Raw genomic sequence first — 72089 nt, 5'->3', positions numbered from 1 at the left:
TTGTTACCTGTAATTGATTTATGTTTGATACTATGCCTCCCGTTCTGCTCACGTACCTAATCATACTTTCTGGTCACTACACTCCACTACAAGATGGCCGCTCCCATCTTCTTTTACTTTGGTGTCCTTCGTCTATTTTAACTTCACTCACTCTTCCAGTGAACTCCGCAGTAACTCCGCGAAGTTCGTGACACTCGGTCCACCTCCTGAACCTCTCCACAGTAAGTAATCTATCACTGCATGTCCCTAGCGTTTTCACCCCACGCTCTTCGCGCTTCCTACATTTCATGATCCTCTTCCCTTTTCCGCAGCACTGATGTGAGCCTCCCGCTGAGTTCGTAAACGTGAGACCCGCTTTAATTTCTGCTACAAACTTTTTCACTCCGGGTTCACCTTCATGGTTCCCATCGCGCACTTTCACCACCACGCTCCCTGTTTAAACCGCACACTCACCGGCCCCATTCTAGAAACCATGCATGATCCAAGTTCCATCACTCCTTTTTGCATGCACTTGCTGATGCTGTTTAAACTCATTCACTTACCCGCTAATGCATGTCAGATCCATTATCACCCTACACCGCATGTCACTCGACTTTTTTATTTCCTAGCATCGTTGATCTAAGTTGCATTTTTGTATCCCCCCGCAGCGCTCCTTGATAAAGGACTTTCACTAGTCCGAAATGCATTGGAGCATACTTCGAAAACTTCGTTGGATTGTATTCAATTGTTTGGCGTGATGTAACGCTTTAAATACAAGAATTTGTGAAACTACTAAAAATCAACCATATGATGAAATCTTCGTGTGGACTCTTCATTAACTCTATTCCTTGAACCTCCTTTGAGTCAGTTATTCTGAACCTTACAAGTGTGCCCACTACACAGGGATGTGTCTACGTACCACGTAGCACACTCATCTCAAGCAACTGCAGACAACACATCACGGTGCAGCGTCTGACAAGATAACATAATTGGCGCCGCCATGGCGGTGCACAGCTTCCGCTACTTCCCAATGGCCATACGCGGCCAGCGTCCCTCTTCCCATTGGCTGCATGTGCACGGACCGTCTCGGGCACACATCGGCAACCGCACGTGCAAGCTTCAGGCACGGATGCTTCAGTTGCAACAATGTACTATCACTGGCGCCACCATGGCGGTGCACGTACTCAGCGGGGGAGGTGCAGGCCTATACACCCTTTAGATGTAGTCAATGGACATGCCAGTTCATGTCCCCTCTTACAGTCACATGGCATCATCCACCGTACACCGGCCGGAGCGGCCGGGCCTAGGACGGCCGTGTCGGCCATGTCCACAACCGCCGTGCCAGGCCGGGCCTAGGACGGCCGTGCCGGCCATGTCCACAACCGCCGTGCCAGGCCGGGCCTAGGACGGCCGTGCCGGCCATGTACACAACCGCCGTGCCAGGCCGGGCCTAGGACAGCCGTGCCGGCCATGTCCAAAACCGCCGGGCCAGGCCGGGCCTAGGACGGCCGTGCCGGCCATGTACACAACCGCCGTGCCAGGCCGGGCCTAAGACGGCCGTGCCGGCCATGTACACAACCGCCGTGCCAGGCCAGGCCTAGGACGGCCGTGCCGGCCATGTACACAACCGCCGTCCTAGGCCCGGCCTGGCACGGCGGTTGTGGACATGGCTGGCACGGCGGTTGTGGACCTGGCCGGCACGGCCGTCCTAGGCCCGGCCTGGCACGGCGGTTGTGGACATGGCTGGCACGGCGGTTGTGGACATGGCCGGCACGGCCATCCTAGGCCCGGCCTGGCACGGCGGTTGTGGACATGGCTGGCACGGCGGTTGTGGACATGGCTGGCACGGCGGTTGTGTACATGGCCGGCACGGCCGTCCTAGGCCCGGCCTGGCATGGCGGTTGTGGACATGGCTGGCACGGCGGTTGTGAACATGGCCGGCACGGCCGTCCTAGGCCCGGCCTGGCACGGCGGTTGTGTACATGGCCGGCACGGCCGTCCTAGGCCCGGCCGCTCTGGCCGGTGTACGGTGGATGATGCAATGTGACTGTAAGAGGGGACATGAACTGGCATGTCCATTGACTACATCTAAAGGGTGTATAGGCCTGCACCTCCCCCGCTGAGTACGTGCACCGCCATGGTGGCGCCAGTGATAGTACATTGTTGCAACTGAAGCATCCGTGCCTGAAGCTTGCACGCGCGGTTGCCGATGTGTGCCCGTGACGGTCCGTGCACATGCAGCCAATGGGAAGAGGGCCGCTGGCCGCATATGCCCAATCGAAAGTAGCGGAAGCAGTGCACCGCAACACCAGGGCCAGTCATTGGCCCATTTCACGAACAGGCATCCAGGGCTGACTAATTGCTGGAGACGTATGCCACTGACACGTGCTGAGGGCCCTATATATGTGTGTTGTCCAAAAGCACACATACTACCCTGGGGACCAGTGCTGCCTGTTCACCTCGACCTGCTGCTGCTGCTGAGCTGACCACCGACTGCTGCCTGTGACCATCACCTCGACCTGCTGCTGCTGCTGAGCTGATCCGGTCTCGTCCCTTCACCGCCGCGGAGCTTGATGTCCTCGTGGACGGTGTGCTCCGCAACTATGGACGCCTCTACGGCGCACCCGGACAGGTGGTAAGTGCAGTGTGTGACATGTTGGTGAGCATGAGGGGGCCAAATAATCCTGCCTACTGCAATCTTAGCTGTGTAGTGTGGGCTCGACATATTTTCCGGATTGTGCATGGCGGATGACAGATACGTGTTGCCCCTATCTGTGTGACAGGCCAACTGTCCACTGACTTACACCCTTTTGTCTCCCATCATGGTAGGTCAAGCTGCACCTTCGCAAGGACGTGTGGAGGGACATTGCACGTGAAGTACGGGCATTGGGGGTGTGCAACAGACGACATACACACTGCCACAAACGCTGGGACGACATTTCCAGGCTGAGCAAGAATATAGCGGAAGTGACACTGGGGATGATTCCAAGGACGCCACGTCTGGCCCGACGCTCCATGACCCCTCTCATGCACTGTATCATTGCAGTGACGCATCCTGACCTGTCCGAACGTCTGAGTGTCGATCAACAGCAAACTAGCGGTGAGCATACTGTCTGTGTAGGAAACTTGTGAGTGCAATGCATGTATTGGTGCACAGACACAGTATTGAGTTCCGTGGTGCGTATGTATCTCTGTGATGCCATGTTGGTCCCATTGGGTGGGTGTCATTTGACATCCAGGTCCGCCATGTTGACACGCCACTTGCTTAGTAGTTGAGTGTTGAAGCACATGCCCTAGTGGTCCGTTGCCCCATGGCAAGAAATGTGTGCAGATGTACATGCTCCTGCCCTGTCCGCATGCTGTACATGTGTCACGGCCACCAACGCTTATGTAATGTGAGGATGACTGGTAGAGGTGGGCCGTGTGCAGGATGGGGGCTACAAGAACTTTGTCAGCTATGGAATTTGGGAATCCTTGTCCTTCTGTACGTGAGTGTGCCCATGACTTACACCTCTTTTCTGTGCATTTCAGCTGTGACAGACGGCACTCAGCCACAGACGGCGGAGATGAGTGGAGGCAATGCATCCGGATCCGACTTCGCACACATGCAGACTGACACAGAGGAGGGCGGCGCCGGAGAGGGGGACAGGACCGTCCCTGAGGACTCGCATGTGGAGACACCATCATCCTCATCTTCCGACAGTGATGGTGAGCCAGCACTGTTGTCACAGACTGGGAGTGGGCAATCAACACCTTCTGTCGGGACACAGCACACAGGGCCCACACTTCCGCCAACTGCATCATGTACTGTTCGTGCCCGCAGGAGTAGGGGGAGCAGAGTGGCGTTCGGTGCAGGCACCGCTGCCCCTGCCACGGTGAGCCAAAATGCACTGTGTGCTGAGGCCGTTGATCTGATGCGACAGCTGTGTGTGGGGCAGACCAATATGACAAATGCTTTCCAAGACCATGATAGGAAGTTGGGGCAGGTGGTGGCATTCATGGAAGGGATGCATGGCGATCTTGCTGGTCTACACAGGACAGTGCAGTCATTGGCAAGCAGTGTGTCGTCTGCAATAGTACAGTCGCATGGACAGGGTGCTACTTCTATTTCCCCATCCACACCACTGGATGTCTCAGGGGGTAGTGATTATTCTGAGCAGGACTCAAATACAGGTTATTGCACTAGAAGCAGCGTCAGACAGCACGTCAGGGCACGCAGGGCACAGACCCCATCCCCTAGGTCAGCAAAATCTGTTCACGAAGACAACGTCAGATACACTGGAGTACACACACAGGATCCACAAGTGTTGTTGGGGGACATGCCTTCAGGAGCTACACAGGCATTCAACACAAAAGGTACTCCCAAGGCAAGGGATACTCACAAGTCCATGGACAGTCCCTTGGACAAGGCCACTCAAAAGACAAAGGCACCTCAAAAGAGCAGGGAAAGTCCCAAGGGCAGGCCCACAACAGAGGAAAGGGCCACTCCCAAGGACACGGACAAGGACAGTCAAAAGACAAAGGCACCTCCTAAGAGCAGGGAGACTCCCAAGGGCAGGCCCACAACAGAGGAAAGGGCCACTCCCAAGGACACGGACAAGGACAGTAAAAAAACAAAGGCACCTCCTAAGAGCAGGGAGACTCCCAAGGGCAGGCCCACAACAGAGGAAAGGGCCACTCCCAAGGACACGGACAAGGACAGTCAAAAGACAAAGGCACCTCCTAAGAGCAGGGAGACTCCCAAGGGCAGGCCCACAACAGAGGAAAGGGCCACTCCCAAGGACAGGGACAAGGACAGTCAAAAGACAAAGGCACCTCCTAAGAGCAGGGAGACTCCCAAGGGCAGGCCCACAACAGAGGAAAGGGCCACTCCCAAGGACATGGACAAGGACAGTCAAAAGACAAAGGCACCTCCTAAGAGCAGGGAGACTCCCAAGGACAGGCACACAACAGAGCAAGGTCCATCTCCCAAGGCCAGGGACACACACAGAGAGCAGGTGTCTATTGGAGACAGGTACACCACAGACGACAAGTCTGCTGGCAGGAACAGGGCGCCGACCAGGGCACAGGCAAAATCCAGAGACAACACTCCACCTACGGATGAAGCACATCCTACGGCCAAGGCTTCTACCATGGACAATGGCGCAATCAAGGACAGGCATACTTCACCCCTGGCTGCACTGCGGCTGATGTTTTCGACTGAACGCCAAACAGATGTCTCCGGGGCGGAGTCCCCCCATACCTCCACTCCCATCCAGGCCAGTCAGAAGCAGAGGAGGGAGTCCCCTGTTGTTGCATCCCCCATTACACATTATTCTGAGTCCAGACGGCAGGCACACAGCAAACGACAAGCAGGCTCCAGCACGTCCCCAGAAACCCGATCCCCGGCTGCTGATGCTCCACCTATGGTGGGTGATATTTGTTTAGAGTCACCACCACTTGCCAGTCCTGTCCTGTCCAGGGTGCACTCACATATCCCCAAGAAACGCAGACACACACCATTGACACCTGCCCACCCCGATGTTGCTCAAGGTCAGCTATCCCCAGCTCCCAGGGCCACCCTGCCTCCTGGACCATACATCCCTGTGGCTCATCATTTCAGTGGTCCCAGTGGCGCAGGTGCAGTTGACTCTCATGTATCAGATAGTGCCACTGTGTCTGTTGGTTGCTGTCATGCATCATGTAGTAGCCCAGTCTCAGTTGTGCCCTCTCCTGTTGCAGGTCCTGGCAGTGTATCTGGGTCTATGGCTCACGTGTCAGTGAGTAGATCTGTGGCTGTGTTGCACACTCCTGTTTCTGGTGCTGGCAGTCTGTCTGGGTCAGTGGCTCACGTGTCAGTGACTACATCTGTGGCTGTGTCTCACATTCCTGTTGCTGGTGCTGGCAGTGTGTCTGGGTCTGTGGCCCATGTGTCTGTCACTCGGGCTGTGGTTGTGTCTCACACTCCTGTTGCTGGTGCTGGCAGTGTGTCTGGGTCTGTGGCCCATGTGTCTGTCACTTGGGCTGTGGCTGTGTCTCACACTCCTGTTGCTGGTGCTGGCAGTGTGTCTGGGTCCGTGGCCCATGTGTCTGTCACTCGGGCTGTGGCTGTGTCTCACATTCCTGTTTCTGGTGCTGGCAGTGTGTCTGGGTCTGTGGCCCATGTGTGTGTCACTCGGGCTGTGGCTGTGTCTCACACTCCTGTTGCTGGTGCTGGCAGTGTGTCCGAGGCAGGTAGTTCACGCAGTCAACCTGATTCTGTGATGTGAGTTGCTGATCACTTCACCCACATGTTATTTCACATGGTGTGTCCATTGTCCATTGAGAACTGCCTAGCACTCTTGTGGTCCCTGGGACGGGTTGGTTGGGACACGTACTTGTGCTGCCTCTGATGTACCTGCTCTGTTATGCACAATGCCCTGTTGCTGTTCTGATGCTGCATTGTGCCCTCTGATGTGCTGACTCTGATGTACCTGCTCTCTACTCCACAATGCCCTGTTGATGTTCTGATACTGCATTCTGCCCTCTCATGTGCTGCCTCTGATGGACATGTTCAGTGCTATGGACTGTAGATGCACTTGGCCCCTCTCACGTGCTGCCTCTGATGTACCTGCTCTGTACTCCACAATGCCCTGTTGATGTTCTGATACTGCATTCTGCCCTCTGATGTGCTGACTCTGATGTTCATGCTCTGGTGCCCACTTTGCCCATGCTCACGCATACACTGTGATTATACCCCTATTATGTGCAATAAAGGTAGTCTATCATGTCTCGTGGTTTGTCGATGTCATTCATGTTAGCGTACTACAGATGTGTATTTCTATTTGCTTCTCATCAGTGGTTTCGGTAACATGACACTCCCCCTCCCTACGTCACGACCCTTGCAGGTATTCCCCTCCATGCAGCCAATGGTTTGTGCCTTACCTGCGTCGGCGTCCATGGTGGGCCAAGACTAGGACGTGGTGGATCGCGAAGAGCATCGGGAAAGCGTGTAGCGCTGGGTCCATGGTGGCGAGCAGCTTGTGGTGGGTCTCTCTGCTATGTATCTTTTCTTCGCTGTGGGGAATCCGCCGTGTTCAGACAGGTTGTTTTTCCGCAGTGGTTTTATGTGTATTTTCCGCCATCTTGATTTGGGGGACGGTCTTAGACGTCAGTACGTACGGCGGAGCCTCCGGATGCGTTCCGTCCGCCGCGTGGTCGTGTGTAGTTGGGCGGCGGTGCGTGCTTTTCCGTCGCGGACGGAAATTTGACATGTTTTCCTATCCTGATATGGCGGACGGAGTGTCCGCAGCAGGCGGACACGGAAAAGGCATTTTCTGCGTACTCCAGGGCCGCGGTAGCTCTTCCGTCCGCCATCCTAATGAGCCCCTTAGTGTGGATAAAAACGATTTTGGAAAAGGGGGGTGGTGATGGACAGAGTTTCTGAATGATGCAGAATACTCTTACCAAGTCAAGAGATCATGGTTTTAATCCATCACCGTTTTTTAGCTCAATGCACCATCCCAGCTCAGAACCTGGCTATATGCAAATTAGTCCGTTCCTGAAGCCAGCGTATATTGCATTTGCATAGTCCAATCTTGACAAAATGGATGCAATAACAATCATCTTATGTGCTTCAAAGGTAATAAGAGGCGCAGCTTTTCTCAGCATTCCCAGCAGAAATGAACATTTTGATTACTCCAAATTGACTTGGATCTGCATTGTGAGATAACCATCTATCGTCACTCCAAGGCTTTTAGCTATCAATAAAGGTAAAGGAAGAGGGTAAAAGTCGTCAGGCCAGTACTGTAAACTTCAAGCCTGAATTTTCTGTTCAGAAAGACGACTTCGTTCCATTATCAAAGGTTTGATGTACACGTTAAACAGAGAGAGGGAGGACACTTAAGGGACCCCACATCTCAATATTTTTGCCGAAGATATAAAAGGTCCCAATCTGACCGATTTTGTGTGATCCAACAAAAATGAGTAAAGCCATTACAGGGCCATGCCCTTCATCCCTGCCTCCTCCATACGGTCGACCATGTCAAAAGTCGGAGACAGATCCAATAAAACCAGTGCAGCATCTTGCCCCTGATCTAGTTTCCATCTAAGATTGTCTAATACCAATATAATGAAAGATTTGGCAATATGTTAAGGACGAAATCCAGATTGAAAAGGGTGCAGGATTGCTGTGTTTCGAAGATGTTTAAGTAGTGCAGAGGCAACATGTGCCTCTAGTAGCTATGCTGTAAATGGCAGGAGGGATATTGGCCTATAATTTTTAAAGGTCCTTCGGGTCTAACCCTTGCTTTTTCCCATGGACCACTGCCTACTCTTACAAAAGAAAAGAGAAAAGTTTAATTCTTTTTTTTGCAACTCAGCCCTTTTTCCTTTAAAGAAAATAGCTGCATTTCAAAATAAAAGTTGCACTATTTGAAAGGAAATACAGACATTGTGGTCTGCTGTCCCCAGCAGGCCACCATCCCTGTGTTATTGCACATTCCCAATAGGTCATAAATTGCGACCTGCCTCATGAAAATTAATGAGGCAAGTCCCTTGCAACCAATTTGGGAATTGCTATTGTGTCCGAGACACATCCGTACATTTAATTTTGGCAGTCTGTAATTGTGAGTCGCAAAAAAACGCAATTAGAGACACGCTAAATGAAATGTTAGTACATCTGACCCTATATCCTTACATTTCTTTAGAACTTCTAGAGGACAAGGGTCACTAGGTGAGCTTGATTTCACTTTTACAAATAAGGAGTACAAAATATGCATAGTTGTTTCTGAGAAAACAGTTATAGTTTCCTTATTAGTTTCCATGTAAGGTGCAGCGGCTGTGGACGAATACCTAGTAATACTTTCCTTTATATTCAGTATTTTGTTAATCAAGTAAGTATTTTTAAATCATTGCAAAGTTCCTGCGATGCAACCACATTAGCTGTAGCTGATTCAGTGGCCGTGAGTTCCTAAAATATTTTAAACGTCTGTTTCTGTTTGTTTCTCACTTTCAAAATCCTATTAGAATATATTTACATTTTGTTGAAGTCAGCAGTACTTTGTATTTTGCTAATTGCTCCTTGTAAAACTCTTTACTTACTTCCAAATATTTTCGACACCACTGTCACTCAGCTTGGCATATCTTAAGCCGAGATTCTTTCAATTAATTTGCAAACCATGGAGCCCGTCTATTCCTGGCCCTTGTAGATTGTCTTCATTTTGGAGCATGAAAGTCGGCGGCTGCTGACAGCTAACAGGTAAAATTATGTTCTGGAGCTAAAGAAAAAACACGTTCAACAGTTTTTGTGTGTGATTGCATAAGCACCATCTCGTCCATGTTGACTAATCGCCACTTGTGTGCTGTACTGGTCGCCGTTGGCTATCTAAGAGGGAGCTTAAGGGTTGGGAAGCTTAAAGTCGTTGAAATAGTGGGCTGACCAATTACACGACTTTATTTTTAGGCCATTTACCTTGATGTTTTGAGACCAGACTTGATCAAGCATGTGGCTCTTTACATAAGAGGTCTCTATAAAGTGTTGTTGGAAACTCATGCTCGACATGAATTCCAGGAGTCGTTGACTTTTATTGTGGGAGTTCAGATTGAAGTCTCCTAGGACCCATAACTGGAAATATTGTGTCACCTGATGACAAGGTAATTCAAAGATCTGCTTATTAAAATGAGCCATCTAGAAAGAGGGGGGGGTACTAAACCAGAAAACAGATTAAGGAGCTGTAGTAAAATCTACTTTAACCCCTTCGCTGCGGCGGCTATTCCGCCGCAGCGCTAAGGGGGCGGGGCGGCGGCACGGCGGTTCGGTGCTCGTGACGGAACCGCTCCGTCACGGCACGCGGGTGAGCTGTGCTTGTGACGGAACGGTTCCGTCACGGCCCCGCCCGCTCAATAGAACGCGCTGCGCAGGCGCGGCGGCGGGGCTGTGACGGACCGTTCCGTCACCAGCACAGCCACCCGAGGCTCGTGACGGAACGGTTCTGTCACGAGCATGGGAGGGGTTAAAGGTCAACTGATTCTTTATAGTTACAGTTGTGCGGCGTTACTTGAAGCTGTTTATTTAAGCTACTCCCCTTTGCACCCCGCCCCTCTTATTACTCTTAAGCTAGCATGGAGAATCTGATAACCCTCAGGGATAGCACCAGCTATTTCTGGGTATGAATCATCATTAGTAAACCATGACTCTGTTAAGAGGAATAAGTTGGGGTTGTGTCTTAAGATGTTCTGGTGGATTATCAAGCAATGTTTCACTGCCTTAAATTGCATGTTGTTATTTGCATTGCCTGTTCAAATGTCACTAAGATTAGCAACAGAATTGTAAGCAGCCAAGTCGGCTATCAGCGAGTGCAAGGTAAGTGGTTTTATTTATTTATTTTATTTTTTCCTATCCCGCCGTATCTCGACTTCCCACCGCTACCCCACACTGTGCCTGCTTAATTTATACTTGCAAGGCCAATCAGGGAAGAAGGAAGCCTAGAGGGCTAAACCCTGCTCTGGCGGCAAGATAGCGGTGGTCCTGGGAAAACATTTTCCAAGAGCAAATAATGGGCAGGGAAGAGCCCAATGTTGAGTGCAGTTTCACCTTGCCAGTAAAAATAGGACCCCCCCCCGGACATCCCTTGTTGTGTTAAGACAATTTCATTCAAATTAAATTTCAGTTCAAATACATTTTCAGTTCAAATTCACTTGCTAGATGTAAAATCATCAAAACATCAGATTTGAACTCTCCATATACACTTAATATAGACTATCAAAGCTTTCTACCTAAAACATCTTACATCCTTTAAAAAACAGAGTACTTACAAAATGTATAATAGCAATTTAAAAGCATGCACAGGCCTCCAACAATGTAGTCATCTCTGCGGACACGCTTGTGTGCTCATTTTATACTTGTTAGGCCAATCAGGGAAGAAGGAAGACTAGAGCTAACCCTAGCTCTGGCTACAAAATGGCGGCGACTCTTGGAGCACATTTTCTAAGAGCAAATAAAGGAAAGGGCGGAGTCCAGTGTTGACAGAAGTTTCAGCTTTCCAGTAAAAATAGGACCCTCTACTAGGACAGAGGTCTTCAAACTTTTTGATGCCGAAACCCCCTTGTAAAACCTTTTTAGGCGTAAGGACCCCCTTCCGACAAAAGTTTCTAGAAACTGGTACTCCTCATCAACAACTTTTGACAACCATAAATGCGCCTGTTAGACCTCATCACATCCATCCATCATTCATCCACCCACACTTTCACACATCCATCCATCCACCCTTTCATCCTTCCATCTATACATCCATCCTTCATCCATCCACCCTTTCATCCTTCCATCCATACATCCATCCTTTACCCATCCACCCTTCCATCCATCAACCCATAATTCCTCCACCCACCTTTTCACACACCATCCATGCAACCTTTTATCCATTCATACATCCATCCACCCTTTCATCCTCCCATCCATACATCCATCCTTCATCCATCCACCCTTTCATCCTCCCATCCATAAATCCATCCACCCTTTCATCCATACATCCATCCACCCTTTCATCCATCCATCCACCCATCCTTCATCCCCCACCTTTTCACACATCCATCCATGCATCATTCATCCATGCAACCTTTTATCCATCCATACATCCATCCACCCTTTCATCCATCCATCCTTCATCCGTCCACCCTTTCATCCTTCCATCCATACATCTATCCTTCACCAATCTATCCTTCATCCATCCACCCTTTCATCCTTCCATCCATACATCCATCATTCACCCATCCACCCTTTCATCCATCCATTCACCCATCATTCATCCACCCATCTTTTTACACATCCATCCATCCATCATTCATCCATGCAACGTTTTATCCATCCATACATCCTTCATCCATCTACCCTTTCATCATTCATCCACCCACCTTTTCACACATCCATCCATCCTTCAGCCTTACATCCATCCATCCACCCATCATTCATCCACCCACCTTTTCTGTGCCTCTCTCATGGGGGGGGGGGCGGATCAGTATCTCTCTGCATCTTCTTCCTTCTTCATTTCCCGCTCATGGGAGGGCATCTCTGTGCCTCCCTGCTGGGTGCGGGGGACGTGTCACGGGACCCACAGCTCCAGGCGCGCAACATCCATTGAACTCAAAGGGCTACACTACAGCCTGCTCCCCCAGCCCCCCCCCCTCAGCGCCCCCTCCCCAGCTCGTGTATGTGAGCCCGGCTGAAACAGCTTCAGGGACACACACACAGCCACACCCGAGTACTTGACAGGTCTTTAAAAGACCTTTTACTTGTTAATGAGGCGGTGATGTTTTTCACACCTCGGTGTGAATTAGGCCTCCGCCCTGAACACCTTCCATCAGCCCAATGCCAGGAACTGCACTCTGCAGAATCTGCGAACCCCTTCCCAGGACTCCACGACCCCCCTGGGGGTCGCGCCCCACAGATTGAAGACCTCTGCTCTAGGACTTCCCTTGTACTGAGACAATTTCAGTTCAATTTCAGTTCTAAGTCATTTTCAGTTCAAATTCAATTCCTAGATGTAAAATCGTCAAAACATCAGATTTGAACTCTCTATATACTTTTAATATAGACCATTAGAACTTTCTACTTAAAAAAACGTACAACCTTTAAAAAACTAACATGAATATAGACAATTGTATAAGTATGATATGACCTTCTGGGCGTCTGATGGTAGTAATGGTTGTGTGTTGAGTTTCATTTTGAATTTCTCTAGCTAACAGCTGGCCAGATTTATTACCGTCTGAATGTTTCAAACCTGTCTATTCTCTGTAGTCTTGGGAGCTCGAACTACCATGCCCCTCACTGTGTAATTGTTGATCAGTATTATGTGGAACTGTGGTGTAATGTGCCTTCTCTATGGTACACATCAGAGTTTCTAAGGATTGAACTTGCCTGTGTAATGTTACTCGCATACCTGTTGAGGTATTTATACAAAGGCCCTCTATGAGACCTTAAAGGACTCCCATTCATTACGTGTGCCTCCTGTGGAGCCCACATTTATATAGAATGTGTTGTTTCTGCAACTTTTGGTCTTCTGTTGACAGCATCTAATATTTCAGAGGTCTGTAGTCACCATGTGGTGATGCAGCTTGGTAGTGTACCCAACTGCAAAGTGAGTAGCAGAGGATTATGATCTGAAAGAGTTTTTAATAAGGAACTCCGGACTCAGAATTGAACTGCATATGTGTGGTGTCTAGATAATCATGTATATACAGGGTTATTGTGTGTTAAAGTGGTAATAGAGTGAATACTCTCTGGACTGTGGGTGTACCATTCTCCCTAGATCTGTGAACCCCTAGCCTGAAATCCTTGAGCACTTGAGGAATCTTTCTGCCATTCAGCAGCCCTCTCAGTTATGCATATCACCCATCAGGATCAATGTGCAGTGTTTCAGGCATAAAATGGACTCCAATGCGCTGACTCTCACTGTCTCCTAGACTGTCTTCATATTGGGGGAGTCTTAAGTGACTATTGTGAGTATGTTTGTGATGCCCTATGAGTAAGTCAGGCTGTTTCAGTCCGATTCACCTTCACACAGATTAGGTTTCAAAAGTTTCAATTTTTTCAGTAGAGTATATCATCTTAGTATCTGTGACCTTCAATAAGCAATCTATAGCGCCGGCCCCAAACTAAGAACCACATTACTGTTTGTTAATTGGGGTTTCTGTTGATGGTCACAGAAGGTCTCCTGACATTTGAAGATTTATTTACGGCAGCATTTCAGGTTCTGAATCTATTGAAGATTGTGCTGATTCTTCAATGCCACTCGTTCCAGGTAAATCAGTCATAAGTCTATGAACTTTTGTCTGACAGTTGCTCTAGTTGCCAGCACTGCGCCGCTGGATTCTTAAGCTTGCTGTCAAGTGGGGGTTTAGCTGAGCCACAGATGCTAAGGACCCTCCATTTTGGTTTCTTACATCTTTTTTCGTTTTTGTTGCTCCCACCTGTAGTGCCTGTATCTCCGTGTATACACTTCTGCTCAGCAAAGCCCCAAGTTACTTCATGTGTGGTGAAGAGCAGAGTTGTATGCCCAGCAATTACCTTCAATTTGGCTGGGTAGAGTAGGACATATTCAAAGCCCATCTCAGGAAAGTTTTCATTTATTTCCTGATAACAAGGCTCTTTAATGCTGTATCTCTAGGGTGTAGTCTGAGAATTTGAGGATTTTATCTTCTTCTGTTTCATAGTAGCTGGAGTTTCTAACTGCTTGCAAAATGGCATCACATTTAATGCAGGAGCACTGCCACTATGGGTCTTGGTGGAGGTCCCTGTGGGGAAGTGGTGTGCTGGCATCCTGTGCAGCCTCTTTATAGGGAGGTATAATGACAAGCACTGTGGAGCTACAGTGCCAGAGATCCAGTTTTACAGAAAGGTCAGAGGGTCTGTGCCTTCTGCTCCTTCTGACTACCCTTATAAAGTTGCATCTTGCTCTTTCTTCAGAGTCCTCAGCCATTCCTTCTAGGAACCACATGCAATCTGCTGGGCCCAGGACCAATTGCTGTAGCTCGGTGGCATGGGACTTAGGTGTTTGAAGCATTGCTTCAGTGCATGCCACTCTGTCCAACAGTTTTTGTTTGTATTCCATGACTAGCTTAAAATGTATTGCCACTGCGCTGCTCTTTACTTATAAGGAGTCTCCGCTTATCTTTATAGTAATTAATATATCATTAAGCTTCTCCATAGACGCTGAACTATTTTTTCCATGACTGATCTGGTTTGTGGTTCATGCAGGCCTCTCCTTCCTTTGCCACTGGCACCAGTGATATTCTTTTTGGCTTTAGTGAGTGCCATAGTGGGTCTGGTGTGGTTGTGGGTATAGCAAGCCACCTAATGATGTGCCAAGAGCAGAGGTGGGTGTCAAGTGGTGTGTCAGACAGTAGGTCAAATGAGGATTGTGGGTGACATGCTTTCAGCCTTGTTTGCTCTTATGCCCTCTATTTCATTGGAGTTGAAGCAAAAAGATCAGAAGAGTTGAAGATCAGGAAGTGCATCCTGCACAAGAGAATAGCGCCTAGATCCATACATCGGTTAGCCCCTCAAGACCAGTTAATATTTCATCTCTCTCATGCACTTTGCTTCAAGGTATTCCCCTGGGATGGCATACAATAGTTTTGCCCATCATGGTGTGTAGAACAGGTAAGAGTCAGGTTAAACCCAGGGCCACAGTTGGCCAGGCGCAAACAAGTATATATGACTTCATGCAAGGGAAGTGTGGTGGGCTGCACTGCCGAATCCCACCAGAAGTGCAAGGCTGGGGCAAGAAAAGGACTGAAATCCCCTGCTTTATGTGGTGTACATCTCAGATAGGTGTGCAGCCTTTTTGCACTTCACACCACCAATACAGTAGTGAGCACGTCCTGCTCCCCTGTGCTTGATCACCAGCGGTTGCAAGGAGATTTCCCACTTCCCCATCTGGGCTGGCCAGATTCATTAGGGCTCATACCACCACATGAACGTGGTGCAGTAAATGAGGAAGAATCGATTGCAGGTATATTAATTGAAAAGCAGGGGTCTGATTATGGAGTTGGTCTTAGAATGGCAGCAAGTTGGGGTGTTAGCACCATTAATACAACTGGTGTTTTCAGCTGTAGCTGTTGCAAGGTGTAGTGTCTTGCAGATTTGAATTAATTGAACCATGTTGGCTCCTGATAGACTCTGTAGAACTGTGAAGTAAGTGTTTGAGTGGAATGCAATGTAGACTGGTCTAGAATGTTGAGTTCGCATTTACATGCAGACGGATAAAGATGTCTAATACTAACATCTGTGTGTGGCGTGGTTATTGGTGAGTACTTAGGCTGGGGAGGACGCTACAACTGGTGACCAGTTGGGGAGAGGGGTTGCCCTAACGGCTAAGGCGCTCGACCTCGGACCTGGGGCACTTGGTTCGAGTCTCGGTAACAACGCCAAAAACCCCCTGTGATTCTGGGCAAATAACTTAATCTCCCCGTGCCTAAAATGAAAGTGTGTCCTCATGTAACGTAACTGGTGCTATGTAAAGCACTCTGATAACTGATTCGGTTCGGTTCTAGTTCGCGCTATATAAAACTCTGCAAAAAAAAAAAAAAAAAAATGGATAAGTAACCCAGAGAACAACAGTGCTCTCCCAGAGAGTCTGTGTGGTCAAAGCCAACTACTTGTGTGTGACTCGTGTTTTGCAGTCGAAGTACGGAACCGACGCTAAATGCACTTGAAGTCAAAGAGCAAACCCAGCCGCTGTAGAGAAGTTAAAATCAGCTAAAGGATTGCAAAGTAATCTACATATCGTTGATGGAAAACCTGCTGTTCAGACCGTACATAAAGGTATTGTGCTGCAACTCAAGATACATGAGAGGCAATCTGGAGCGTTAATGCTGAAGGCAGATGCAACCGGGTTTTCAAAGAGCAGCTATTGATAATCACAAATTGCAAGATAACGTTACAGTTAGAAAGTGTTAAAAACAAAGAACGCGTAAAGAAACACCAAAGAAAAAAACTGTTATTTACTCACCAGAACCTGAGTAAAGTGAGCCGGTACAACCTCAGTGTCAGGCACCGCAGCCCAGGCAAAGCACAGGGGTTGTGCTTACCAACGTTGTGACAATCCGAAGCGACCAAAGATATCTTCGGAACTGTTGAAGGCAGAGAGAATGGAGGTGAAGACTGAGGAAGTCTTTCCAAAAGTCATCAAGGATAATCCAAAGGCCAGGACTTCTCAAGGCCTTAGAGATGACTCACATGAACAGGTTCATTATGAACAGCAGAGGGAGCTGGAGAGAGCTCCATCCTCAATGCCAGCCACTCCGAGAATTGGCTACAATGCTTCTGCTTTCTTTAAACCACTACCACCATTCGATACCGCAGAAAGCTGCCAGATGGACTGTCTGGATGGAGACATTTGATGATTTCATTGATGCACTTGAAGGGACTGATGACAAAAAGATTATAAAGCATCTAAAAAATCTTGCTGGTAATGGTGTAAAAGTAGTCATAAAGAAAATGCTGTATACTGACGAAGAAGTCACGTATTGTCAGATAAAAGAAACATTAAATCTCAAGTTTAATCCATTGCCCAATGTTGATTACGAACAATACATCTTCAACCAAGAACTTCAGAAAGTTGGTGAAATCATTGATGAATTTATGGAGAGACTAGACACGATCATCAGACATTGCAAGTTCAATTAAATTAATGATGAAGAAGTTATGCGCCTGAGAGTTATTGACGGACTCTTGTCAGATTCATTCAGAAGACGAATGCTGACAGAAACTCCTAGGTCCTCATTTATGATGTTTTGACATAGGGCAGCGCCACAAGACATATTACTGCGCTGCCCTACATCAAAACAAAAGCACAAGAATACGCTGTATCTATGCGATATGGCTCATTCCTGTCCTTTTCCCTTAAGCTGGTGCACAATGGGCTGCAATGTGCCAAGGTAGGCATCCTTGCACCATGGTGCAAGAGTGACTGCATTGTGGGGCTGATTGATTTCCTCTGAATGCAGCACACATTGAAAGAGGAAAAAAACAAGGAGAAATGAAAACATTTTTCCTTGATGCTTCTCCCTAATGCCATCCCTGGGGTGGCGTTAGATTGTGTTGCATTCCTAGGTATGCGATTTCTCATAAATCTAGGAATGCTAAAGATTCCATGGATGTTGCTTGGAAATACCCACAGCAACACCCATGAAATGCCCCTTTCACACAGTATTCTGTGTGAAAGGGGCACCTATTTACATGGCCATAAAAAGCCACGTAAAGTGGCTTTATGTGGCCTTGTAAATATAGCGGGCACATTGCGCCACCGGAATGTAAAAAAGTGAAGTTCTGGTGCCGCAAGTTTGGAGCGCGTATTAATGGCTGCCAGAGCTGAAGAGTGGGCTGATAGACAATCTACTGAAATGGAGGCCAGAGATGCCCAGATGAGTGTTTAAAGTAAGTCAAAACAAGACAGAAGGATACAATGTGATGTTACACGCACAAAGAAGTTTTAGATGTGGATTTTCGATTTCACACAATGGTAAATGTCCAGCTCTTGGACAGATATATAAAGGCTGTGGGAATGAGAACCATTTTGTAACAGTTTGCAAAGTGAAGGTAAAAGTAAGTGCAATACGACGCGCAGACAAAATAGGCGCCAGAACATTCGAGAAGCAACGTTTGACACACACCCACAAGGCCAAATGGCGGCATCAGTTAAGACAAATCGATACTGAACCAAGTTGATTGTCATCTAAATCATTGTCAAACAGTTCTTTTATATCAGTATTAAGTGAAAATGAACAAAAATGAGGGTGCCATGTCAATATTTACCTCAGAAAAGTGTGTTCATGTTGGTTTAGTTGCTTGTGAAGAAAAATGTCAGTCAAAGAAACATTGGCATGTCAAAGTACCAAAGCCATTCAAACATTATCCGAGGATTACACTGAAAGTAAATGGTTGTTTGATACCTTTCATTATTGATAGTGGGGTATCGATAAACATTATACCTGAGAAGAAATACAATGAATTATCTCCGTTGCCGCAATTTATACCATTAAAAACCAAAATGTATACATGGGCGGCATCAACACCCTTAAAAAGTCAAGATTCATTTGTAGCAGCAATGAAACATAAGAAATAGAAGGTGCAAAGCCTCCTCCATGTACGCCAAGGCATGGCGTCAAGTACCTAACTACTCAGTTTCAATACAGCCGCTGATATGGGACGGATTTCTGTGAATTACAACATGAATGCTCACGACAAAATAGTAAGTCAGTTTCCTTTGTTATTTCATAGTTTGGGAAAGCCTAAGACTATGAAAGTAAAATTGCATATAAATGTGGACGTCCATCCTGTTGCTCAGAGACAAATTTCTTTTCATCTTGAAGAAGCTGTTGAGAAAGAACTTGAATCATTACTTAACCATGATATCATTGAGTGTTCTACTGGTCCAAAGTCATGGGTTTGTCCCATAGTCAGAGTGCTTACAAAATACAGTGAAGGAGCTGTACGCATTTGCATTGATATGCGTCAGACACACAAAGCAATTGAACAAAAAAGGCATCCAGGTCCCCTAATTGCTGACATGATAACACAACTAAATGGTGCAATGGTCTTCTCTTGCTTTGCCTTGATCTAAATAAAGGTTATCATCAGATGGAACTCAAAGAAGGTTGCAGGTACATTGCAACCTTTTCTACACATGTTGGCATGTTTTGATATGGTACACTGACAAATTAACGAGACTCAAAATATCCCCATACAAAAATATTGTGACCAAAATATTGGTGTCAAAAATATCTCTATCCTATACTTATAATGGTAAGTACAAAAATATCAAGAAAAAAATACCAATGTCATAAATATAATTGAACAAAATATTATATATATACATATATATGTGGGTGAAAAGACGAAATGCAGCTGGCCCTGTTTTTCACATGCCTGCCAGTGATCAAGGGAGACAGACTCCAGAAACGCGTTTGGCAAGAAGAGGCTTTAATTTACGAGGCGAAATGAAATGTGCTGGGTTCGCTGCTGCTTCCTGAATAAAATGATGGTGAAAATAACGTTGTGTGTGGCACTTCAATTGTTGAGCAGCTTTTGTTGGTATTAAGTGGCCCGCTCTTGGCCACGAAGTCGCCCCGATGCAGAAAGCGCAGGTCCGGTTGCTTGTAGCCTAGAGCAACTCAAAGGAACAACGTCACCTGTTCAGGAAGCGCAAAGTAAGGAGCAAAAACGGCATCTTTCAAGCACGTATAATTCGAGTGATTGCATCGTTTTGCAGGAAAGTGGGGGAAGGCTGCAGCTACTAAAGGTATAAACGTACCTGGAACTGCATGTACCATCATGCATATTGAGCACACGCCCCCAAGGAGGGCGGAACTATGAACTTGAATGTGGGTGAAAATACGAAATGCAGCTGGCCCTGTTTTTCACATGCCTGCCAGTGATCAAGGGAGACAGACTCCAGAAACGCGTTTGACAAGAAGAGGCTTTAATTTACGAGGCGAAATGAAATGTGCTGGGTTCGCTGCTGCTTCCTGAATAAAATGATGGTGAAAAGAACGTCGTGTGTGGTACTTCAATTGTTGAGCAGCTTTTGTTGGTATTAAGTGGCCCGCTCTTGGCCACGAAGTCGCCCCGATGCAGAAAGCGCAGGTCTGGTTGCTTGTAGCCTAGAGCAACTCAAAGGAACGACGTCACCTGTTCAGGAAGCGCAAAGTAAGGAGCAAAAACAGCATCTTTCAAGCACGTATAATTCAAGTGATTGCATCGTTTTGCAGGAAAGTGGGGGAAGGCTGCAGCTACTAAAGCTATAAACTTACCTGGAACTGCATGTACCATCATGCATATTGAGCACACGCCCCCAAGGAGGGCGGAACTATGAACTTGAATGTGGGTGAAAAGACGAAATGCAGCTGGCCCTGTTTTTCACATGCCTGCCAGTGATCAAGGGAGACAGACTCCAGAAACGCGTTTGGCAAGAAGAGGCTTTAATTTACGAGGCGAAATGAAATGTGCTGGGTTCGCTGCTGCTTCCTGAATAAAATGATGGTGAAAAGAACGTTGTGTGTGGCACTTCAATTGTTGAGCAGCTTTTGTTGGTATTAAGTGGCCCGCTCTTGGCCACGAAGTCGCCCCGATGCAGAAAGTGCAGGTCCGGTTGCTTGTAGCCTAGAGCAACTCAAAGGAACGACGTCACCTGTTCAGGAAGCGCAAAGTAAGGAGCAAAAACGGCATCTTTCAAGCATGTATAATTCGAGTGATTGCAACGTTTTGCAGGAAAGTGGGGGAAGGCTGCAGCTACTAAAGCTATAGACTTACCTGGAACTGCATGTACCATCATGCATATTGAGCACACGCCCCCAAGGAGGGCGGAACTATGAACTTGAATGTGGGTGAAAATACGAAATGCAGCTGGCCCTGTTTTTCACATGCCTGCCAGTGATCAAGGGAGACAGACTCCAGAAACGCGTTTGGCAAGAAGAGGCTTTAATTTACGAGGCGAAATGAAATGTGCTGGGTTCGCTGCTGCTTCCTGAATAAAATGATGGTGAAAAGAACGTTGTGTGTGGCACTTCAATTGTTGAGCAGCTTTTGTTGGTATTAAGTGGCCCGCTCTTGGCCACGAAGTCGCCCCGATGCAGAAAGCGCAGGTCCGGTTGCCTGTAGCCTAGAGCAACTCAAAGGAACGACGTCACCTGTTCAGGAAGCGCAAAGTAAGGAGCAAAAACGGCATCTTTCAAGCATGTATAATTCAAGTGATTGCATCGTTTTGCAGGAAAGTGGGGGAAGGCTGCAGCTACTAAAGCTATAAACTTACCTGGAACTGCATGTACCATCATGCATATTGAGCACACGCCCCCAAGGAGGGCGGAACTATGAACTTGAATGTGGGTGAAAAGACGAAATGCAGCTGGCCCTGTTTTTCACATGCCTGCCAGTGATCAAGGGAGACAGACTCCAGAAACGCGTTTGGCAAGAAGAGGCTTTAATTTACGAGGTGAAATGAAATGTGCTGGGTTCGCTGCTGCTTCCTGAATAAAATGATGGTGAAAAGAACGTCGTGTGTGGCACTTCAATTGTTGAGCAGCTTTTGTTGATATATATATATATATATATATATATATATATTCACTATAAAAAACATAGGTTTCACACATTTTAGTATCTACACATTATATATAGTGAGACTCTACAAATTAGTCAAGAAAACAATCAATGACACTGTTTCTAAATCCACCATCCACACATTTATATTTATATATCCACTCATTCTTCAATGCAAAGTAGTGTATTTATAATACATATTTAAATATCAAAGCAAACCACATTCACTGGATGATGTCATCAGTGATGTCATCAGTGATGTCATTTGATATGTCATCAGTGATGTCCCTGACCATGTCATGAATGATGTAATATGTGACATCATCAGCAGTGGATTGCGGGCGCGAGAGTTATAGTGAGTACAACTAACTATAACGGGGGAATTTCAATGGTTTTGTATGAGTAAAATGTCCAGCTAACTATAACTGGTGTGAAACCTATGGTTTTTTCAGTGAATTTCTAAGGTTTTTCAAATGCTAATTCCTAACTATAACGTGTGTGAAACCTATGGTTTTTTCAGTGAATTTCAAAGGTTTTTTAAATGCTAATTCCTAACTATAATGTTTGTGAAACCTATGGTTTTTTCAGTGAATTTCAAAGGTTTTTTTAAATGCTAATTTTAAAATGTATCAATTATTGTCTTTTTTGTGTTATTATACAAATTTTCTATATTTCTAACAATACTAAAATTTTAATTTTGATTAATGGAATATTATGTACTAACTTTTTGATTTTTTAAAATAATTCTGGCCTTATTTTTTTTGTTTTGGGTGTTTTTTAAGGTGCGCGCACGGTGTTCGCACGCATGCGCGCACGATGTCCACACGCATGCGCGCACGGTGTTCGCACGCATGCGCGCACGATGTTCGCACCCCGCGAAAAAATTTTCATTCCAAAAAATCATTTCTGTAAATGTAATGTACATAATAACCCAAGACATTCTGTGACATAACTGTAAAAATATCATTTTTGACGTTTTATAACCGTATATTAGCTTTAAAAGCATTTACGAAAATTGGGTAAAACGTCATTTATATGCGCTACGTGCGAAAACCGTGCGCGCACCTTGTGCGCACGTAAAGTCATGTGACTTGAAAACAACACTTTTGATTGGTTTATAGTAGTTTATTTTCCAAATCTTCAAAAACCCCACCCACTTCCCTCACAAGCTGTTTCACTTTCCAGGGAGAAACATCTAGAAGGAGTTGTTTGTGCTTTTCACCTTCTAAAAATGGTAGAACAGCAGCAGCCAGAGCAGTCTTCCTCTGATTCAGATTTGGAGTTTGTTCCTGAACAGCCACCTAAAAAGAAAACCAAGGAGTCTTTCATTTGGAAGTTTTTCACGTATCCAGAGGGGCAAAAAAAATTAAATGCAGCAAAGGTCACTTGCAAAATCTGTGGCAGCATCCTTTCCAGAGGTGATGCTACCAAACATTATTCTTTTAGCATTGCTACGATGATTCGGCATGTAAAAAATCTTCATCCCATCAATTATGCTCGGGCATCTACTGAAGACCTGAGGGACAATCCTCCAGCTGCTGTCCCCAGCACCTCTTCTTTGGGAGCATCTCCATCTGCAACTGCTGTAGATATCCGGCCGGATTTTGCAGATGTACCTGTACGTTGCAACTATTGCAACAACATTTTGTGCTACGTTGAGCAGAGCATAGATTTAATCATGGCAAAGAAGAGGCAGCACAGATGCTCCCGCCGTTAATTTTTTTTCTTTTATTATTTTTGTTCCTGTTCCTGTTGAGCAGTTTTTGGTTACCTGTTTTCTTTTTTGTTACAGAAAATCCCCCAAAAATATAAAATTGTTTAAAAAACACAAAAAAATTAAAACAAAAAAAGACAAAAAAACAGTTCTTCTAAGAACTAACTTCACTTCTCCAAGAAGAGCTATGTTTCATATATACTGTATCATACTTTTTTTGAATAAATGTGTAGTGTATAAATGAATGACTGAAATGACTGAGTGAAAGGGAGGAAGGGACTGAGGGAATGAGTGAGGATAGGGGAGTATTGTGAGTGAGGAAAGGGGAGTGAAAGAATGACTGAAAGAAGGGGACTAAGGGTAGGGGAGAGAGGTAAAGAGAGTGAAAGAGTAAGGGAATGGCAGTAAGGAAAGGAGAGTGAGGGAGGGGGGTGAGAGAAGGGGAGCGGGGAATGGAGACAGGGAAGGGGAGTAACGGACAGAGAGGGGGAAGTAGAGTGGGGTAAGGGGAGTGAAGGTAAGGGAAGTGGAGTGACGGTGAGGGAAGAGGTATGAGGATGAGAAAAGGGGGTAGATGAAAGTGAGAGAATGGGAGTGAAGGAGACAGAAGGGGAGTGAGGGGATGAAGGGAGTTAGGGAAGGGGAGTGAGGGAAGGGGAGTAAGGAATGGAGTGAGGGAAGGAGAGCGAGGGGGAGTGAGGAAAAGGGAGCGGGAAAGGGAAGGGATGTGCGATACAGATAGGAGGAAGTGGAGTGGGGGAAGGGGAGTGACGGTGAGTGAAGGGCAGTGACAGTTAGGAAAGGGGTATGAGAGTGAGGGAAGGTGAATGAGGGAGAAGGAAGAAAATTAAGAGAGAGGGAAAGTGAGTGAGGGAGAGAGGATGAGTGATAGAAAGAGAGAGTAAAGGAGATTAAGGGTAAGGGAGAGAGAGGGAGACAGTGAGAGAGAGGGAGAGCAAGGAACTGAGAAGGAGTGAGGCAGTTAGATGAAATGAAAAATTGCACTTGTATAGCGCATAACTACCCGGAGGCCTCACAGCGCTAGATTGAGTGAGATAGAGGGAGACAGGGAGAGAAACATGGATGAAAAAAAAGTGAGGGAGGGAGTGAACGAAGGGGAGTAAGTGAGGGAGTGAGGAAAGAGGAGTGAAGGAAGGGGAGTGAGGGAAGGGGAGTGAGGGAAAAGTACTAAGGGTGAGTGAAAGGCAGTAACAGTGAGAGAAGGGGTATGAGGGTGACAAAAGGGGAATGAGAGAGAAAGAAGGAGATTAAGAGAGAGGAAAGGGGACTGAGGGATAAGGTAGGAGTGAAGGAAACAGAAAGGGAAAGGGAGGAAGGGTGAGGGAGAGAGAGGGAGAGAGTGAAAGAGAGAGAGGGAGAGCAAGTGACTGAGAGGGAGTGAGGCGGTTAGACTGAGTGAGACAGAGGGAGAGAGGGAGAGAGAAATGGAGTGAAGGGGAGTGAGGGACTAAAGGAATGGGAGTTAGCAAAAGGGAATGAGGAAAGGGGAGTGAGGGAAAGGGACTGACGGATGGAGCGAGGGAACGAGAGTCAGGGGGAGTGAGGGAATAGGAGCAGGAGAAAGGGAATGGGAGTGATGCACAGAGAGGAGAACATGAAGTAGGGGAAGAGGAGTGAGATTAAGTGAAGGGCAGTGACAGTGAGGGAAGGGATATGAGGGTAAGGGAAGGAGAGTGAGGGTAAAATAAGCATATTAAGAGAGAGGAAAAAGTAGTGTGTGAGAGAGAAGGATTTATGGAAAGAGGGAGGAAAGAAAAGGAAGAGTGGTGGAGAGAGAGGGAGACAGTAAGAGAGAGAAAGAGAGGGAGAGTGAGGGACTGTGATGGAGTGAGGCAGTTATAGTGACTGAGACAGAGGAAGAGACTTAGAGACGGATGGAGGAAAGGGGAGTGAGGGAGGGAATAAAGTAAGGGGAGTGAGCAAAAGGAAGTGAGGGAGTAAGAGAAGGGGAGTGACTGAAAGTGAGTGAGGGATAGTGTGAAGGAAAGAGAGTGAGGGGAAGAGAGAACAGAGTGAGGGATAGAGCAAAAGAAGGGTAGTGATGGAGGAAGAAAGAAAAGAGAAGTGAGGGACACAAAGAGGAAAGAGGGAGCAGGAGACGGTAAGTGAGGGTGAGGGAAGGGTACTGATGGTGAGAGAAAGAGTGTAAAGGTGAATGAAGGGGAGTAAGGAGAGTGGGGGAAGGGGAGTAAGATGAGTAAAGGAAGGAGACTACGGGACAGAGTGAAGAAAGTGGAAAAGGGAAAGAGAAATAAGAGGGTGATGAGGCAGTATTTTTTGTTTGTCATACTTACCTTATAAGTAATGAAAAGTTAATAATACATTTTTTATAAATATAGTATCTGTGGAAGAGAAGAAAAAATTGAGTTATAATATATATTTCACAATACAAAATAATTTGTACAATATGTTATGTGTCTTATTTTGCTGTTCTCAGAATATATTGAATTTCACTGAAAACAGTGAGTTCAATGTACTCATCATATAATAGCGGGCAAAAAAAAGACAATCAATAAGATTGTCTTTAAAAAACCCATTCAACATTTTCATTAATAATGTAAAAATTAGAAAAAAACATATTTTAAATGTTTTTTTCGAACAGCAATTTCTTACGTAAATATGGGACACCTCCAACAATCACAAAGTAACAAAACATTATTCCTTTTATTTATACACTCTAAATAAAGTTATGTACATACATATGCTAACAACATTTACCCGAAATAGTCATTTTTTTGTTTTAGATACCATTCCTCATGGCCAAATAGTATGTGTGAAATCCTTAGTTTGGAAGATACTTAATAGTACTCTAAAGCGTCCGTTTCCCAACCTTCTGAATCAAAAGCACCAACATCCTTTGTACCATCTAACAATGGTTATACCTCCACCCAAAGCTATTTATCATGTCCATAAACCTTAAACAACTAGCATGCTATCAGAATCTCAACATCATCTGGTATGCCGATGACACTCTACTCAACCTTTATCTTACCAAGGAGCTGTATACCATTAAAAGAAACCTCTACAAGGGAATACAAAATGTCACCAACATCTACAACAACTACAACAAATCTAAAACACCTCTGCCTCACTGATGATCAACATCTCCTGTGATAGCCACATCACCCACTATCTGATACACTTACACTACCTCTATATCAACTACAAGAATTTTTTTGAACCTGATCACCCTCACTCACAAAGTACTTTTGAACACCGGACTACCCTTTCTTAACAGCAGTAATTTTCCCAGGCCAATTATTTTCCCTAAAATGTTGGTTGTAAAAACACTAGGTAAGAATTTGGTAAGTCATAAGGCAAACGTTGTTTAAAAATCAATTGAGTATCATTACAATGAGTCCAGCCTTTTGTACATTTTAAATAAGCTGTGTAATGTCCTGATGTTGTAGAAGGACCATCATGGAAAATAATTGCTACAGTTACAAAAGTTCTTCCTGATATTGATAGTTGAGAAGCCACACCATTTTTTATTAAAGTTGTCAGTTTTCTTCCATCAGGTCTGCATCGTTGCAGCATTAAAATTACACACTGTCCATATCTTTGTATAAATAATGTTGATAACATTTGTGAGTTAAATTGGGTACAGACCATGTTTTGATTTGCTTCTCTAACTAGATTGTTAAAAGACACTGATTTACAGTCTGGTAAAGTCAAATATATAAATCTTTCAGTGTCTATTTTAGTACTACTTGAAAACGAACAATTGTCACAGTCATGTTGCCATTTATAAGAAAGGCAAAAAAAGTTTTTCAATATCTATACCTTCATCTTGCAATACAACAAGCATATACATTAGAAATTCCTGAGAATCTTGCTGAATATTCTGTGAACATTGATGTAAACCAGAACATATGTCTAAAACATTTCGAATATCAGAAACACTTTCTATTTTAGTTTTATCACTACTACATTTCTAAAACACAGAATTCAACAAACAACAACATCTTTTGTCCCGATTTTCAATAATTTGTTGTTGTAAAGTTTCAAGAAAAAAAACAACATTAACCACTACATTAGCATAGCAGTTGACACCAGAACTGTTTTCAAACTGAAAACCAACAACCTCTTCAATAGAAACCTTTTTCTTTTTGCTTGCTATCACTGGTTCATCTAGTTTTTTTCTTTTCTCTGCAAACTCGCTACCATTTTTCTCATATCTTCTTTTTCGACCTACCACACACTTTTCAAATAAAGGATATTGAGGCAAATTGGGAGCATGTTCTCTTCTTAACCTATTATACTCTTTTACACAATTTACATCTGCACTAATCTTTGTCTCATCAAAATCAATCAAGTATAATCCAGATAAAGTTCTGACTCGAGATAAAGCAACATATGCCATACCCTCTTTAAACACAGTACTTCCAATATTCACCAAAGCACTATCTACACTTAAACCTTGAGATTTATGAATAGTCACCGCATATGCCAAACAAACAGGAAACTGTTTTCGGCGGACCAATACATTTTTTACAACGACTCAATTGTAGTACTTATTCAATTTCATCAAATTTGATTTTCAAAAATTCAATGTCATCTCTATTTGGGTAATTCACAAAATCAACAACATTACCCATTGCTCCATTTACTAAACCTCTTTCCACATGTAAATTACGTCGTAAAATTATCCGACAATTTATACATGCATATAGATTCTTTTCTAAACCAGCAGTTTTAGATATTGATTTCTCTAAAGAATCCAATTTTGACTTAAACTTTTCTGACAAAATAATAGTAGCTCCTTCATGCTCTATTCTTTCAAAAGCTTCCAGTTTTATAATTTTTTGATTTTCTAACTTTAACATTTTTTCATTGAATATTGAACATTCTTGCAGAGTTGGCATCAAGCATATCACCGATTTCTTTTCTGCAATTTTTCTATATATATTCTCTGGAAGAATATTTTCGTTTAGTACTACTTGAAAACGAACAATTGTAATAGTCATGTTGCCATTTATAAGAAAGGCCAAAAAGATTTTCAATATCTATACCTTAATCTTGCAATACAACAAGCATATACATTAGAAATTCCTGACAATCTTGCTGAATATTCTGTGAAAATTGATTTAAACAAGAACATATGTCTAAAACATTTCGAATATCAGAAACACTTTCTATTTTAGTTTTATCACTACTACATTTCTCAAACACAGAATTCAACAAACAACAAAATCTTTTGTCCCGATTTTCAACAATTTGTTGTTGTAAAGTTTCATGAAAAAAAACAACATTAACCACTACATTAGCATAGCAGTTGACACCAGAACTGTTTTCAAACTGAAAACCAACAACCTCTTCAATAGAAACCTTTTTCTTTTTGCTTGCTATCACTGGTTCATCTAGTTTTTTTCTTTTCTCTGCAAACTCGCTACAATTTTTCTCATATCTTCTTTTTCGACCTACCACACACTTTTCAAATAAAGGATATTGAGGCAAATTGGGAGCATGTTCTCTTCTTAACCTATTATACTCTTTTACACAATTTACATCTGCACTAATCTTTGTCTCATCAAAATCAATCAAGTATAATCCAGATAAAGTTCTGACTCGAGATAAAGCAACATATGCCATACCCTCTTTAAACACAGTACTTCCAATATTCACCAAAGCACTATCTACACTTAAACCTTGAGATTTATGAATAGTCACCGCATATGCCAAACAAACAGGAAACTGTTTTCGGCGGACCAATACATCTTTTACAACAACTCAATTGTTGTACTTATTCAATTTCATCAAATTTGATTTTCAAAAATTCAATGTCATCTCTATTTGGGTAATTCACAAAATCAACAACATTACCCATTGCTCCATTTACTAAACCTCTTTCCACATGTAAATTACGTCGTAAAATTATCCGACAATTTATACATGCATATAGATTCTTTTCTAAACCAGCAGTTTTAGATATTGATTTCTCTAAAGAATCCAATTTTGACTTAAACTTTTCTGACAAAATAATAGTAGCTCCTTCATGCTCTATTCTTTCAAAAGCTTCCAGTTTTATAATTTCTTGATTTTCTAACTTTAACATTTTTTCATTGAATATTGAACATTCTTGCAGAGTTGGCATCAAGCATATCACCGATTTCTTTTCTGCAATTTTTCTATATATATTCTCTGGAAGAATATTTTCGTTTGGAAACAAATTTATAAGTAATCATGCCTGTAAAGCTTCTTTGCCATGTTCACTCACTTTTCAAATTCTTATATCTTCAAGAATACTTTTATAATCAGCGTCCTTTGCCTATCGCATATTTGTAATGAGTTCTGAATATTTGAAATATGACCAAATATTAACATTTCCAATGCTTCCCAGGCACTTTCTGGTGTCTTCATGTGTAACTGTTTTAAATACTGGTTCTCCTTTCACAGGAGTTAGTTGTAGTAGATCTCCAAAAACTATGACGTGTTTGCCTCCAAATTACACATCATACTCTGTTTTAAGGATTTGTTGCATTCTTAAATGTACAAAGGCAAGCATTAGATTTGATACCATGCTTACCTCGTCAATAATGAGAAGTTTCATTTTTTTCAAGACTCTAGAAACTTCACAACAAGCTTCTCCAGATAGCTCGTGGTATTCTAATTTATTTTCATGCTCTACTGGTAGCATCAATAAACAATGTAAAGTAATCCCTTTAATGTTATGTACTGCCAACCCAGTTGGAGCAGTAACAACACAAGAGAGTGACGACTCTGTTCTTTTCTGTAGATAAGTTGAAATTTCTTTAATTAGAAAACTTTTTCCAGTTCCTGCTTCTCCACTCACGTACAGTCGGACAGGTTTAAATGACGTACATGAGCACTCTTTTTTCTCATGATATAAACCATGCTCAATCTGTTCTGTCACTTGATCATATATTTGTTTTTGCTCAACATTTAGTTGTTTTTCCAATTCTTCTAAGTTTATTACATCCTCTTGATCTTGTTGAACTGCTGTTTCCACCTCATCCTTGGCAGTTGCTGCTTCATTTTGGATAATTGGTTCTCCTAGTGGATCCTGACTCAACGAAGCAGAACTTTGACTGTCTTGAGAACTGTCTCTAGCAATCTCTGCTGCAATTGTAGCTTCTTGCTGTATTTCGTCGTTCAACATTTTCAGATAATTAGTAAAAACAGGACATTCTATAGTATTTTTAGTTGCGTTGAATGAATCTTCATAACTGTCAAAATCTCCAAGTAGTTCCAGTTCTGTTCGCCATGGCTTAAAGAGTTGCAAAAGAGCTAAATAGTAAAATTCCCTTTTGTCAGGAGTTTCGCAACTCAATTTTCGGTGATTAATCAAATGTCCTTTTCTTTGTTTCACTAAACATCCTTCAGATCCAATCACAGCATATACTCCTTTATTGATATCTTCTGTAATATTCCTCTTAAAATTATAGCTTTGCAGTACTTCATGGAGACAAAGATTCTCAAGATGATTACTTCTATTTGGATAGTATGTATCCAACGTATTTGTCTTCAAAATATCTGTACTGTCTGGTTCTCTCTCTGCTAAATACTCAATTTCTTGTACAGATTTCAAAACTCGGTTTCGTGTTCTTGCAAACACCCAAATGATTGTTCTAGATATGGAGTATAGACTTGCAGATGATAAGCGATATGAACATTCATGTGCTCCGATTTCTCGATGAGACAATATCTTCAAACTATAGCTGTACAATTTCTTACTTAGGCTCTTTTCATGAGAAATTTCTTCCCACATTTCCTTTAGTTCCGTCTTTTCAGATTTAGTAATGTAAGACGTTACATATTGAGCCACAGCAATGGAGTTGTCTGCAACATATTGAATATCCATGTTAGCATTCCACATGGACAAAATGACTGGGTTATAGTCATTTATGTATTTTGACTCTTCGTTTGTTCTTAAGTTGTAGGTATTTTTCGGTGATTTTCTTGTGACAGTATGTCGCAAAGATGACATAAAATTGTTCACTCATCCTTTTGATATTACTGGACGTGGAAATGCAAAATGACATTTTGTGTAAAACTTATCCTTAGATTTGTACTTTCGACGACAGTATTTTCAACAACGATGGGTTTGAAACCGTGAGACTTGATGTCTTCAATTCTTTTGTTCTGTACTTTTTGGTACAGCACATGTAGAATATTGTTCAATAAAACTCATCGCTGTGTCATCTGAATCTGTTCCAAATTTGGGGGCATCTTTGATCCATAGCAGCATATGTATGTGAGGAGCACCTCTTGCTTGATACTCCTTTCTCCAAAAGAAATCCAGAACCTCTCCACGAGGAGGATTTTTTTTGTTTGTGATAAAATACATCATAGCTTCAAATCTATGATTGAAATACCTGCATACATTAACTGGATCCAAAGAGCACAGTTCTCCAGGTGTCTTGTATTCTATATTTTCTATGTTTGCATTTGCCTCTCGAAAAAAATTTAAGTAAATCTTCCCAAGCATACTCTGCATCGCTTAGAGTAAGGAACCATGTAGGAGTTCCTAAGTTTCTTAGCATACATTTCAATTTCCCATGACGATGGTACCAATACTCATTAGTACCCCGCTGACATGCCATGAGATTAATTAGCTGTGATTCTAAAACAGTATCTTTCTGTTGGACTTTATCCATAAAGTCCTTTGCCGAAACATTTTGCAGATGTACTTCACTTTTTAGTAAATGTTTCACTGCATAAGAAAGTCCAGACAAGTCACTCTCAAACAGAAGATGAAACAAATATGGAATACATTGGCGAAACCTTGGATCTTCTGCATATAATCTTGATGTTCGGTATTCAGATGCAGGAATCTGCACAGGTCGTTCATCATATCGTCCACCTTTGCCTGTTAGAAATAACTGAGGGAAACAACGAGCTTCCAAGCTTTCTTCCCATACACTAATGGGACTTCCTTTCCCTTCTTTCATTTGGAATAACTCAATAGTATTCCGCATCACTTCTTTAGAGTGAAGTGGATGCACACTATAATGTTCATACATTTCTTCAGTTCTGGACACATCCACTTTTTCAATTTGTGCAATTGACAAATCACTGTCCTCTTTTACAGTTGTTTCCTCTTCTCCTACATATACATTTTTATAGTATTGATTATTTTTTACCAAATACAACGTTGCCTTTTTCACTTTCCTAACATCCACTAATTCTTGCCAGATTTTCTTACTCTTCATAGGAACGCCATTAACAAGAATAACTAGAGGTTCCTCTTCCACATTTTCTACACCAATTGTTTCAATATTTTTCTTTAAATCTAGAGGCAAATATACAACTCTTCCCTTTAATCCTCTCTGTAAATCTGAAGGAGGCAATTTCCCTGTCTTAGGTTCCATACGAACAATAGCCTAAAATGGATGCACACATTGAATAAGAATAGACTAATAAGTATTTAAATCCATCAGTTCAGAAGGAATATTTACCAACTCAAGATTATTAAGTACAGCTCTGGCAGGCATTTTGTTTTCATTTAATTTGTTATAACAATATTTACAAATACGTTGATCAGAACCCAAATCAAAACAATTCTCTACTAACAAATAAGTTGCAAATTCCTTCCACTCATTATTATTCTCCTTTTCACTTTTTAAATATAGATCAACTAACCTGGTCTGATTTTTATAAGGGATTTGTCTACAACAAATACAAGAAAAGTTTGGCCTTTCACCTGAAATGATCTTAAACCTTGTAATTTCTTGCTCAACATTTTCTGTACTAAAATTCTGTACAATTTCTTCCACATTTCCTTCTATTAATGTATCTGTTTCTGCACTGTCGTCTTCAGGACCAAAGTAACTAACCTCAATTTCTTCACAAATGTTGATTACATCTGATACAGATTCATGCAAAAGAGCACTGTTTAACTTTTTTAACATTAGTGCTGGACTTTTTGCATAATACAACCTTCTCACTAATTTCCTGATTTCAGTGTACACTAGAGCCTTAGGGCGTCTCCCTAAAACTTCATCAGCTAACACCTCTTCTGCAATTCTAGGGACAATTTTCTCTTTTTCAATCGGACAACCATTCTTAACCTCATAAGCTCGACCACTGGTGTCAACTGCATGCAACAAATCATTACTCTGAAGGTAACTCTCTTCATTAAAAAACGGCTCACAACTTGAACTATGTTTCCATTCCCCAGAAAAAACATTACAAAAATTAGTTCTATTAATTAGTCTTTTCCACTTACTTTTGGCCTTCATAACATTGATTGGCTTATCTAGTGTTCGAATCCTACTGATTACTAAAAGGAACAACTTTTTTTTTAATTCAAAAGCCTTCTCAACAATTGTTTCAATATGTTTCTTTTTCTTATGAAAAGCTGTTTTTCTTTTACAATTCTTTATATTTTTTAATAAATTTAAAACAACTCTGTTATAAAACATTCGCTTGCGAATTTCAACAAACTGATTTTTTCATCTATTACTATACACAATATCTTTACCACATAGTTTTCCATCATTTTTCTTTTTTGTCTGGTTTTTCTTTGTAGTTACAGATAATTAATTTTTTAATCCTGATTCTCCACACTTTTTTAGGTTTGTGTTATTTTCCTTATAAAATCCTTTGTTGACTCACCAAGAGCTTTTTTCTTTTTTTCCACACATTGCTGTTTAGATAAATCTTGTACTTGTTTTTTCTTGGAAAAGTAAGCCTGTTTATATCTTTTTCTTTTCTCACTCTTTGTAGGCATGTTGTTTTTTCTTTCTGTAGATAATTAAAATCTGTTGTGAAGAAAAAAAAATGTTAATTTTTTCTTTTACAATTGTAGACCACTACTAGCATACTACATGGCAATTAGAAGCATTATATGTTGTAAACTCTGGTTCACTCCATAAGTAATTTTAAGGCACAGCAGCAGTGTTTGGGCAGTGTAGGAGATCATGCAGGGAGTGCTGTTTCAGGGTTTAGGGCAGTGCAGTGGTGTTTGAATATTATAGGGGTATTCGCTGAGGATGGTGTTTCTGGGTTTAGAGCAGTGCAGTAGTGTAGAAAGAATTTAGCAGGTTTTGCTAGAGATGGTGTTTCAGGGTTTAGGATAGTTCAGTGGTGTTCAGGCAGTGTAGGGGGTCAAGGTGGGACTGAGAATGTAGAAATAAAGATTCACTGAAATGATTACTACATGCTACAGAGAGAGTTGCTATGGCATTTCTACAGCACACCCAGGATCTTTATTACACAGCATGGAGACTATTTATGAATTAAGAGGCCTGACACACATGCTGCATAGGACTTTCTAGCACTACATGTCCTAAAGCCTGACTCACTTCATGAGTACATGTATTTCCATATTTTTAAACACATCAACTAAGCAAATTATTCTGCCACAATCTTCTGAAATGAATACTGACTCACACTGTGATCTTAGACACTTGACAGTATCCTTTGCAATTCAATAAAATGATTACTACAGTGAAAGAGGGTCTTTCTAGGAGTGCTGTTTAAAGGTTTAGAGCAGTGCAGTAGTGTTGAAAGAGTTTAGCAGATTTTGCTAGTGATGGTGTTTCAGGCTTTAGGACAGTGCAGTGGTGTTCAGGCAGTGTAGGGGGTCAAGTTGGGACTGATATTTCTGAGTTTAGAACAATGCAGTTGTGTTTGGGCAGTGTATGGTATCATGCAAGTGCTAGGACTATAAAGCACTGCATGTCCTAAAGCCTGGCTCTCTTCTGCCTCGGAGTGACAAAATGGCGGCCAACACTTCCTGGTTTCCACCGATTTGAATGTTGACAGACGTCTAACAGCAAATCAGAATTCCGCTCGCCCACACCCGATACGCGCACGGTGCGCGCTTCTAGATATACATATTATTTTTCTTTTGATTTTCTCAAGAACTACTGGAGGGATTTACACCATTTAAGCAAAAGCGTGATCTGCGAATCAAACTGTCTGTATGGTTTGGTGGTGGGTATTACTTAGCGCATAGATGCACGAATGACTGACTCACTGTTTGTATGTGTTCTGAAGACAGCATGTGTGCAGGACTGTATGGGTGGATGAGTGTGTGTATGGGTGTGTTTGTGAGTGAACGACTGTCTCAATAGTATCTTTATGAATAACTACATATGTTTTAAACTAGTATATATGAGTATTGATGTATATATGTGAGAGTGAGAGATTGAAAGAGTGCCTGTATAAATAAGTATGTGTTTCTATAAGTGATTGTTTAAGAGAGTAAGTATGTGTGCGTTTCTGTAGAAGTAAGTGTAGTGGTGTGTGTGTATAGCTGTATATGCAAATAAATGGATGTTTGATAGTTTATTTGCATGTGTGTGTATGTGTGTGAGTAACTCTATGGATGAGTATTGGTGTGTAACAGGATGTATAGGTGTATGAGTACATATGATGAGTGAGTACATGTATGAGTGACTATATTTTTTTATAAAACTGTTGGTGAATGAGTGGATGTGTATGTAGATGTTGGAATTACTGAATAGGTTGTTGTAACTGGTATTGAAATCTCCATTTTTTTGGAAATTTTTGTTTCTAATTTGAATGTGTGTATCAAAGGTTATATTACGGTGAGAGGAGGCCTGCCTCTCTTTCACAAGGATGATGTCATCAGTGATATTGTCAGTGACTTTTAAAAGCAATTACGCAACTAGCGGCGGTACGTCATCCGTACGCACTCCGTAAACGCACCCTACGCATACGCAAAGCCATGTGACTTCAAAATAACTGATTTGATTGGTTCATAACACAATTCCTATTCCAACTGTTGAAAGACCCCACCCATTTTAATCATTCTTCTTTGACTTTTCTCAGGAGAACCATCTCTTCTGTGGAGCTCCTGTCATTTTAGAAACCAACTTTAATATGGCTGAACTTGTGGAATCTTCTTCAGAGCACTCATCAAAGGAGGAATTTGTAGCAGATGAGCCACAGGAAAAAAGGAAACAGGCTGCAATTTGGACGTTTTTCACCTTTCCTGAAGGACAAAAGAAGGTGAATACACCAAAAGTCACGTGTAAAATCTGTGACACTACGCTCTCCAGCGGCGACCCAAGCTAAAAGTATTTATTTATTTTATTTATTTATTTATTTATACTGAGTTTATAGAGCGCCTGGTTACACTAGCCAGTGTGTCCCCGCGCTATTCAGTGGCCTAAGTAAGCCCCAATACAGCTCACAAAGCTAATGCAGTTTAGTGTTTAGGGAACAAGTGTGTTTTAAGTTCCCTGCAGAAGACTATTTCCGAAGGCTCCATGCGGAGTTTAAGAGGGAGAGTGTTCCAGCTTCGGGCCGCCAGGAGGTGGAAGGACCTGCCGCCCATCCTGGCCCTATTGGTCTTCGGGATGCACATTAACCCAGTGCCAACAGACCGAAGCAGCCGTGTGGGTCTGTACAGTGTAAGCAGGTTCCGCAGGAAGCTGGGGCCCTTCCCATGAGCAATCCGATGGCCTACACAAAGGGTTTTAAACTGGACCCGCTCCCTGATCGGTAGCCAGTGTAGCGTCCCCAAGGCCTTTTTGGAGGAGGATCTTTTCGGTAGCGTCAATACTAGGCGTGCCGCAGGATTTTGAACATGCTGCAATCGCTGGAGACAACGCGCATTGGCTCCCAAGTAAAAGGCATTCCCATAGTCCAGCCTGGAAGTAACCAGGGCATGGCCTAGGGCCCTCCTAGCGGACACCAGGAGGCTTTTCCTACGACTCCCCCCTCCCTCAGGCGTTGAAGCAGGGTGTGATGTGCCACCGTGTCAAACGCGGCACTGAGATCAAGAAGAATCAGTGCCGCAGTTTGACCGTCATCCACGTGTTTCCGCAGCATCTCTGTGGAGCAGAGTAACGCTGACTCTGTAGAGTGGAGAGCGCGGAAGCCTGCCTGAGTGGGATGTAAAAGTTGTTTAGTTTCGATGTAAGCCGAAAGTCGTTGATTGACCCGTTTTTCCGCTATTTTGGAGATGTAGGGGAGGAGTGAGTCAGTGTCAAAAGATGTCTGACATACAGTGCTAACGCCTCCACGTTGCCTTTCAGAATTTTGGCTTGGGCCGGGTCTCTAGGAGAGCCAGATTTTACACTACCGGCCACCTTTACTAGTTTGTCTATGTCCGGGGCTGAAAAAGCACACAGATTGTTTATGTCCAAAAGTCCCTCGTTCGGCGGTATTTTACCCCCAGAAGGAGCTCTGGCCGTGCTGGGAAAGGTGGAGTAAATATCCTGCACCTTATTGTGGAAAAACTGAGCTATCTGATTGCAGGATTGCACAGAGGTTGCCACACGTTCTTCCAGAGAAGCCAAAGAGGATAACCCCTTGTAAACTGCAAAAAGTTCTTTGGCAGAGCTATCAGCTTTGATAATCCTCTCAGTGTAGTACACTGCACGAGTTTTCCTTATCAGAACATGATAACTTCTGAGATTCAGTTTGTATGCCCTCTCGTGGTCTGGCAGGTACTCCTGTCTCCACATTCTCTCATACCGTTTGCAGGCAGTTTTAGCCCTTTTTAGGTCCGCATTAAACCACGCTGCGGATTTGGTTCGCCGCGTGGGTCCCCTATTAGACCAGGGGGCTGTTTCATCCAGGGCAGCCTGGATGCGACGGTCAAGTGTTTCACAGGCCCCGTCAATTGTTGAGCCAAGGCCTTCCGGTGGTCCCCCCTGCACCAGACGAGCCCTAAAATCTGCAGGGGAGAACCTAGCCCATCTCCTCTGCCATCCCTTTTCCCCTTGATAGTTGCCACGGAGCAATTGATCTGAAATGGCACCAAAAAATGGTCTGTCCAGACCATTGGTTCCGGGGAATTGACTGTAAGCGAGTCCCAGTTACAGAAAATGGGGTCTAACGTATGTCCAAGTCTGTGTGTAGGTAGTTCGGATTTAAGAGCTAATTGCAGGGTTAATAATTCACTGCGTACCTCTTGAGCCGAGGTGCTCAAGGCGTCATCGAAATGCAAGTTAAAATCACCTAACAGCAAGAATTTCTCGTAGCGCAAAGCTGGGGGTGGTATGTCAAAGTACTGTTCGGTCTCTAATGCGTTGCGCTCTCTCCACTGGCTTCCGGTGAACCAGAGGATCAAATTCAAGGTGCTATGCCTTGCTTTCAAAATCCTCAAGGGCTCATCTCCCCAAATATTGGAGAATTGTTGAGGCCATATGTACCCTCACGGACCCTTAGATCCCTGGGCCAAAACCTGGCAGCGGTTCCGCGCTTCAGACTGAGCAGAGTCGGAGGTCGCTCTTTCTGGGTGTTAGCGGCGAAGCTCTGGAATGCTCTCCCCCCTCACATCCGGGCCCTTGAAGATCTCTTGTTGTTTAGACGGGCTATCAAGACTATTTGTCTAGTTTTTCTTTACCTGATCCTTTCGTTTATCCATTTTCTCTAGCTTTTTAACAGTGTTGTGTTTTGGGTGCCTTGCAATGCGCCGGGACGCCCCTTTGCTGGGGCAGCTGAGCGCGGTATAAGTTAAGATAACATAACATAACATAACATAACATAACATAACATAACATAACATAACATGTTTTGTATCAGACTGGCAACAAACTGACTATTACTTCCAGGAGGTCTATACACTAGGAGGCCTTTAATTATGTAGTTGTTGGAGACAGTTATAGAGAAGGTGCCCGCCTCGCTATCAGATACCGAGGTGGTCTCCATAGGGCTTTCAATCTCGTCCCTATGAATAACCGCAATCCCTCCCCCCCTCCCGCAGGGTCTGTCTAACCTGCGAATACCATAATCTGGAGGGAGTGCTTCCAGCACTTCAGGGGACGAGTCCTCATCCAGCCAAGTTTCGGTGACGGAAAGGATATCTAAATTCCTATCCTCAAGGAGCTCCCGCACTTCCATACAGTGCTTCCTAAGGGACCTACAGTTAATTAAAGCGCACCTGAGCTTTCTGTTGAATCCTCTAAGAGCCTTCCAGTGGCTGAGTGAGTAACCGCAGAGAATGCATGTATTCCCGGGGCCATCTGCATCAGAGCCCCCAACATGTAAGCAACTGCACTCGGTCTCTACACGCATATCTAATAGCTCCTGTAGAGAATAGCGGAGGTCTACCTGAGGTCGAGCAGGGGTCCTGGCCCCAGGCCCCGGCTGGCCGCGGACGGGCGCAGACGGGCTTTCCTTTGGCGCGCCACCGGCGCACCCGCTGCGCGCGGTCGCTGGGGCATGTGAAATTTATGGCCGAGTCTCCCTCTGCAGCTAGAACGCTGACCCCCCAAACCGGAAGTGCCTGACTCTACCCACCGCGCCCTCCGCGCAACGGTACTAGTTACCGCGTCGGACCGGGGCGGGTGGGAAAGGTCACTGAGTGCAGGCAGACCCCTTCAGGTAAGGCGAGCGCTAGGAGCGCAAATACAGTTGTAATCACCGCAAATGCCCCCGTTAAAATGTCACATTAAAAAGCCTTCCGACTTCAATTTTTAAAAAGCATTAAATCAGTGATCGAGTGTAGTAAATCACCACAGCCACCAAGCGAGCGCGGGAGGAAGCTGCCACCGCCCCCCCCTTTGCTCACAGCGCCGCCGCAGGACCAAGCGATATTTATGGCCGAGTCTCCCTCTGCAGCTAGAACGCTGACCCCCCCAAACCGGAAGTGCCTGACTCTACCCACCACGCCCTCCGCGCAACGGTACTAGTTACCGCGTCGGACCGGGGCGGGTGGGAAAGGTCACTGAGTGCAGGCAGACCCCTTCAGGTAAGGCGAGCGCTAGGAGCGCAAATACAGTTGTAATCACCGCAAATGCCCCCGTTAAAATGTCACATTAAAAAGCCTTCAGACTTCAATTTTTAAAAAGCATTAAATCAGTGATCGAGTGTAGTAAATCACCACAGCCACCAAGCGAGCGCGGGAGGAAGCTGCCACCGCCCCCCTTTGCTCACAGCGCCGCCGCAGGACCAAGCAATATTTATGGCCGAGTCTCCCTCTGCAGCTAGAACGCTGACCCCCCCAAACCGGAAGTGCCTGACTCTACCCACCACGCCCTCCGCGCAACGGTACTAGTTACTGCGTCGGACCGGGGCGGGTTGGGAAAGGTCACTGAGTGCAGGCAGACCCCTTCAGGTAAGGCGAGCGCTAGGAGCGCAAATACAGTTGTAATCACCGCAAATGCCCCCGTTAAAATGTCACATTAAAAAGCATATTCATTTGGGACAGCAAGCATGGTGCGCCATGTAAAAAATCTCCATCCTCATAATTATGCGAGAGCTTGCTCTGAAAGGCTGCGGGAAAACCCTCCACCTGCTGTTCCCAGCACTTCTACAGCACCACCCACAGAAGCAAGCAGTCCTCACCCAGATATCCGGCCAGATTTTGCGGATTTATTGATCCATTGCAAATTTTGGAATGAGATTCTATGTTATGGGGAGCAGTCATTTAACTTGATTATCCGGAGGAAACGGGAGCACAGTTGCTCACGACGTTAATTTTTTTTTGTTGATTTGTTCCTATTGGACACTTTTTTGTTTGCAGTTTCTTTTTTTTAATTAAAAAAAACTGTTAAAAAAAAATCAAAACCAAAAAGACTAAAAAAAAAGTTCTTTTCAGAACTACCTTCACTGCTCAAAAAAAGAGCTATATTTCTATGATAGTGTGTAAAACTTTGTTTTAATGAATGTGTAGTGCATACATGAATGAATGAATGAATACATTAGTAGTGTATTGGGAAAGTGAAAGTGCAGAACTATAAGGAAATGCTACGGCATAAATCTATAAGGTGTCTACTTATAGTATACTGTAGTACTTCCAAAGCACTTGAATGTAACATATGTGAATAAATATGTTACAAGTCTATGCTTCCTTTTGCACTGCTGGTGAAACTGCCTGGGTGAATTTGTAGGTGTTAGGGGCAGATTTACAACACCCTTGTGCCTCTTTTACACCGCTGTTGCATCACTTTTGTGATGCAGCGCTGGTGCAAAAGATGCGCCATGGTCTGGGGTATTTATAATATGACGCATCTGAGAGGTGCATCACATTCTAAATCCCTGTACCAGATGGAGACATCCTTCCACGAGGGGGAGGGGGGGTGTTCCAGTGCAGGAACACCTCCTAAAAGTGGCTGAGTATAACCCTGCACCTGCTTGAAGCAGGCGTAAGGATTGGCACAGCATTGCAAGCATAGGTCTCCCAGAGCATTGCTGGAGCTGCGTTGCGTTTCTGAATGGCTCACTTCAATACTGAAACAGCAGTGGCAGAATGTTTGGAGGAAGTGTAAGGATACAGACTGGGCATTTCAAGGTTTAAAAGACAACTTTGAAGGTGCATAGAAAAGTGCATGCATAGTCTATAGGGGTTTGAATCAGGCCATGCCCTAAGGCCTACTTTGCTGCATGAGTACTTAGGTACTGACTGAATGATTACAGTTCTGCCAGGAGAGTGTCGAGCTCGATGTATACCTGCTTCACTTTTAGCACAGAGTATAGATAAGCACATACTGCTGTATGGCTCACTACAATACTGAAACAGCAGTGGCAGAGTGTTTAGAGGAAGTGTAGGGATACAGACTGGGCAATTGAAGGTTTAAAAGACAACTTTGCAGGTGCATAGAAGAGTACATGCATAGTAAATAGGCGTTTGAAGCAGTCCATGCCCTAAGCCCTACTTTACTGCATGAGTACTTGGGTACTGAGTGAATAATTACAGTTCTGCAAGGAGAGTGTCTAGCTGAATGTATACCTGCTTCACTTTTAGCACAGTGTATAGATAAGCACATACTGCCGTATGGCTCACTACAATGCTGAAACAGCAGTGGCAGAGTGTTTGGAGGAAGTGTAAGGATACAGACTGGGTAATGAAAGGTTTAAAAGACAAGTTTTCAGGTGCATAGAAGACTGCATGCATAGTAAATAGGGGTTTGAAGCAGTCCATGCCCTAAGGTCTACTTTGCTGCATTAGTACTTGGGTACTGACTGGATGATTACAGTTCTGCAAGGAGAGTGCCTGGATAAATGTATAACTGCTTCACTTTTAGCACAGTGCATAGATAAACACATACAGCTGTATGGCTCACTACAATACTGAAATAGTAGCGGCAGAGTGTTTGGAGGAAGTGTAAGGATACAGACTGGGTAATGAAAGGTTTAAAAGACACGTTTTCATATGCATAGAAGAGTGCATGCATAGTAAATAGGGATTTGAAGCAGTCCATGCCCTAAGGCCTACTTTGCTGCATGACTACTTAGGTACTGACTGAATAATTACACTTCTGCAAACAGAGTTCCGAGCAGAATGTATAACTGCTTCACTTTTAGCACAGTGCATAGATAAGCACATACTGCTGAATGTCTCACTACAATACTGAAACAGCAGTGGCAGAGTGTTTGGAGAAAGTGTAAGAACACAGACTGGGTAATGAAAGGTTTAAAAGACAAGTTTTCAGGTGCATAGAAGACTGCATGCATAGTAAATAGGGGTTTGAAGCAGTCCATGCCCTAAGGTCTACTTTGCTGCATTAGTACTTGGGTACTGACTGGATGATTACAGTTCTGCAAGGAGAGTGCCTGGATACATTTATAACTGCTTCACTTTTAGCACAGTGCATAGATAAGCACATACTGCTGAATGGCTCACTACAATACTGAAACAGCAGTGGCAGAGTGTTTGGAGGAAGTGTAAGGATACAGACTTGGCAATTGAAGTTGTAAAAGACAACTTTATAGGTGCATAGAAGAGTACATGCATTCTGTATAGGGATTTGAAGAAGTCCATGCCCTAAAGACTACTTTGCTGCAAGACTACTTGGGTACTGACTGGACGATTACAGTTCTGCAAGGAGAGTGTCTGGCTGAATGTATAACTGCTTCACTTTTAGAACATACTGCTGAATGGCTCACTACAATACTGAAACAGCAGTGGCAGAGTGTTTGGAGGAAGTGTAAGGATACAGATTGGGCAATTGAAGTTTTAAAATACAACTTTATAGGTGCATAGAAGAGTACATGCATACTGTATAGGGATTTAAAGAAGTCCATGCCCTAAGGCCTACTTTACTGCATGAGTACTTGGGTACTGCCTGAATGATTACAGTTCTGCAAGGATAGAGTCTAGCTGAATGTATATCTGCTTCACTTTTAGCACATTGCATAGATAAGCACATACTGCTGAATGCCTCACTACAATACTGAAACAGCAGTGGCAGAGTGTTTGGAGGAAGTGTAAGAATACAGACTGGGCAATTGAAGGTTTGAAAGACAAGTTTGCAGGTGCATAGAAGAGTACATGCATAGTGTATAGTGATTTTAAGAAGTCCATGCCCTAAGACCTACTTTACTGCAGGAGTACTTGGGTACTGACTAAATGATTACAGTTCTGCAAGGAGAGTGTCTAGCTGAATGTATAACTGCTTCACTTTTAGCACAGTGCATAGATAAGCATATACTGCTGAATTCCTCACTACAATACTGAAACAGCAGTGACAGAGTGTTTAGTGGAGGTGTAAGGATACAGACTACAGAATTGAAGGCATAAAAGACAAGTATGCAGTTAGATACAAGACTTCATGCGTAGTCCATAGGGATTTCAAACAATCCATGCCCTGAGACCCACTTTGCATATTTTGAATCAATAGAATATTGTAAATAATGTATAAGTGAATCTATAAGTGCTTCACTTTTAGTACAGTGAATGCATTAGTAGATAGTGCTTGAACCTTTATTATTAAAAAACAATAAATGTATTCTTCTAACATCTCATAATTTAACAGAGCTTCTAAAAGAATTTGATCAGGTATTTCATTGACATCAATTTGCTGGTTAGCAATTTCGGAATTTATATGTTCGAAAAATTTGATATCATTTAATATTTCCACAAAATCAGCATCAAAGCTTTCGTCTTGGAAATCACAGCTCATATCTGCAGCAATAATTTCGTGTTCTTCACTCTCGCTGTAAGAGGTACGTTTCATTCTTCAATGAGACTGTTGGTAACTTCCAAAGTGTCCTCGGTATTGTTCTGTTCTCATTCCATAATTAATCTATTATGTTGTAGGTCCTTGTACAAAAACATAAGCACTTCATTTTATCAGTTTTCTTAATACATAATACAAAACTAGCTTTATCAACTATTTTGGCCGTAAAAAAATATTATATAAATACCATTGTCTAATAACATTCCAACATTAGAGTTTTAGTACTTTATAAGGTTATATAAATATAATTACTTATAAGGGTATCCTGTTTTTGAAACCAGTCACTCCTTATGACTATAGGAAAAGACTCAGGCTGTTATAGTAAAATGCAGTACTAGAAAATGTAGAATATGTCTATTCACCTTACCTGTTCCAAACGAGTAAATGTGGTTTAGTAAAATGCAAGGAATACTGTTGGTTGTCCATAATAACACTGTGTATCTGTGTGTATTTAGGTACCATTATCACACTAGTTTTTGAATACTTCATGTGCTTTCACACACATCAATTCTTAAAGACCTATCCAGTACTCACCTTTTAACATAATTAGAAAATAGTGATTCCTTATATAAGTCGAAAATACTCACAGCAACAGGTATAGAACGCCACTTCAACACAAATTATTATGTATGATGAGGACATATTTACATAGAGAAGGAAAACTACACACAGTAACTTATCTTGACTTTCTAAACATAAAAGAGTATTTAAAAACACTCTTTGTGACATATTTTATGTAGAACAATTTGATCTCTTTTAATCCTGAAACTCTCTAGTCTCTACTAGCCAAGCATGTCTTTCTATTCAATACCATATTGGTACTTTGTAGGAAGCTGTTCTGAAGCCATGTTTCATTTTATACATCTCTATAATAAAAGTCTCTGGCATTTTTTAAATATATGTTCAAAGATAGTAGGTCCTCAGGTACACTCAGTATATATATTAACTTTCTCAAATGTCTTTAAAAGATACAAACCATCTTTGCACAGATATGTACTCTATCCATCTCTTGTTCCTTCAGCTCTGTAGAAGCACATCCCATTGACCATTTTTTATAGTTACTTATACTTACCTTAAAAATAATAAATAATAAAACAAGTATATATTATAAATTTAGCATCTGTGGAAGATAAGAAAAAATACAATTACAATATATATTTTACAACAAAATAATTTGTAAAGCATTTCATTTGCCTTTTTTGTTGTCCTCAGAATATATTGAATTTCACTACAAAACAGTGAGTTCAATAGTACTCATCACATAACAGCGGGCAAACAAAAAAGACAATCAATAAGATTATCTTAAAAAACCCATTCAACATTCTCAATAACAATCTAAAAAATAGAAATAATACATATGTTAAATGTTTTTTTCTAAGCGCAATTTCTTACGTAAATATGAGACATCTCAAACAATCATAAAATAACAAAACATTATGATTAATGTTCATACACTGTAAATAATGTTACTTACAAATTTATGCTGACAAAATATACAAAAAAAAAGTCCTTAATGGTTTTAGATACTTTTCCTCATGGCCAAATATTATGTGTCAAATCCTTAGTTTGGAAGTTGTTCAATAGTAATCCTGAGCGGGGCGGAGCTTGCCGGCGCTGATGAAGGACGTGTGAGCGCTGAGCTCCGCGCCATCACCGAAGAAATCCTGTAAAATATCCTGCCTCAATGGACCTAAGGGGTCACCAAGGTGTGTCATCGACTCACCGTCACTGTTGTGACACTCGGCGAGGCCTCCGGCGGAAACCGGCCGACGGACGGCGAGATTCAGCGGCTCGAGAGTGTCAGCCATACTGGGCCCAACAGCAGCGGACTTTCCTGTGCGCTTGGCCGGCGTACGTGGCATGACGTGCGGCTAGTGCTGGAACGCAGGCTCGGAGTACAACGGCCCTTCCTTCTGCACCGGAAGAGCGCGTGTTGGACCACGACACAGACGCGGTGCCCCGAGATGCGTGGAGGTGACCTCTGTGACGGACCGTAGCGGGAGCGCACTGCGCTACGAGTGGCAAGCGGCACTGGAAACGGCCCGTTTCACCTCGAGCAGCGGCCATATTGGCGGTTTGGAGGCAGCCGGTCCTGAGGCCCCCGAAAGCGGTACAAACTGATTAGGCGGCATCCCCGGAGCATGTGCTCCCCCTGTCGATGTGGGGGTGCCCATAGGGACCCCCGCTAGCAGCGCTGACTTTCCCTGGGAGCGTGGAGTGCCCCTCCCCCCATTGGGGCTGCCGCGCGGCGGCGTTCTGCTCAGTGGCGCAGCACCCCTAGAATTGGTGCGCTCTTTCGAATTTACCCGACTGCGGGGAGCTGCATCGGTAGCGGAGCTACAGTAGCGGGGTGCTTGTGACTCCCACGTGGTGGTGCGGCAGACGGGGTGGCACCAGGAGCTGAATGGTGGATGTGTGCTGTAGGACTGGGAGCTACCACAATTCAGCACTACTTGAAGCACGAGACCACACATCCACCTGAGAGACGCTTACTCGCTACTGCGCCAGCTGCGAATTGGGAGCATAATATACCTGCAGACGGGGAGGTGTTAACTGCTCCGGCAGGGCCGTATCTCACTGTGGATGAGGACAACTACAGCGCTCAATTTGTGACAGCAGAGGAACTGCGCGGCTTGGTAGGGGTGTTGCTGTGTTGCAGACGCTGCTAGTGGGAGCGCACTTGACATCCAGAACTCGTGGCGGGAAGCAAGCTATCGATCACTCCCGGCAACGCAATATGGGTAAGAACGACAGAACTCAGACTAAATTAGCATTTGAACAGCGCAAGACAAAGACACCTGAGGAGTCGGCGTCTGATCCCGCCCAGCGGAGCACCGGGCCCGATAACACTATGTATACTGACATTAAAGACATACTAGTGTCCATGGAAAAGGGTCTGCAAGAAATCATGGCGTCCATCGGTACGAAGATTGATGCCCTCACCTATCGTATGGACCGCATGTCGGAGCGTGTCGACAAGCATTCGGAGAGACTTGACATGTCGGAGAGGCGGATATCTGAGGTTGAGGAGGCGCAGACGGAATGGGACAAAGACCGCAAACAGTTCACCAGACTACTACAGGTCATTCAAGACAAGTCCGAGTACTTGGAGGCCCGCTCGAGGCGATCGAACATTCGCATCACGGGGATTTCGGAGACGACACAAACCGGGAAGATGGAACTCTTCGTGGAGAAGCTCCTGGTTACCCTGCTGGGAGACGACGTTTTCTCCCCGATGTTCATTGTGGAGAGGGCGCATCGTACACTGGGCCCGCGTCCGCGCACGGGAGCGCCACCGCGGCCGATAATAGCTAAACTACTGAATTACAGGGATCGGGACATGGCGCTGAGGGTGGCCAGAGACAAAGGGCAGCTACAGTTTGAGGGCATGGAGGTTTCCTTATACCCGGACTTTACGGCGAAAGTCCAGGAGGAGAGACGTCACTTCGCACCATACAAGAAACAACTGCGGGACCTTGGCCTGGACTACGCGATGCTGTATCCGGCGAAATTGCGGGTCAACAGGCAGGGGCACTCCCATTTTTTCACAGACCCTAAGGCCCTTCAGAAATCGCTAAAGGAGTGGGCCAAGGAACAGCGGAACAGCCTGCGCAGACAGACTGGAGACCAAGCAGACAGTAGCCGCCTTGACGAACAGGAATAAACCCCTAAAAGGCTTGCAGCTCGATCAGTCTTTTGGAGGCCCCTAGCCCTGAGCGGTGATGTACTGGTGTGCTGCTGCTTAGCGTGACTTCCTGAGGTGATGCATAGCGGGGGCGAGGAGAGAGCTGCACTCTGCGATCAGACGACGTGTGGTGGCTGGGTGAGATTGTTTCACTTTGTTTGCGCCAAGACGACCAATATATGAACCTTTCTGATATCGGATGGGGCACTGTATTTAATACTATTGTTATTTCTCACCACTACAGCTGACGGCTTACAGAAATATAGGGCGGGAGTGTGATGAGGACTGGTTGGGAAATGCCCTGTTGTGTACCACGAAGCCCCCTGGATTGGTTACCCGTTGATGGACATAGACTAGGGAGATGGCGCCGGGGGTCCAAGTTGCATGGTATACCACTGACGCACTATTGTGCGATTCACATGGTGACCTCCGCCCCAGCGCTTATAGCTCTACATGCCCCTGGGTGGGCTTTACCTGGGAGTACTCAGGGAAATGTTTCAAGTTGGGAGTTGTGGGGGGGGGAAGGGGTTCTGTCAGTTCAGGTTGGGGGTGGTCTGCAGTGGGTGGGGGGGAGGCCGGGGTGAGGGATGTTATTGTTGTACACAAAGGATACTGAAGCTTGAATCACGCAGAGTGCTGTCTGTTTATGCTTGCAGAGGAATGACTGCTGTTGATGTAGTCTTGCAGAGACTGTTTGGCGGTCGGAGGAGACTACTGTACACAAACACTACATTTTCACCTTTGGAATGGCTGAGATAGACGGAGCGACCGCTGATGGCGGTCCTGACACGCTGAAGGCCTTAACCTGGAATGTGAGAGGGCTAAATGACCACCGTAAACTCAGGAAAGTGCTGAACTACCTCCATAGGCATCACATAGATCTCACCCTCATACAAGAAACACACCTCCCGCCTCAGAGTAAGATGCACACCACTAGAGGTATGGGGGGTAACAGCCTGGCAGCGGGATATACTACACACTCCAGAGGGGTGGTTACTTGGGTGAATCCTCGATCCCACTTAAAACTGACACTGCTTGCAGCTGACTCGGAGGGTCGCTATTTGATAACGAGATGTGTCGGAAAAGGACACGACCTCATAGTGGTAAACGTATATGGGCCCAATTACGACCACCCCGAGTTCTATGCGGATTTGGCCACGCATTGCAGAACTTAAGCTTCCTCTAAAATGCTTTGGGGTGGGGATTTCAATTTTGTGTTTAACCCTGACCTGGACAGATCCAGAGGGCCACCTCGTCGGCCGGCTGCTGCGGCCCTCCTAATGCAGGCAGAACTTCTTAAATTTGACCTTGCTGATGTTTGGCGCTTCAAACACCCCACACAGGGGGGTTTTACACACTACTCAGCCTTCCACAATATCCACACAAGAATTGATTACTTCCTAGCCTCCCAATCTGTTCTTTCTTGGGTCCGGGGATGTGTGGTGCTACCTCGAACGCTGTCGGACCATTCCCCGCTGCTGTTGACTCTGGTAACCCAGACGAAGGGGATTCCTCCATTCACGTGGCGATTTCCCCCCTACTCCCTATTAGACGAAGTGTTCAGAGGGGATCTGGCGGACGACATATACACTTTCTTTGAGGCTAATCTAGGATCAGTTGATAGTTTTCAAACTCTATGGGACACATTCTAAGCTTACATCAGAGGGATGGCTATGGCCAAACACTCCCTTGTTCTCAAGGCCATTAGGCAACGGTTGAAACACCTTGAGACACAACTGCAGGACATGGAGACTAGGCTGCGGACTGACCCGGACACTGAAGTAGCGGACCAGCTCCAAACATTGCTTGCTGACTATAATGAAGATATATATATAAGGAAATATCCTTTATGGTACAGTTGTGTGTTTCTTTTTTCTGCCACCCTCCCTCTAATGTTTATATTGCCATTGAGCTTGTTATAAATATTAAGTTGTATAAAATAATATGCCATAGGAACCATTGTTTTTCTATATAAAAAGACTATAATGAAGAGGCAGATAGGGAGGTGCAACACATGGGCAAGTATGCTACAGCTCGGACGTCCGGGGAGGGGGACAGGCCTAGCTCAGTACTAGCCAGAATACTGAGACAGGAAAGGAGACCACTGGTGATAGATGAATTGACAACAGCTGCAGGAACTGTTCTCACGGACGAGACTGAGATAATTGATGAGTTGAAAGGTTATTACGCTGATCTCTACAAAGCAAAATCCTCTCATATGGAGGAGGAGATCGAGGACTACCTCAGCTACATTAAAATGCCATTCCTGACTGGCGCGCAGAGGGAATTTCTGATGACGCCGATACAAGAAGAGGAGATAAGGGAGGCATTGGGGGGATGAGCTCGGGGAGTGCCCCTGGGGCAGACGGCCTTACAGTGGGCTTCTACAAGGTGTTCATAGACAAACTGATGCCGCACTTGATAGCCCTCTTCGACGGCATCTGCGAGGAGGGCAGTATGTCCCCTAGCATGAGTGAGGCGCTGCTAGTTGCAATCTTGAAACCGGGGAAGCCTCCAGAACTCTTGCGGATCCTATAGGCCACTCTCCTTGCTAAACGTAGATGCCAAGCTGTATGCTAAGGTTTGGGCCACACGACTGGCCCTACTTGTCCCGGACCTTGTTGCTCTGGAGCAGGCCGGATTTGTCCCAGATTGAAATCTAACGTATAATATTCATACTGTATTGGGAACAATGCAACACGTCCGGCAAGACAATAAAGCGCTAGCGATTTTCCTGGATATGGAAAAGGCATTCGACTCAGTTGAATGGCCCTTCATGGGGAGAGTATTGAGGAAATTGGGACTGGGTGAACCCTTTCTGCAAATGTTAGGGGCGCTATATTACAAACCAACAGCTAGACTGCGGATAGGGAACTCTGTCACTGACTCATTTGGAATTAGTAGAGGAACAAGGCAGGGATGCCCCCTCTCCCCACTATTGTACGCGCTGGTTGCAGAACCTTTGGCATGTGCAATCAGGGAATACCACGCGGCAGAAGGTATCAACTTTCCGACATATAAAATAGGTATTTCCACGTATGCAGACGATACGCTGCTATACGTTCGTGATCCAGAAACAAACCTCAAATTAGTGATCAGAGAGGTAGTTCGGTTTGGGGCTCTCTCGGGCCTGAAAGTCAACTAGGCCAAATCGGTAGCGTTCCCTCTAACCCCAGTCACAAAGCCATTTGAGATGGAATATCCACTGCAGTGGTCCACGGACCCGGTTCGATACTTGGGGATACAGCTACACACAGACCCTGAAATACTGATTCGGGAGAACTATGGGACCGCTTTTTCCAAGCTGGTAGACGACGTCGAAAAATGGTGTAAACTTCCCTTGTCGCTTATGGGCAGGATCGCCATAATGAAAATGGTAGTTTTACCGAGGTTCCTGTTACTGTTTACTAATCTGCCAGTGGTCCTCTCCAAGGCCTTTTTCAAACAGCTGACGCAGGTCCTTATACAACTTGCGTGGGGGGGTGGGCAGCCTAGAATCCAATGGAGAGTTCTGACACTACCATATGAAATGGGAGGCCTGGGAGCCCCGGACATGGAAAGATATTATAGGGTGGCTCAGGCGGCTCACCTGCATTCATGGATACACGGGCACTCACACATTCCACATGTCATCCTAGAACGCCTATTTGCGAAACCCATACCGTTGCCGGCCACTGTCTGCCTGCCGGTGGACCGCAGGGTCGGCCAACTGGACTCCATAAAAGCCACGAACCATGCTTGGAATGAGCTAGCGCGGGCACGGGGCTGCGACCTGCTGTATTCACCGCAAATGCCAATCGAATGGGCAGTATGGCTCCCCCTACTGATAGAAAAAGGAGTCACGAGAGCGTTGACCGAATTGGGGATCTCAAAATTAGAGGATCTGTTCATTGATGGGGTGGTGAAAACATGGGAACAGTTACCCCCCCTGCAGGCAGAGGCATCACTTTTGACACGCTTTCAGTATCATAGGGTCCGAAGCGCGCTGCAGGAAATTTTGGGCCCGGACCTGGCGGAGCCACCCGAAGTGCCAGAACTCACTTATGTGATTAAGACGGTGTCCTCTCGTAAGCTAGTAACTAATCTAAATAGATTAGGTGTCCGACACAAACAGCTCCAACTCTCCAAGGCCAGAGCAGAATGGCAGCATGACCTACAGACACAGATAGACGATGAGATGTGGAGATATTGCTGTGTCAGCACGAAAAAGCTCTCGCTGAATGGAAGGCACAGATTAGTGCATTTCAAATATCTGCACCGTGTCTACTATACTCCGGAGAGGCTACACAGATACGGGTTGAGACGATCCCCGGAATGTGAGCGCTGCCATGCGTAAATAGCTGATTTCCTTCACATGGCATGGAACTGTCCTGGTGTCCACAAATTTTGGGGGAGGTGTTCTTGGAAATAAACCAAATACTGGGTACAGAGATTGCAGCCATCCCGGCACTAGCACTGTTGGGATTTTCGAAACCGTTGCCGGTGGCACTACGGCGCTTGGCTGATATGGCTTTACTAATGGCCAGGCGCGTCGTAGCTGCTTGCTGGATGAGGGGACCATTACCTACTAAGAAGAAATGGGCCAGAGATATGTTGTACTGCTGCACTCAATCTGAAGTGTACAGTGAACTGCTCCCCCCTAAGAGTCGGCCTAAGAACTTCTGGAGCTTATACCGGGCTCAAGTCGAGGCCTGCGAGGTAGAGGAGGGGACAGAACGAGGTGGGAGTACGGACGAACTAGCGGTGTCAGAGAGTCAGGAAGTGGGGACTGCCCTGAGGAATGGGGAGGACACATAGTAGGCGCATCTAGGACAGGTACAAGGAGTTGGCTGGGTGGGCGGGACCGGATTATAGGAACACACAGTGTATGACAGGACATGCAACAGAGGGGTGTTACGGGGGGAGATATGGAATTAGGTGGAGTTTAGGGTTCTGTGGGGCGCACATACCCCCCCCCTCGCTGCCATACTTTCGGGGGGACATTCAGGGAACACCATTCCGAGAGGTAGATAGGACAGGCACTCTACTGACAAGTTGTGGGTGGGGGGTTAGTTGGGGTAGGTTATAGGTATTTGTTTGCAAGTGAAGGCTGGGTCGGTCTGGCAATCTGCGAGGTTCGGCTGAACAATGGCAGTTAAACATACTACAGTGTACGGACAGATCCCAAAGAGGCGATATCGTGGCATTGATAACCTGAGTTTTCCTGGAATTTGGTTTACTGTGACATACTTGAATGCCGCCGGGCCTCCGGGATGTCGGCAAACAGGCTGTGTAAGAACCTACTATTATGTTCGGATGTATTAGTTCAATACCAGCTGCCGACCCTCCGGGTTGTAGGCTGTATACCCTGTACCATAATTAAAGGTTTTTTGAACAGCAAAAAAAAATAGTAATCCTGAGCGTCCGCCTCCCAGCCTTCTGATCCAAAACCACTGGCATCATTTGCGGCGTCCCCCAGGGCTCATCCCTTAGCCCATGCTATTCAACAACTACATGGTCACCCTCACACAAGTGGCCCGCCATCACAACCTCAACATCATCTCCTATGGCGACGACACCCAGCTCATCCTCTCCCTCACCAAGGAGCCACATACCACCAAAAGCAACCTCCACAAGGGAATGAAAGCCGTCACCAACTGCATAAGGAGCAGCTCTCTAAACCTGAACTCGGACAAGACGGTGGTACTCATCCTCGGACCCACCCCCTCAGCCTGGGATGACTTCTCCTGGTGGCCGACTACACTGTGAACAGTACCAACACCTAACGACCATGTACACAACCTAGGATTCATCCTCAACTCCTCCCTCGCCATGTGTAAGCAAGTCTACACCATCTCCTCATACTGCTACAACACCCTCCGCTTGCTCCGCAACATTTACAAGTGGATCCTAACCAAAAGAAGAAGAACAGTGACACAGGCCCTCATCAGCAGCAGACTAGACTATGCCAACACACTCTACACAGGAATCCCAGCCAAACAGCTACAACGACTACAACAAATCCAAAACACCTCTGCCCGACTGATCATCAATGTCCCCTGCTGCAGCCACATCACCCACCATCTAAAACACCTACACTGCCTCAATGTCGACAAGAGGATCATCTTCAAGCTCCTCACCATCACTCACAAAGTACTCTTCAAAACCAGACCAGCCTACCTTAACAGCAGTAATCCTGAAAGTCCAAATTTTGTTCCTAAAATTTTGGCTTTAAAAATATTAGGGTAGAATTTGGTAACTCTTTAGGCAAATGTTGTTTAAAAACCAATTGACTATCATTACAATGTATCCAACCTTTCGGAAATTTTAAATAAACAGTGTAATGTCCAGATGTTGTAGATGGACCATCATGAAAAATATTTGCTACAGCTACAAAAGTTCTTCCTGATATTGATACTTGAGTGGCTACAACATTTTTAATTAAAGTTTCCAATTTTCTTCCATCTGCTCTACAACGTTGCTGCATTAAAATTACATACTGTCCATATCTTTGTATAACTAATCTTGATGACATTTGCGATTTACATTGGCTACACTCCATGTTTGGACCTGCCCCTCTAGCTAGATTGGTAAAAGACACTTATTCACAGTCTGGTAAAGTCAAATGTATAAATCTTTCAGTGTCTATGTTAGTGCTACATGTAAACAAACACTTTTCACAGTCATGTTGCCATTTATAAGAAAGGCCAAAAAGGTTTTCAATATCTATATCTTCATCTTCCAATACAACAAGCATATACATTAGAAATTCCTGACAATCTTGATGAATATTCTGCGTAAATTGAGTAGAACCAGAACATATGTCCAAAACATTTCGAATATCAGAAATACTTTATATTTTACTTTTATCACTACTACACTTCTCATAAACAGAATACAACAAACAAAATATTTTTTCCTGATTTTCAACAATTTGCTGTTGCAAACTTTCAAGAAAAAAACCAACATTAACAACTACATTAGCATAGCAGTTGACACCAGAACTATTTTCAAACTGATAACCAACAATCTCTTCAACAGTGTCCTTTTTCTTTTTGCTTGCAATCACAACCTAATCTTGTTTTTTTTCTTTCTCCACAGCTTCACTACAGATATTCCCATATCTTCTTTTTCTACCTAACACACGCTTTTCAAATACTGTATATTGACCTAAATTGGATGCATATTCTATTCTTAACCTATTATACTCTTTCACACAATTTGCATCTGCACTAATCTTTCTCTCATCAAAATCAATCAAGTACAATCCAGATAAAGTTCTCACTCGAAACAAAGCAACATATGCCATACCCTCTTTAAACACAGTACTTCCAATATTCACTAAAGCACTATCTACACATAAACCTTGAGATTTATGAATGGTCACCGCATACGCCAAAGAAACAGGAAACTGTTTTCTGTGAACATACAAATCTTTTACAAGCAAAAACCGAGCTGAACAACGACTAAATTGTTGCACTTCTTCAATTTGATCAAATTTGATTTTCAAAAATTCAATACCATCTCTATTTACGTAATTAACAAAATCAACAACTTTACCCATTGCTCCATTTACTAAACCTTTTTCCACATTCAAATTACGTCGTAAAATTACCCTACAGTTTACACATGCATATACATTCTTTTCTAAACCAGCAGTTTTACTTATCGATTTCTCTAAAGAATCCAATTTCCTCTTCAACTTTTCTGTCAAAATAATAGTGATACCTTCATGCTCTATTTTATCGGGAAACAACCTTTGCAACACAACTTTTACAACGCACTACCATTACAACGAAACTTTTACAACGCAACATCCATTACAACGCATGTCTTTACAACACATGACACTACAACGCATACCACTACAACGCACGTCATTACAACGCAGTCATTACAACGCATACCATTACAACGCATACCATTACAACACATAACATTACCATCCAACACTTATCCTACTGTTGCACCCCCTGGAGTTAGAATAGTAATTTTTACCCCTACACTATCCAACACTTACCCTACTGTTGCACCCTCTGGAGTTAGAATAGTAATTTTTACCCCTACACTATCCAACACTTACCCTACTGTTGCACCCCCTGGAGTTAGAATAGTAATTTTTACCCCTACACTATCCAACACTTACCCTACTGTTGCACCCCCTGGAGTTAGAATAGTAATTTTTACCCCTACACTATCCAACACTTACCCAACTGTTGCACCCCCTGGAGTTAGAATAGTAATTTTTACCCCTACACTATCCAACACTTACCAAACATGCAATGTAATGGTATGCGTAGTATAGCTTCCAATTTTATAATTTCTTCATTTTCCAACTTTAAAACAGAGTAGTTAATGCTCAAATTTAAAATTGCTCCGCATAGACTGCACTTCTTCTAGTCAGCGCGTGGGCTCCATCTGCTGCTTTTATGGCAGCCGAGGCATCAACTAGAGCGTCAACAAAAATGGCGGCGTGGCCTGTCCCACCGGAAGTTGACCTGACCGCGCCCATCACTCCATGCTCCCTCCACACAAACAACACTTCAAGCTGCGGTGGACCGGGGAGATGTGACCGGGATGCGGTGAAGGGCAGGTAAGATTAAAGTTCCAAATGTTTTTAAAAATGCCCCCAAAATGTGGCTCTGCGTCCTGCAGTTTCCCGTCCCCTTCAATAAATGCAAAACACACTGCCAGTCGATTTAAAAACAACAGAGTAGCTAATGCTCAAATTTAAAATTGCTCCGCATAGACTGCACTTCTTCTAGTCAGCGCGTCGGCTCCATCTGCTGCTTTTATGGCATTTAAACTCATGTGACTCAGTGGGCGGGCTAACAATGAAGGCTTTAAGGAAGTGATATCGAGGGAGGGTTATCGTGAAGAACTGCAGCCGCTAGAGAGAGGAACATTGCTTTTAAACAGTTCAGCGCAGGTATGTAACCAGAGTGTTATGATTATCATATTGAAGGAAATGATTGAGGTTAAAGGTGCGGCATCTGCGCTATCAATAGCAAATACTTAATGTTTTATATCGTGAGTTCTAAAACAAGAGATGTAGAATGTTAGGCTTCTGAGCAAGTTAGGAAGAGGGGAAAGGCTGAGCGGCAGCATGTAGCCTCGAGCACCGGGTCTACGGACAGGTTTTGTAATTGTGATTAGCAATGCCCATAACTCATGACAGTAACATTAGGCTGCGAGGGAAGTTAACTAGCAGTATGAGAGTGAAGAGGATACATTGGTAGTCTAATAGAGTTTATAGTTTCGTTTTGTCATTAGGTGTTAGTTTTAATGCATATGTGCATAGCAGAGAATACCATAATGTGATGATTGTTTACTGTTTTTTCTATAGTGACCCCTAAAGAAGTGCAGGGTTTTTTACGAATAAACACTGCCCTGAACGAAGAATGCTTTATTCGTGTTTTTACTAAGAGGTCCGGATGGACACGGTGGCAACATGAGAAATCTGGAAAATGGCATGAACACATCGTTTGAGGAATATGCAGATAAAATGTGAACAGAATGAATGGATCAATTGATATGATAATTAGATGGACAAATATTGGTATACTTGTTGGATAAATTGCCAGAGGAGGCACGAGAATGCAGTGCGACGGATAGGCGCGAACAAGCGCTTAATAATGGTGTTATGTTTACAAAAGTGTGTTTGGGCATTACACTTTAGAAGTCTGCACGCAAAAAGATGAATTGATAAAACTTTGGATTAAAATGTTGATAGAGTGAAAAATAGGTGTGCATCCCGTTTCTCATAACTGTTTATGGCAGCCGCGGCATCAACTAGAGCGTCAACAAAAATGGCGGCATGGCCTGACCCACCGGAAGTTGACCTGACCGCACCCGTCACTCTATACTCCCTCCACACAAAAAAGCACTTCAAGCTGCGGTGGACCGGGGAGATGTGACCGGGATGCGGCGAAGGGCAGGTAAGATTAAAGTTCCAAATCACTTTTAAAAATGCCCCCAAAATGTGGCTCTGCGTCCTGCAGTTTCCCTTCCCCTTTCAATAAATGCAAAACACACTGCCAGTCGATATAAAAACAACAGAGTAGCTAATGCTCAAATTTAAAATTGCTCCGCATAGACTGCACTTCTTCTAGTCAGCGCGTCGGCTCCATCTGCTGCTTTTATGGCAGCCACGGCATCAACTAGAGCGTCAACAAAAATGGCGGCGTGGCCTGTCCCACCGGAGGTTGACCTGACCGCGTCCGTCACTCCATGCTCACTCCACACAAACAGCACTTCAAGCTGCGGTGGACCGGGGAGATGTGACCGGGATGCGGCGAAGGGCAGGCAAAATCAAAGTTCCAAATCACTTTTAAAAATGCCCCCAAAATGTCGCTCTGCGTCCTGCAGTTTCCCGTCCCCCCTCAAAAATGCAAAACACACTGCCAGTCGACTCAAAAACAACAGAGTAGCCAATGCTCAAATCCAAAATTGCTCCGCATAGACTGCACTTCTTCTAGCAATAACTTCTTCTTGAAATAACTCAATAGTATTCCCCATCACTTCTTTGTAATGAAATGGATGAACACTGTAATGTTCATAGATTTCTTCAGTTCTGGACACATTCACTTTTTCAATTTGTCCAGTTGACGAGTCACTATCTTCTTCTACATTAATTTCTTCTTCTCCCACATACACATTGTTATAGTACTGATTTTTTTTACCAGATACAACTTGCCTTCTTCACTTTCCTAACATCCACGAATTCTTGCCAGATTTTCTTACTCTTAGTAGGAACGCCATTAACAAGAATAACTAGAGGTTCATCTTCTACATTTTCTACACCAATTGTTTCAATATTTGTCTTTAAATCTAGAGGCAAAAATACAACTCTTCCATTTAATCCTCACTGTAAATCTGAAGGAGGCAATTTCCCTGTCTTAGGCTCCATACGAACAATAGCCTGAAATGGATGCACACATTGAATAAGAATAGACTCATAGGTATTTAAATCCATCAGTTCAGAAGGAATATTTACCAACTCAAGATTATTATGCACAGCTCTAGCAGGCATTTTGTTCTCGTCTAATTTGTTATAACAATATTTACAAATACGCTGATCAGAACCCAAATCAAAACAATTCTCTACCAACAAATAAGTTGCAAATTCCTTCCACTCATTATTATTTTCCTTTTCACTTTTTAAATACAGATCAACAGTCCTGATCTTATTTTTATAATGAGTTCGTTGACAACAAATACAACAATAATTTGGCCTTTCACCAGAAATCACCTTAATCTTCGTAATTTCTTGCTCAAAATTTTCTGTACTACAATGTTGTACATTCTCTTCCACATTTCCTTCTATTAATGTATCAGTTTCTGCACTGTCTTACTCAGGACCAAAGCAACTAACCTGAATTTCATCACAAACATTCATTACATCTGATACAGATCCACACAAAAGAGCACTGTTCAACTTTTTTAACATTAGTGCTGGACTTTTCGCATAATACAATGCTCTGACTAATTTCCTCATTTGAGTATGATGTACTGCTAGCATCCTGAAATGGTGAAAAACACTTCGACATACTTTTTTAGAAAGACAAGCAAGAGAATGACCTTGCAAACCAGTATTTTCTCTCACTCTGCAAGGGTCTAGTCCTTGCAACATCTTAATCTTTTGTTTAACACTTTTCTTAGTATAGTTATGTAAGAAATCAATAGATTTCTGCCGTACACTACAAATACTACTGCAATTCCAAGTGTACACTGGAGCTTTAGGACATCTCCCTAAAACTTCATCAGCTAACACCTCTTCTGCATTTCTAGGAACAATTTTCTCTTTCTAAATAGGACAACCATTTCTAACCTCATAAGCACGGCCACTAGTGTCAACTGCATACAATAAATCATTACTTTGAAAATAACTCTCTTCATTAAAAAGGCTCAGAACTTGAACTATGTTTCCATTCACCCAAAAAAAATCTGAAAAATTACTTCTGTTAATTACTCTTCTCCACTTACTTTTGGCCTTCATTAAATGGATTGGCTTATCTAGTGATCAAATTCTATTGATTACTTAAATAAACAACTTCTTTTTCAATTCAAAAACCTTCTCAACTATATTTTCTATACGTTTCTTCTTCTTATAAAATGCTGTTTTTCTTTTACATTTCTTCATTTCCTTCATCAAATTTAAAACAACTCTATTATAAAACATTCTTTTTCTAATTTCCTGAAATTGATTCTTTCTCCTTTTACTATACAGTGTTTGTTTAGAAGATGATTTCCCATCGTTTTTCTTTTTTCTCTTGTTTTTCTTTTTTGTTGCTGATACACTGTTTGCATTTTTCACATTGTCCACACTACTTCTAGTGTTTGATACCTTCTTCAAAAAAACTTTGTTGGCTTACCAGGAACTTTTTTCTTTTGTTCACAAATTGTTGTTCAGGTACATCTTGTGGAGGACTTCTCTTTAAATAATAAGCTTTATTATGCTGTTTCCTCTTTTCACTTTTTGAAGGCATGATGAATTTCTTTCAGTGTTGATAAATAGAATCTGTTATAAAAAATATATATAACATTATAAAAATAAATATATGAAATATACTATTCTATCACTAAATAAATACAATGCAAAATGACTAAGTATAAAAAAACAACTGTGTAACTGATAACAAAAGTGCATACATACTGCATAAAACTTTCAAGAACTACATATGGAAGAAGACTACCTTAATGAATTTATCAGTAGTTGAACTTTTGAGCAGTGAATGGATCAGTACATGCTACTAAATGCATCACTCGAACAGTACAAGGGGAAACACATACTATAACAGCGGAACTGAAGGTATAAAAGACAAGTTTGCAGGTGCATAGAATACTGCTTGAATAGTGTATAGGGGTTTGAAGCAGTCCACAGCCTAAGGCCTACTTCAATGCATCAGTACTTGGGTACTGACTAAATAATTACAGTTCTGTAAGGAGATTGCCTGACTGAATTAATAAGTGCTTTAGTGTTATTGCAGTGAAAGGATTATCACAGACTGCTAAATTGGTCACTACAGTACTGCAAGAACAGTCACAGAGTGTTTGGTGAAAGGATAAAAATACAGAATGGAGAATTGAAGATGTGAGACACAAGTGTGCAGATGGATAGAAGAATGCATATATACTGGATAGGGGTTTGAAGCAGTTCATGTCCTAAAGCCTACTTCACTGCATCAGTACTTGGGTACTGACTAAATGATTACAGTTCTGTAAGGAGAGTACCTGACTGAATTTATAAGTGTTAGTGCATTGAAAAAGTTATCACAGACTGCTAAATGGGTCACTACAATAGTGCAAGAACAGTCACAGAGTGTTTGATGGAAGTATAAGGATACGGAATGGAGAATTGAAGACGTGAAACACAAGAGTGCACATGAATAGAAGAATACATATATACTGGATAAGGGATTGAAGCAGTTCATCTGCTAAGGCCTACTTCACTGCATCAATATTTGGGTACTGACTAAATGATTACACTTCTGTAAGGAGAGTGCCTGACTGAATTTATAAGTGCTTCAGTGTATGAGGACAGATGAGGAGTATGAGGAAAGCGAGGAGAATATGGGAAGGGAGGGGGAGAATGAGGAGATAGAGGTGTATAAGGAGACACGGCAATGAATAAGGAGAGAGGTGTGTGTATGAGGAAAGAGGGTGGAGTATGAGGAGAGAGGGGGTGTATGAGGAGAGGGCAGAGTATGAGGAGAGGTGAACGTATGAGGAGAGAGGGAGGAGTAAGAGGAGAGAGGGGGGTATGAGGACAGGGTTATGAGGAGAGAGAGGGGAGAATAAGGAGATGGGGGAATATCAGGAGAGAAGGGGGAGTATAAGGAGAGAGAGGGAGAGTGTGAGGAGAGAGAGAGGAGTATGTGGAAAGAGGGGCGAGTATGGGGAGAAAGGAGGGAGTATGAGGAGAGAGGGGGAGATTGTGGAGAAAAGAGAAATATAGGGAGAGAGGGGGTGTATGAGGAGAGAGGGGGTAGTATGAGGAGAGGAGGGAATATGAGGAGAGGGGGGAGTAGGAGAGAGAGGGGGAGTTTGAGAAGAGGAGGGAATATGAGAGGAGAGGGGAGTATGAGGAGAAGGGGTATGAGGGAAGGGGGGAGTATAAGGAGAGAGGGGAGTAAGAGGAGAGGGGGAGTATGAGGGGAGAGGGGTAGTATGAGGAGGGGGGAGTATGAGGAGAGAGGGAGATTATGAGGACAGAGGGAGGAGTATGAAGAGACGGGGGAAGTATGAGGAGTGACGGGGGTATGAGGAGAGAGGGGGGAGTATGAGGAGAGAGGGTGAGTATGAGAAGAGGAGGGAATATGAGGAGAGAGGGGCGTATGAGGAGAGGGGGAAGTATGAGGGGAGAGAGGAAGCATAAGGAGAGGAGGGAGTATGAGGAGAGAGGGGGACTAGGAGGAGAGAGGAAGGAGTATGAGGAGTGAGCTGGCAGTATGAGGAGAGGAGGGGGAATATGTGGAGAGAGGGGCAAGTATGAGGAGAGAGGAAGAGTATAAGGAGAGAGGGGGAGAATGTGGAAAGAGGGGGAGTATAAGGAGAGAAGGAGTTTATGAGGAGAGAGGGGATAGTATGAGGAGAGAGGAGGGAGTATGAGGAGGGAGGCAGGACTATGAAGAGATTGGAAGAGTATGAGGAGAGATGGGGGTAGGAGGAGAGAGGTGGGAGTATGAGGAGAGGATGACGTATGAGGAGAGAGGGAGGACTAAGAGGAGAGAAGAGGGAGTACGAGCACAGGGGGGAGTGTGAAGAGAGAGGGGGAGTATAAGGAGAGAGGAGGGAGTATAACAAGAGAGAGAGGGAGTGTGAGGAGGGGGGACTATGAGGAGAGAGAGGAGGAGTATGAAGAGAGAGGGGCGAGTATGTGGAAAGAGGGGCGAGTATGAGGAAAAAAGAGGAGTATAAGGAAAGAGGGGTGTGTATAAGGAGAGAGGGGAGAGTATGAGAAGTGAGGGGGGAGAATGTGGAGAAAAGGGGAGTATAAGGGGAGAGGGGGTATATGAGGACAGAAGGAGTACTATGAGGAGAGAGAGAGGAGTATGAGCAGATGGAGGAGTATGAGGCGTGAAGGGGATATGAGGAGAGAGGGGGGAGTATGACGCGAGGAGGAAATATAAGGAGAAGGGGTAGTATGAAGAGACGGGGAGGATGAGGGGAGAGGGTGAGTATGAGGAGAAGGGAGAGTATAAGGAGAGAGGGGGAAGTATGAGGAGAGAGGTGGGAGTATAAGGAGAGAAGGGAGAGTATGAGGAGAGTGAGGGGGGTAAGAGGAGAGAGGAGGAGTATAAGGAGAGAGGGGTGTGTATGAGGAGAGAGGGGGGAGTATGAGGAGAGAAGGGGGAGTATGAGAAGAGAGGAGGGAGAATGTGGAAAAGGGACAAGTATAATTCCTAAATGTACACAGACGCACAGTGTGATTCTGGACAAAAAATATAAGACCTTGCATTTTACCAAAACACATTTACTAGTCCAAAACGGTTAAGTGTCTGCACACATTCCATGTATATAACTACCACATTTCAGTGGACAACCCTGACTAATTTTACAAATACATCAGCAATTTGCTGCATTATTTTTGCCAACATTACATAAAAAAATGACACAATAGAACAACAAAGAGGTGCAAGGGGCTTGTAAATCTGCCCCAGAGTGAATGCAGCAGTGTATGTATACTGACTAGGGAATTGTTAAGGGGAGGTATGAGGAGAGAAGGAGGAATAAGAGGAGAGAGGAGGGAGTATGAAGAGAAGGGGGAGTATGAGGAGAGAGGGGGTTAATGAGGAGAGAGGAGGAATATGAGGAGAGAGGGGGAGCATGAAGACAGAGAAAGGGAGTATGAAGACAGGGGGGAATATGAGGAGAAGGGGGAGTATGAGGAGGGAGGGAGCAGTAAGAGGAGAGAGGAGAGAGGAGAGAGTATGACGACAGGGAGGAGTATAAGGAGAGAGAGGAGAGAATGAGGAGAGAGGAGGAATATGAGGAGAGAGGAGGGAGTATGATGACAGAGACAGAAAGGATGAGGACAGTGGGAATATGAGAAAAAGGGGGAGTATGAGGAGAGAGGGAGGAGTAAGAGGAGAGAGGGGGGAGTATGAGGACAGGGGGAGTATGAGGAGAGAGAGGGAGAGTGTGAGGAAAGAGGGGCGAGTATGAGGAGAAAGGGGGAGTATAAGGAGAGAGGAGTGTGTATGAGGAGACAGGAGGGAATATGAAGAGAGAAGGGGAAGAATGTGGAGAAAATAGGAATATAAGGAGAGAGGGGGTGTGTAAGGAGAAAGGGGGTAGTATGAGGAGACAGTAAGAAGTATGAGGAGAGGGGGGAATATGAGGACAGGGGAGAATATGAGGAGAAGAGGGAGTATGAGGAGAGAGGAGTAAGAGGAGAGGGGGGATTATGAGGACAGGGGAGTATGAGGACAGGGGGAGTATGAGGAGAGAGAGGTGAGAATGAGTAAAGAGGGGGAATATCAGGAGATAGGGGGGAGTATAAGGAGAGAGAGGAAAGGGAGAGTGTGAGGAGAGACAGGGGAGTATGAGGAGAGAGAGAGGAGTGAGAGAGGAGTATGAGGAAAGAGGGGGAGTATGTGGAAAGAGGGGCGAGTATGAGGAGAAAGGGGGAGTATAATGAGAGAGGAGTATGTATGAGGAGAGAGGAGGGAGTATGAGGAGAGAGGGGGAAGAATGTGGAGAAAAGAGGAATATAAGAAGAGAGTGGGTGTATAAGGAGAGAGGGGGTAGTATGAGGAGACAGTAAGACGTATGAGGAGAGGGGGTATATGAGGAGAGGGGAGTATGAGGAAAAGAAGGAATATGAAGAGAGGGGGAGTATTAAGGGAGGCGGGGAGTATGAAGAGAGGAGGGAGTATGAGGGGAGAGGAGGAGTATGAGGAGAGGAGTGAGTATGAGGAGAGAGGGGGATTATGAGGAGAGAGGGAGGAGTATGAAGAGATGGGGAAGTATGAGAAGTGAGGGAGGTATGAGGAGAGAGGGAGGAGTATGAAGAGCAAGGAGGGAGTATGAGGACAAGGGGGAGTATGAGGAGAGAGGGGGGAATTTGAGGAGAGAGGGGGGAGTATGAGAACAGAGAGGGGGAGTATGAGGAGAGGGGGGAATATGAGGAGAAAGGGAGTATGAGGAGAGATGGAAGAGTAAGAGGAGAGAGGGGGAAATATGAGGAGAGGGGGAAGTATGAGGAGAGAGAGGGGAATATCAGGAGAGAGGAGAGAGTATAAGGAGAGAGAGAGGGAATGTGAGGAGAGAAGGGGTGTATGAGGAGAGCGAGGAGGAGTATGAGGAGAGCGAGGAGGAGTATGAGGAGAGAGAGGGGGAATGTGAGGAGAGGGGGGAGTATGAGGAGAGAGGGGCGAGTATGGAAAAAGAGGGGCAAGTATGAGGACAAAAGAGGAGTATAAGGAGAGAGGGGTATGTATGAGGAGAGAAGGGAGAGTATGAGAAGAGAGGGGGAGAATGTGGAGAAAAGGGGAGTATAAGAAGGGAGGGGGTACTATGAGGAGAGAGGGAGGAGTATGAGGAGATGGGGGAGTATGAGGAGTGAAGGGGGTATGAGGAGAGAGGTGGGAGTATGAGGAGAGAAGGGGGAGTATGAGTAGAGAGAGGAGGAGTGTGAGGAGAGAGACGACTTTAAAGAGAGAGGGGTGTGTATGAGGAGAGAGGGGGAGTATGAGGAGAGAGGGGGAGAATGTGAAAAAGGAGCCAGTATAATTCCTAAATATACACAGACGCACAGTGTGATTCTAGACAAAAAATATAACACCTTGCATTTTACCAAAACACATTTACTAGTCTAAAACGGTTACGTGACTGCACACATTCCATGTATATAACTACCACATTTCAGTGGACAACCCTGACTAATTTTCCAAATACATCAGCAATTTGCTGCATTATTTTTTCCAACATTACATCAAACAAGTGACACAATAGAACAACAAAGAGGCGCAAGGGGCTTGTAAATCTGCACCAGAGTGTATGCAGCAGTGTATGTATACTAACTGGGGAATTGTTAAGGGGAGGTATGAGGAGAGAGGGAGGTGTAAGAGGAGAGAGGATGGAGTATGAGAAGAAGGGGGAGTATGAGGAGAAAGGGGGGAGAATGAAGAGAGAGGGGGAATATGAGGAGAGACAGGGGAGTATAAAGACAGAGAGGGGGAATATGAGGACAGGGGGGAATATGAGGAGAAGGGGGAGTATGAGGAGAGAGGGGAGAGTAAGACGACAGGGAGGAGTATAAGGAGAGAGAGGAGAGAATGAGGAGAAAGGAGGAATATGAGGAGAGAGGGGGGAGTATGAGAACAGAGATGGGGAGTATGAGGACGGGGAATATGAGGAGAGGGAGGAGTATAAGGGGAGAGAGGAGAGAATGAGGAGAAAGGAGGAATATGAGGAGAGGGGGGGAGTATGAGAACAGAGATGGGGAGTATGAGGACGGGGGAATATGAGGAGAGGGAGGAGTATAAGGGAGAGGGGGAGTATAAGGAGAAAGGTGAGTATGAGGAGATAGGGGGATTATGAGGAGAGAGGGAGGAGTATGAAGAGATGGGGGAAGTATGAGGAGTGAGGGGGGTATGAGGAGAGAGGGAGGAGTAGGAGGAGAGAGGAGGGAGTAAGAGGACAGGGGGGAGTATGAGTAGAGAGGGGGAGAATGAGGAGAGAGTAGGAATATGAGGAGAGAGGAGGAAGTATGAGGACAGAGAGGGGTACTATGAGGAAAGGGGGGAATATGAGGAGAAAGGGAGTATGAGGAGAGAGGGAATAGTAAGAGGAGAGAGGGGGAAGTATGAGGAGGGGGGAGTATGAGGAGAGAGAGAGGAATATCAGGAGAGAGGAGGGAGTATTATGAGAGAGAGGGGGAATGTGAGAAGAGAGGGGGGAGTATGAGGAGAGACAGGAGGAGTATGAGGAGAGAGGGGTGTGTATGAGAAGAGAATGGAGAGTATGAGAAGAGAGGGGAGAGAACGTGGACAAAAGAAGAGTATAAGAAGAGAGAGGGTGTATGAGGAGAGAGGGGGTACTATGAGGAGAGAGGGAGGTGTATGAGGAGATGGGAGAGTATGAGGAGTGTAGGGGGTATGAAGAGAGAGGGGGGAGTATAAGGAAAGGAGAAATATGAGGAGAGGGGGAGTATGAGGAGACAGGGACCATGAAGGGACAGGGGGAGTATGAGGAGAGTGGAGAGTTTGAGGAGAGAGGTGGGAGTATGAGGAGAGAAGTGAGAGTATAAGGAGAGAGAGGGGGAGTGTGAGGAGAGAGGGGGAGTATAAGGAGAGAGGAGTATGTATGAGGAAAGAAGGGGGTGTATGAGGAGAAAGGGGGAGAATATGGAAAAAGGGGTGAATATAATTGCTAAATGCACACAAACGCACAATGTGATTCTAGACAAAAAATATAAGACCTTGCATTTTACCAAAACACATTTACTAGTCTAGAAACGGTTAAGTGACTGCACACATTCCATGTATATAACTACTACAGTTCAGTAGACAACCCTGACTCATTTTGCAAATACATAAGCAATTTGCTGCATTTTTTTGCCAACATTACATCAAAAAGTGACACAATAGAACAACAAAAAGGCTCAAGGGGCTTGTAAATCTGCCCCAGAGTGTATGCAGCAGTGTATGTATACTGACTCGGAAATTGTAGATTTAGAACACAAGTCTGATTTTAGGCAAATAACACTACTAATTACTCTTGAAGGGCTAATATCACTGCACACATTACAGAAATATAATTATTGCATTTTACTGTACAACCATGAGTCATTTTCCAAATACAAAACCAATAACCGTTTTTTAATTCTATCAAAACTAGAAAAAAGGATAGCTTTATAAGCACCTATGTATCTGAAAACACAAAAAAAAAACAAAATTGTTTCTCTCAGAACAATTCCTAAATGCACACAGACGCACAGTGTGATTCTAGACAAAAAATATTACACCTTGCATTTTACCAAAACACATTTACTAGTCTAGAAATAGTTAAGTGACTGCACACATTCCATGTATATAACTACTACATTTCAGTGGTCAAGCCTGACTCATTTAACAAATACATAAGCAAATTGATGCATTTTTTGTGCCAACATTACATAAAAAAGTGACATAATACAACAACAAAGAGGCACAAGGGGCTTGTAAATCTGCACCAGAGTGTTTGCAGCAGTGTATATATACTAACTGGCAAATTGTAGATTTAAAACACAAGTCTGATTATAGACAAAAAACACAATTAATTACTCTTGAAGGGCTAATATGAGTGCACACATTACAGAAATATAATTACTTCATTTTACTGAACAACCATGAGTCATTTTGCAAATACATAAACAATTTGCTGCATTATTTGTGCGAACATTGCATCAAAAAAGCAAACGCAATGGCAGCACAAAGACACACAAGAGGCTTGTAAACATATCCAAGAGAATTTACAGTAGTGTATGTATACTGACTGGAAAATTGTAGATTTAAAAAACAAGCCTAATTCTAAACAAGCAACACTATTAACTACTCTACAACTGAAAAAGTGACTGCACACATTCTACATTTTTTAGTACTGCACTTTATTGCACAATGCTGACTCACTAAACTTATTAACTTACCAAATGGTTTTATCACAATAGTTATCCAAATGCAGGCAAATTCAGAATGTGATTCTATACACTTTAGAAGGATAAACACATTACTCTTACTAAAAACAAAATGCACCACATACATCCCCTTACAAGTTATCAACTCACCTTTCAAATTGATTTGTAGATTAAGAAGAATGCCATTCACACAACAGATATTCTTATACAGAATCTCTTCAGTGTTCGCAGCAAAACCAGAAAATGGCACACTTTCCCTCTCAATGTACACATATATACATGTTAATAACAAATCAAATTGCTTCACATATTAATTCAAAACCAAACACACATTTCTGTTGGTTGAACATTTTAACCCTTTCCAACCGACATAACTTTGAACCCTACCCCCAACAGATCATGCAAAAGTCCACTGTCCACAGAGGTCAAAAGTTCAGCACACTGTAAAACACTCCTCCTAAACAAGATTAGCCTCTGCAAAAGATACTTACTTATAAGTACCAATAAAGAGAAAATCTCTTGTTAGAACCAACCAACATCTAAACACATAGGGGCAGATTTATGAAGGCCTTGCACCGCCGGTGCGTCACTTTATTTGACGCAACGGCGGCGCAAACAATGCGCCCTATTTACAACGTGACGCATCTAGGAGATGCGTCACGTTGTAAAGCCCTGCGCCTTAAGGAGGCGTTCCGGCGCAGGGGGGGGGGCGTTCCTGCGCAGGAACGCCTCCTAAAAGTGGCTGAGTGAAATCTATGAGATTTCACTCAGTCACTTTCAGGACAATGCTGCGTCAAAACCCTGCGCCTGCTTGAAGCAGGCGTAGGTCTTGACGCAGCATTGTGGAGATGGGGCACCCCCGAGCCTTGCTGGAGCTGCGTCGCGCTTGCGACGCAGCTCCAGCAATGCGCCACCTTTACGGCACAGATGCGTCACGCATCTGTGCCGATTTTGCCCCATGGTGCGCCGCATTATAAATGCGGCGCACCATGGGTGGCGGAGCAGTGGCGCAGGATGACTGGCGCATGCCCAGGGATGCGCCAGTCATCATAAATCTGCCCCTTTAGCTTAATAGATATCTGTAAAACATATTTTTTAATTCTTTTTTTCTTGCTTAGGTACGCGTACGGGACGACTTAGGAACCTCGCACCATACGTCGTACGGCCGCGCTTGGTATGCGTACTGTAAATTTACCGTAAAAAAAAATAGCCCCTATCACTAATTTTTATTATCCCCGGGGACCCCATCCCCTGGGGCTCAAATAAAATGTTGGGGACCGTGGGGGGAGCCCCAACGTCCCCACGGTCCCATATAATTTAAAAAGGTTGCCTTAATCTATCTCCCCTCAACGATATCAACTTTCCTTTACGTGAACTCAGTGTAATCACAAATATGAGGACAAGAAACTCAAACCTGGTCCAACATCAAGAGAAGCCTCGCCCCCACAAATCAGAAAGGCGGCAAAAAATAAAGCTGCTCTACCCTCTAGGCAGAGGGAGTTCCAAATTAGGGCTAAGCCCCAAGGAGGGCCCCCCTGGAGGACCAGCAAATAGGAGACTTATTATCAGCACCAGCACCTGCAACCCCATCGGGAAGGGCTTCCACTCCACACGAGCCCACGGCTAACAGTAAAAGTCTCAGCACCACAAAGAGAATGACCAGCATAGACGGTAACAGAGACATGAGAGAGTTCCTGCACCATACAACTCCTGACGACAAACTTGGCGAATCTGGAGGAGCAGCATGTTCACCATGCTCAGGAGAACCCACCAGAATTGCCAGAACATCAACAGATGCAAGCAACAGAACTTTAGGACCCCACTCACCCAGGCACCTAGCCATTCCACTTTCACCAGAAATAATAATTTTTCTGGGGGACAGAATATCAGAAACAAACACGCCACCAGGCACGTCTAGCCATAATAGCCCACACAATTCAGCAACTCAAAAATTAGGGGACACGCAAACGAGACCCCGGGGCTAATGGAGCCAATGGAGCCAATGGAGCCAATGCTCACATAACAAGTGAAACAGCAGAAACATCAGAAACCAATCCCTCAAACCTCAGTGGTCCCGTACAAGATAAAGATCCTTGGATTCTCAGTCCTCCCAGAGGAGGAGCAGGAAAAGAGCAGAAGCGCCCGATAATTGAAAATCACTTAGCACTAATCAATGAAGCCTTCATCTCAATGGCAAACGCTGTAATAATGCATGCAGACAAACTGGACACTCAAATAACCATACTACAAACAGTTGCTGGTCTGATTTCAGGGATAGACTCCAAACTGGAACATTTGAATTTACTGATACACAGCGCCCAGGCCAATACAACATCTATAGTCAAACAAGAGGGCTGTGACTGCAGTCCTATATTGTACAACCTAGAAAAGCTTCCAGAGATAATGGATAAGCTAATCGAGGATCTCAAGGAAGAAGCTAGCAGGCAACGGAACATCTCACACTCCCAGCAAAACACCAAGGAGTTCACAACCACGAAAGATTCACAAACTAATGACAAAGAACCATCACAAGATACGACAAGGGCAGTGGCCGAGCATTTACGTAGAGCTGAAGAAACTGCAATAAAAACCAGTCCCAATCCTGATAACGACCACGGAACCCAAATTAATCCAAAGCCGGCAAGCCTAGACTTTCACCATCTTTCTCGAAAAAAAAAAATAATTAAAAAAGCTGAACAAACAGAGAAAAAACAAATCCAACAACAATGGCTCCATTCGGCAGTGGTTGCTGCCCGAAAACCAGGAGACCGAGGCTCACACTGACGATCAACATGAGACCAATATTCCACCTCAGACTCAGAACCTAAACAAAAATAACGCATGTTCAGTATTAGTAGGTACAACTAATTTCAACACTAACTCTGATGATATTGTGGATCACCCCATGGCCCACCAGTTAAATCCTGTGGATATGAGGGAACAAAAACAAAGCTGGCGCTCTAACCACTTACAAGGACAACAAGCCGGGGAAGGAAACCATGACTTACAGAGAGACCGGGAACCTAATTTAAAGAGCCCCCCATTGACCAAACCGGTGGATAAAAGTACGAGCAGCATGAACTAAGAAACTCTAAAAATAAATAAACAAATTACTACGCCAGCATCAGGTCATAGGGCATCTCAAGGAAAAAATTTAGTCTACCAATAACAGAGAAACTAAACCAATGCCAACTAGATCAATGACCAAGATGAACGTTCAGCAGATGGTGGCCACCTCAAACCGGGTAGAGGCTGAATTAGATACCCTGGCACAGACAACCCCAAACTCTACAAAGGCCCATGACCCGCAGGAGGCAATCATCCAACAAAATATGCCATCTATAAATCACGATGACCTGAAAATATTGCTGTACCCTGAATATGTCTCACAGGGCAAGTGGGATATCCTTAACCGCAGCAATCTCCTAAAACTCTGTGCAAACATTCCAGGTCTAGAAAAGAAAAAAACAACAGACATTGAGAGTGTTTCTTTCCTCACCCCATGACCAGGTGAGACCAATGAGACCACAGAGATAATTTTTACCAATCTGGCCATGGTCGAAGCCTTGAAAAGAAACAATAAGCAATGGGGAAACTGGGGCATAAAAATAATGACCCATCCTGTGCTAAAATATCCAATGATCTTGAAAAACAGCGACTCGAAGGAACCATCAGTTTCTCAGGAACAGAAT

This window comes from Lissotriton helveticus, chromosome 4_1 (genome assembly GCF_964261635.1).
Source record: "Lissotriton helveticus chromosome 4_1, aLisHel1.1, whole genome shotgun sequence".
In the NCBI taxonomy this organism is placed as follows: Eukaryota; Metazoa; Chordata; class Amphibia; order Caudata; family Salamandridae; genus Lissotriton; species Lissotriton helveticus.
This window is presented reverse-complemented; position numbering follows the sequence as displayed.